Source organism: Melitaea cinxia, chromosome 4, assembly GCF_905220565.1.
Source record: "Melitaea cinxia chromosome 4, ilMelCinx1.1, whole genome shotgun sequence".
In the NCBI taxonomy this organism is placed as follows: Eukaryota; Metazoa; Arthropoda; class Insecta; order Lepidoptera; family Nymphalidae; genus Melitaea; species Melitaea cinxia.
In genome coordinates, this window is record NC_059397.1 from 16,684,759 (window position 1) to 16,745,706 (window position 60,948).

At 33.2% G+C, this 60,948-nt stretch overlaps 1 protein-coding gene across 1 annotated transcript; it reads right to left on the reverse strand.

Moving 5' to 3' along the window:
* Window positions 1–30,344: 30,344 nt before the first annotated feature.
* LOC123670326 (phospholipase D2) lies at window positions 30,345–58,872 on the reverse strand. Its single transcript, XM_045603826.1, has 20 exons — window positions 58,710–58,872; window positions 56,804–57,013; window positions 49,151–49,298; window positions 46,029–46,298; window positions 43,637–43,757; window positions 42,611–42,762; window positions 41,228–41,359; window positions 40,265–40,413; window positions 39,228–39,463; window positions 37,938–38,042; window positions 37,268–37,407; window positions 36,432–36,596; window positions 35,333–35,841; window positions 34,748–34,880; window positions 34,047–34,155; window positions 33,467–33,637; window positions 32,298–32,464; window positions 31,494–31,734; window positions 30,950–31,165; window positions 30,345–30,695 (listed from the first exon to the last, which is right to left on the reverse strand). The coding sequence occupies exons 1-20, from the start codon at window positions 58,870–58,872 to the stop codon at window positions 30,465–30,467; spliced, it is 3,768 nt and encodes a 1,255-aa protein (XP_045459782.1). The 3' UTR covers window positions 30,345–30,464.
* Window positions 58,873–60,948: the final 2,076 nt, after the last annotated feature.

Genomic DNA, 60,948 nt, shown 5'->3' on the forward strand with positions numbered 1-60,948 from the left:
ATTTCTTTTAAAAGTTTTATTAGCATCTTTAAATGTGTTGTAGAAGACATAAAGATTTATTTATATTTGCTGAAGGCCTACCGGACTTAACGATTCCAATGAATTAGCTACGTGGACTGGTATTGGCTGTCAGCAATCGTATTTTACGAGCCACACGATACTGACACTTTGTTTAAAACGTTTCACGAGCTACGAAATGCTTTCGCAAACTGTCTAGCTGCGTTTTATTGATATCGTGTTTGAGAATGAACTATAAATATCAATAGATAAGCGTTAATTATAAGTTAATAATAAAAAAAAATCTATATGCAAATAATAATTCTTATGTCAGTAGATTTTCTTTTTGTTCTAATCATGATTTTCAAAGAAACTTAATAGTTATTTTATCATGTATAGATAACGAAGGAATATAAAACACACCATTTATACAATGTCTAAAAAAATCCCAACAAAGTTATATGTAATTAAGCTAACATTAAAAACATTGAAGCACCCAACAAAATTATAACCACAACAATATATTTAGTACATTAATGGCTTTAATTAAATATAAATAATATTAAAATGAAAACGGAAACTATTTAAAACTATATTGAAACGAGTTATACGTTGTTATGTCAATAAAAAGCGACCCGCAGCGATTTTTTATATTCATTGGGTAAAAACATGCGATAGACGCACTGTTATTCTCGTTTAAAATAACCAGTTAGTTGAAACTGTGCACTTTAACTATGTTGATTTATTTCTTACTCTTCGCTTAGCAATTACGGTTTCACCTGCCTGTACTTACCATAACATTTAAGTGCCATATATATTATAATTAACTTCTAATTTCCTATGCATAAAAATGTAATTTTTCCGTGTGATAATTATAAGTATTAATGAAAAAAAAAAACATGTTCAACCAATGTGTTTTGAAAATACGTGTGATGAGCGCTTTAGGTATAAGAGTAAGAGAAAGTAAAACCTGAAACTCACATACCTACATAATTATTATAACTATACGTAGCATGATAAAATACATTAATAGACATTAAATTATGTTTCAATAATTTATTTATTGATTAAATGCTACATTACAAACATTTCCTGCGAAGTATTGATGAAAGTAACCAAAGCTATTTCACGTTAATAACTGCTACCTCGCTTACTAGTTAATGAAGTGAACTTGGCTGTAGGCAGGTCAAACGGAAATTATGATAAATGTTAAGATAATATTTACTTAATTGATTTTAATTATTTAATATTGTGATTGGAATTATTTTAATGGAATATGATTATGTATTAGAGCGTAATATTAATGTAATGTCAAAACGCTGTTATAACTTATGTTCGTTGAATATTTATAAGTTAGTAATGTTGTTAAGCGTCGTCTGTGCATTTAAATGTATGTTTCTTAATCGAACAGTCACGTATAAAAGATTTTTACTTATAAATATTAAATTAAAATAAAATAATTTTGCATGCATGTCGAGGATTATTATCTCAAATATTTTTTGAAAGATACATAAATACGTTAAAAAAAACGAGTGTGCTTTAGACCACACGACTAAAGTAAAAATTTGTAACTTCACTAACTTATAACTCCCTCTCAACTTTCGCTCGCCTCACCCAATCACACTTTTCGTAACGCTCTAGTCACGCATTCACCAGTTATTTTACTCCTTAATTCAAGCGTGCGTAAAGTTTTACTTCAAAAAGACTTCTGTCAACACACTGGTTACATAACTATAGTTAGATAAATCAATTGTCGAAATCATATTGTTCCCTAAACGGTACATCAAAACATATAAATACGGTCGCATTATTATCCTTTGATACGCCGTCGGATAAAAACGTTCACGGTGTACAACAAAAACACGTTAAGGAAGAGGGGACGTTGGACGGCGGACTCGTAATTATAAACTGAGTGAGAAGTGCGAGGTGTCGAGATATCGCGATAGTATCGAAATGCTTTCGTTACCCGCGGCTGTTTAAACGCGGAATTTAATAAAATCACGAAACGGCGCAGATGTTACTCTGCCACTGATTTATTTCCAGGGGTTTCGAATATCGATCTCGAGAAACGATAACTATATTAAAACGTTACTTGTTGCATATTCTATGCGAGTAATTACATATAACGATAACATAATAATTATAATCGATTAATGAAACAGTTTCGGAAATTATGCGTTAAAGGTTATAACACTGATAACACTGATAAGACAATTTTCGTTAACGTAGAAAGTATTGAAATTACGTTAATGATATCTTATATACAAGCATCATTTACAAATCGATTAATCATAATACTAAATTTTACTAAAAAAAAAACGCCTCACACTCAAAGGCCCCCTAGTTGGAACTTCTTCAGTGTCAGGGATCCGGAAACACACACAATGCACAAGCACAAACGCCCAGACCACGGCAAACAACTGTATGTCCAATACAAATGTTTGTCGTGTGCGAGGATCGAACCCGCGACCGACAGCGCAGCAGCCAGTAACGTGTCCAATTAATGACCGCTGCGACAACGGACCGTCGAATTATTTATATTTAATTGACACCAAAACAGTCATCCGTAACCAAATGTACACACATTCATCTAAGTAGTCATATTCAACACTTTGAAGTTACATTTTCGAAATCATAAGTTAAACTGACGAAATCAAAAATAGAACAATTAAATTTAATGAACAAAATAAAATACACATAATTATTAATTCGTGACACATTGTGAACAACCGGATCAACCTATGACACGTGCCACGCGACACAAAGACCTATTAATATTTCAAGAAGACAACAAAACAGAATCGTCGGACCGAACGGAGTTAAGTCGAAGCGGTAATCTACACGAGACGGACATATTACCATTCCATTTGGGAAGCACCGTGCCTCCCGAAATCGGGTTTCAGGGGCCCATGAAATATTGATGTGGACTTATGGCCTCACAGTCTTAGCTTACATGTCACTCGTATAACTTACTACATTGTCGCAACGAGGATTACGCATTTACATTACATTTGTTTACTTGGTACAACAAAAGAATTTGCTTATCACAGAATAATCGAACGACAAATAGCTACCCCTTTTAGAGCAATTCTTAACTGTTGCATAGTTTATCTCCTGTTCTGCTAAAAGAACTAAGTAATATTTAATTAAATAATTAGTTGAACACGTTGTCACGATTAACAAGTTCGTACAAGTAGTTAATAGGTGCTGTAATAGTGATTAATTTAGCAACGCAACAAATGCAACAATGATTTAATTATTAGAACACTAAGTAATTTGGCTTCCCATGATAGGCCAATAAATATTATAAACTTACATCTGGAGATTTTAAGATATTAGTATAAAAACTAGCTTATACATATTAAGAGTTACTATTTTAAATACATTTACTACAACCGTAGCAATAAAACACACAATTATTCTTGTAACATAACGTAAAGTGTAGTGTATGACTATAGTTATAGACTACAAATCGCAAATACAGCGAAAACAAATTAAAAAGAAGCTTAATACGATTAAAAGTTTGAAATGACGTATTTCCGTTACGTGGTTTTGCACCGAGTATACTTACCCTAATTTGAGAGAGCCTTTGCTTTTGTGAACTCTACTGAGCAGCGTCAACTTAATGGAACTTATGTTTTAGAAAGGAAAATGACTTAGAGCGGTAGACCTAGATTTTAGCTTGAGTAATAGTCAATGTATTACATCATTAATCATCGCAAATTTTAATGTAAATAGGCCTATTGTCGAAAAATTCATCTATAAATACAATTTATGATATTATTATTTTAAACATAAAAGACCTAGCACACCTGTTGTACAATGTGGAACCTACCTCTTTATGTTAACTGTATTAATATGTACAGTATGGTATGCACTATCCCGTTACTATAATAGATTCATCCAGACATTTAGGTAACATAGCCTATAATGAAATAAAACAATTGTAATCGTTCTTCACATGATCGTTACGTGACGCAATACTTTGATAACGAGAACTAAAAATATCTAATATTTATTCAACTATTAGGAAAATCATGCGAATTCCGTAACCGCAGAGCGAAAACCGCGTGCCTGGATTTTGTGGCCAGTTCTGGAAATTAACATTTACAAAGTAAATGGAATTGTAATCTAGTTCAACGCTAACTTTCCTTTTTGACTACGAAACAGAAATAGCTTTTGCTATAATAGAATATTTATATATATATAATATTTATACGTTTATAGTTTTACAAGCCGACCCGTGCCCACTTCGTTGGGCGTTAATTATTATTTTTGTGACGCAAATATATAGTAAAGTTTTCATGTCGCTCGCATTTCTCCAACTTTATTTACATATACTATCATTTTTCATCGAATTTTTTGTTCTATCATTTTTCATAAACTTTTGCTTACATCACTCCTGAATAGTGTAGCTTTCTTTTAGTGAAAGAATTTTCTTGATCAGATTAGTATTTGCGAAGATTACCCCCTACAAACAAACAAAATTAGAAACTTTACCTCTTTATAATACTATTATTAGTATAGATTTGCAATAGGATCGTTTGAAAAACATTTAAGAATACCAATCGTGTACATTCACAATCGTTTCCGGTTCACGGTGCGAATTTCTTCGAAATTAAATTCTTGAATAAAAGAAGACAAAGTCAAAAATGGATCGTGATTAAAGTTCTCTCAAATAGTTCGGCAACGGACCACAAGATCAGACGGCGTCTTCCGAATTCCATTCGAACATCCCGTCGGGAAATTGCTATTGCACGCGAGAGTAGTTGAGACAGACCGCTTGGAGAATTCGTCGCTATTACACTCTATACACGTGCTCGTAACACTTACGACATATAAATTTTTAGATAACACTTAAATCTAACGACGAGAAAACAATGAATTGTTTATCAATCGATTTTTCATTATCTAACAGATGATATGCCAATAAAATATTACAATAGCAACAACTATAAACCTGTACTCGAAATTTATCAGATTACATCATTCATTCGTATCACAGACCTTGAAAATTATCTTCGTAGTTAAAATTGAAATATCAACTGTGATTTTTGTGTTAAAATCCAACCCGTCACGCGTTTCATAATAATCCGTATCAGTTACTCCATAATTTTATAATCATAAGCCCGATATTCGTCAGAAGCATATATAAATTAACAACGGTATTGTAAGTATTGATGATAGTTCAAAGGTCACAGCACGTTAGGGCACTTGTTCGTAGGTGAGCGAGTCTACAATTTATTGGATCCAATCTATCAAGAATAATGTCGTCCGTATTGTCCAATAACATTCCTCTGCCGACCGCTCGTCTACTATGCAGCCAGTCATTCCCACTGTCTACATTATTGATCTGTTTTAAATTCTTCCGTGACGAGCTTCGCCCCACTAATCTTGATTTTTTATCTCGTTACCTACTTTTTTTATTTATTGAAGAACAAAATAAAAAGGTAAATTCTTTTAACCTTTTTTTTTATATATTTTAATATACCATACTAAACATATTGACTGAATATCAAAATTATTTAAATAAGAGATACTATGACGATTTTTCTCTAGTAGTTTATATTTAACTAGTGTTATTTATTATAGATATTACGTGACTAAAAATTTCGACTTTATTTTTATAATTACCACATCATTATTTATCTTTCTCATTTGCGTACATATAAAGAATTTAAGATACATTTTGACAACCACTAAGAACATGATTTAAAATGGCAACATGACCAGTTCTATAAAGGGCAAGAAAGATTTTACTACGTATGAAAATCTGTAAATAATAGTTTCGAAGTGCACTTAAAACGAGTTGTAAAGCTGAATTATAGGATACGTCTTGAGCGTGAAGGGCCCTCGTTGTTAGAGTGCGCCCCGACCACAAACTGTGGCTTCAAATATCGTTCAATTTTATTATTAATTTTGCATTATATCCGCTACTAATTTCGCGTGATATGATTCGAGGATATACGTCCTGAGGTCCGGGGTAAACACCAATTAATCCTAGCAACACGATACGTTGCTCTGGGGTCGCCGGCCCCTCGGCAGATTGCTGCATAATCCCGCTGCATTTCTACTGCTTCCGACGCAATTGCCGAAGAGGGCGTGTTCGATGGGACCCTCCGAATGTTTTAGACAAGGGCTAATACATTTTTCTTTCAACACATTGTTTGTCGGAGAATCGATCAAACTCATCATGTAACGAGGCTTACAATAATTATAGTGCACATATATTGTTTATGTTCTCCTTTTTTTACAAAATGAAAAAATGCAAATTAAATCTGACGTATCAAAATGTAACCATATTTTTACTTCATAGGTAACAAACGAATTGAATCCAAATGATGAAGTTTTGAAGGTACGCAGCGAACCATATTAATTTACTTCTTCACGCTTATTGTCATTTGCAAAGTGAACATACCCCCTGCAGTCGGGTTCAAAAACGCTTAGTCAACTTTTTAACTTAGAGTTGAATGTGGTGGGAGAACTTTGACAGTTCGTTAAATAGAGTGCTTTGATTATATTAAACAATGACGTTTGGTTTGGATAACAAAATGTAATATCTAATTATAATCCTTTGTTTTTAAGTCTTTGGATTAATTAAATTCTTAACCTTTGTTTATGTCATTGAAGTGTAATTATCTCATGAGAGAGCTTCTCTGGCTATTAAAATAATACATAATACCTACTTTAGAGTAGACAATTCATAATAACAACGTACAAAAAGTTATCATTATATATTTTACATATAAATAATAAGTGTATTTCTATTAATTTATTAATATTATAACTTATAACAAAGGAAATATAAGATCATCATATATCAAGGACACTCATTAAATATCTATTATTTTATCGAATACAATTTAAAAAAGTCCTATCGTTCACTTGTTAAATTTCGGATTGAATTGTTGACCAGATAAACAAAATTCTGTGTAATCCTTATATTATATTTATCAAAATGGAATATGTTCTGATATCAGAAGGATATCAATAAATAGTAATAATATGGCGTAGTTCATCCTATAAATTCATAATTGTAAAATATATAATATATTTTGCAGAAATGAGAGTAAACAAATCAAATATCACACGAGCGCAACGGACGGAGATTAATATACTAAGTGCCCTATAAGTAACATGGATAAGGTTAAACGTAAGCTGAGACGAAGACGCAATGCTTAACATCTCAAGTCTAGGAATTATGACTTCAGACGTAGCCTAGCATATTAATTTATTATTCAAAGTTAAATATAACAATAATTAACGCTTTTCACTCAACGGCCTCCTGTGTGCAATGGGATGGGATGAGAATTCAGTGTCCGAAGGATCGGAAGCACGCACAACAGAAGCGTCCACGAGAGTACGACAAACGTGTGTAGTAGTTGCACAAATATTTGTCACGAGTAGACATTCAACTCGGGACTGCTAGCATAATAGTCAGTTGCTGTGACCACTGGTTCAAACCTTGGTCAAAGTAAACAAAGTTTTTAAAAGAAGTGAAGCGTAACGAACTTGGATACAGATTCGCTTATGAGAACATTTCTGCTGAGATGTTTAGTATGTTTCGAAGCACACGCTGATGCGTGGCAGCTTACGCTCTTCTTAGTATTTGGTATTAATGCGCAGTCAATAGGAGTACGCCGTAAAACATAGGCTGGGCGCATCGGAGGCAAATGTAATATAGATCGAAATAATTCACGCCAAAATATACGGTATACAAAAGGCGTAAGCGCCAAGGTTGCCTGGTGTGATATGGTCGCTGTGTGGTCATATATGTCGCTACGAATGTCAAAGGTGACATGATACCGAACGAGGCAGGTGTAGGCCAGGGACAGCTGCGCATAAGTTTCGTTTTTATTGATAAATTTAGTCGCGATATTTCGAATTGCAATAGTTTATTTGTGATGATTTCAAAGGTTTAAAATGTATTTAAACGATGTTCGATATATTTTTATCGTTGTTGGTATGAATATATCGTTTCAAGTGGTTGTGTCGGCGAAACGTTTTTTAAATGGAGTCTAATGAAATATTAGCCAATCTATACTAATATTATAAAGCTAAAAAGTTTGATTGCTTGTTTTTTTTCAACGCGCTAATCTCAGAAACTACTGCTTCGAATTGAAAAATTATCTTTGTGTTGGATAGCTCATTTACCAAGGAAAAAGGATGATGATTTTTTTTCAAATTAACGCGTTTGAAACCATAGGGCACAGCTAGTTAGTACATAATTTACAATAATTGTTATCTAATACTGAATGAATTCATTGTCAACGTTGATGTTCATTTTAGTCATAAATAATTTTAATATATAAAATTCTCGTGTCACAATGTTAGTTACAATACTGCTCCGAAACGGCTAGACCGACGTTTTTTTTTCATACACCTAAGTTATAAGGGGCAGGGGGGGGGGGGGGTATTAAGCGGGTTAATAACATAGGTATATGGCAAAAACGTTTTCGGGGTCAGCTAGTATATATTATATTAAAACATATAAGTGTTAAAAATAGCGTTTCAAATATAGTGCTTACTTATTACCATTTTAAATAAAAAGTAACTGTTAACTATCACAAGACTTAATACAACTTATTGTAAGTTGTGTTGACACATAGGATGAAAATTTCATTATTACCAGTGGTATTAAAAGTATTTAATATTATAAAATGACTGTAAAACATATTTAAAAACATTTATTATAACCGCTCTGGTGTAATGATGCGAGTAGTCGCCCAAAACAACGACGGTTTGGGGGTTCGAATCCCGCTCGGGATGGATATTCGTATAAATATTTCTTTCCGATTTGGATGTCTGTCCTTGTGGGTGTCACCCCACCGTGCCTAGGAGAGCACGTTAAGCCGTCGGTCCCGGTTATTATCATAAGTATCGAATAGCGATCGTTACTATAGTAGGGAACATATCCGCCAATTCGCAGTGGAGCAGCGTGGTCAATTAAGCTTCAGTCCTTCTCCTACGTGGAGAAAGAGGCCTATACCAAGCTGTGGCATGATACAGGCTGAATGCATATATTAAGAAAGTCTTTTGAGAAGATCTTTTGAGATTACGACTATCAAATAATCTGGTATAGAATATTGTACACATTCAAAACCCACGCGAAAACCATTTACAAAATAGTCCTCTATAAAAAATTTATAAAAAAAAATTACTGTCGATGTAATACCCAAAAAAGTGTTATGTGAAAGTAACTTTTTATGACGGACTATTTCGAATCGAATATACATAAACTTACGTTCATCCAACACTTTATTGCATTTGTATTTCCTAAATATTTTATAAACGTTTTCCGCGAATCGAATTTTCGACCTTGTATTTTTATTTCATTTGTTTGTTTGTAACACGCGTACCACATGCAAGATTAACGATGGACAACACACACGCAAGGCAAATAAAACACCTTCGTTTTCTTTCTAAGCACCATACATAGAATAATTTTTATCTAGGAATATTCTATTTTAAATCTAAGGGAACCTAAAATCTCCCAAAATTATTTAACTATTAAATGGTTACTCGTTTCAGAATCTCGTCGGATCAAGCAAACGTTATTTTCTTATTGGATTCTCAATCTCAATTTTGGATATATAGATCGATATTCTTGATGTTATCAAAAAATTTTTTTAGCGTCTCATAACGTGCCACCTCAAACCCTACACTGTAGGCCGACGGGGTGATGAAGCAAAAAGACGTGTCACATCTCGGCTTATCTTGCACTGACGGTTTTAAGTTTCACTATGACAAAATCAAGCTACATACATTGTAATAAGCTTCAAAGAAACTTTCAAAATGGTTTATATTTCACAAAGTATCTACCTACAGTAGATACATTATTTTAAATATTAATATCAAATGTGTCAATTTTATGGTTTACCGAATTTAGTATAAAACAAGATGACTGCATTAAAAGGTCAATATTTATTTTATTGATTTTACTCGTACAAAAAGAACGTGTTACTCGGGCGACGGTCGTCTTGTAACTGACACACAAAGCCGCGTTTTGAGATGAACACGCACATACGCGCAAAGTATAAGTAAACCTACCCTCCCTCCATTGTTAAAAAAAAAGAAGTCATCGATATTTCTAACATGACTTCGTAATAATTGTATTATTTTACAATTTTGTTTCTTTTTAATATTTGGCTTCTTTTACTTCTAACTAGAAATAAATATAGATTATTATCCATGAAGAAATAATGTTAAGAACGAAGATTACGTTGTAATGAGATTAAATAATACTTATTGGAAGTTTTTTGGACGCACTACTTTTTATCAAAATGGATGATAATAAATCGTTTGCCTAAAATATTATTTCAATGGTTTCATACGAAGACACCAGGCAGATAAGAAGCAGATATACTTATAAGAAACATTTACTGTAGTAGATCATTTTGGTACACATCATCGAGACTAAAATAAATTAATAAATTTAGACAATCCTACAGAAATATTTTTGTGTAATTTTACGTTAGGTTTATCTAAATAAAAGGCAGCGTTTTTAAGTCGTATGAATTCTTATATTTAAAGCTCTAATTTAAAAAAAAATAATGATTTAAGTTCCGGATCCCTACTCTCTTATCCCTACTCTTTAAAATAGGTTGAGAGGCTAAACGACTAACGAATAAGTGAGGAAGATTTTACTGAATAAGATATTTAGTCCGAAAATATAAAGAACTGTACCTAATTACATATTAAAATAAATATAAATTATCTTATAGCATACGCACACGGTCATCTGTTTCTTAAGATAATCAACTTAATGCTTGTGTGATAGGTAACAGTTGACTAATTTACTTTAAAGAAACTCTTGATATGATGCATTATGAGTCTCAAGGAAGTGACAAATGTTGATTAAAATTATATTCTTGTTTATTCGTTTAAACTTTATTACAATTACATTGAAAACACATTACCTATACTGATGAAAGGTGTGAATCTTTTTGTTTTATAGATTTTTCCGACTTAATATAATCACGGATGACTATAAAATAGTTCAAAGGAAGTTCATCATAAAAGATAACTAATGAAATAAACGTTGAAAAAAAATTAATTTAAATTTATTCGAAAAGCTATTCCCTACACTCTTAGTTAATGGTTTTTATTGCCAATTAGTACAGAAGTAACTAAAGTACTTTTTGATTTTAGACTTCCGTGCGTAAAATGTAGATACGGAAAACGTTACTTACTAAGACTATCCGTCCGTTCCTGAGCTGCACCTTTAAATAGTTACAGCTTCATATTATAAAGAATAATTGCGAAAATAATAAATCAAAACTGCTTTGAAAATCACTTTAAATAAATTAGATTTTATATATTTTAAGCGAAGACATATCTTATTATATGTTATAAGTTTTTAGTAAATATTTATAGTTCTGTAGATTATATAAATCCAGGCGTATGAAATTAGACCTGGCATACCAAGGCTATTCACATTCCACATACGATTTCGCGTGACTTCAGCATCGCAGCACTACACTGAGACATTAAATACCGTTATATGGTATGATTAGGACGTCTTCCGATCCCCGACGACCGGTCACTCTCGACTTGCTTTGTTTATATTAATATCGATCGTCATTATCATACTTTCTTTTTTATTAAACCATATCAAAAAACGTTGGTTGCTTTTAAGATTATAGAAGATTGCAAAATAGTTTCCGAGAATAAAGATCAAAGAAGTTTATCTATATTAATACCAATTTTAAAAATTTGTTCACGAGATTAATGCTAAGCTAACACTTATACGTAACATAGGCTACATTTTAACGTGAGAAAACGGAACTGCAAATATAGTGTAAAACTCGCGAGCGAAGCCGCGAGCGTAAGCTAGCGCGTACCAGTTATAAAAAAGCGTATTGTGTGCATTGTTACTTCATAATTCCCGGCACACCACAAAATTACAAACAGTATTGTGAATAAAAAAAAAAAAAAACGAATTGGCATAGGTATTTTTGTAAATTTTCAAGAAACGGTATAAGAATACAATTAAAAATCACTGGTGCAAATTTGGTGGGGTTTTGTATTAGTTCAAAAATTGTTTAGTTTCATTATATTATAAATTAAAGTCAGCAGAAAGCAACATTTAATGTGTAATTTTCTTTTTGGTAAAAACTGTTTTAAAACAGAATAAGTAAAATGTCCAAATGCGTTAGTAATTATAGATTATTATTTGTTGTTGATAAATTATAAAAACAATCAATTTATCAATATAATTTAATTACCTACATGGTTATTTGGAATTTAAAATTTTCAAAAAAAAAAAACATTTTTATAATTTTATCATTAATCAGTTAATGGTAAAAATAGCATCACAAAAAGTTGCAGAGCATCAGTATTCAGAATTTTTATAAATATCACGAAAGATCTCATCTCAAAAATAATACCTTTGAGGATTAATCTCGCAGCGTCGACGAGATATCGCGAGATAAAGTTCAAGATCGTATTGGTATCCACTGTTTTTTCAAAGGTTTTTTTTTCACACTCAAACGAAATCTTTGTAAATAAAATTAAATTTATATACTTACTAGCTGTGCCCGCGGCTTCGCCCGCGTTGAAATCAGTTTGTCACAAAGTTTTCCCGGCAAACTTCCAGTGAAACTCTCATCAAAATCGGCTTTGCCGTTCCGTAAACCTTCCTCTTGAAGCCCTCTCTCCATTTGTGAAACCGCATGAAAATCCGTTAAGTAGATTTTGAGGGAATCGGTCACATATGCTTTTGGGAACTTTGTTTTATAATACACTAACTGTTGCCCGCGATTACGTCCGCGTGGTTATGAAGATATGCATTACTATTAAGATGCTTAACGCAAATTATTTTTTTATTTCAGTCACTTGAAATGCTTATCACTCTGAGTAACTTTTTCAAAGGCACAATTTAGTATAATTTAATAGTTATTTTTATAAAACCTCTCTATACACCACATTTTTAGTTTTATTTTCAGGCTGCAGTATGAATAACCTATCAGGCGAACTTGTTGCTACTGTTTATGTTTCATACAAACTATCAACCCCAATTAAACCTCCTTAGCGATGGAATATCGCAAAATCCGTTCTTAGCGGACGTCTACTAACTATAATCTACCTCCCTGCCAAATTTCATCTTTGTCCATCTTGGATGGATCCAGCGGTTTTTGAGTTCTCGTGATGTCAATCAGTGACCTTTCTTGTTTGTTTTATAAGTTAAGTTTGTTTTATATAAGTTTGTTTTATAATACACTAACTGTTGCCCGCGACTACGTCCGCGTGGTTATGAAGATATGCATTACTATTAAGATGTTTAACGCAAATTATTTTTTTATTTAAGTCACTTGAAATGCTTATCACACCGAGTAACTTTTTAAAAGGCAAAATTTAGTATAATTAAATAGTTGTACTTATAAAACCTCTATACACAATATTCTTAGTTTTATTTTCAGACTGCAATATAAATAACCTATCAGGCGAACTTATAGCTGCTGTATATGTTTCATACAAACTATCAACCCCAATTAAACCCCCTTAGCCGTGGAATATCGCAAAATCCGTTCTTATCAGACGTCTACTAACTATAATCTACCTCCCTACCAAATTTCATCTTTGTCCTCTCTCTTTGGACTCTCCAGCTGTTTTTTGAGTTCTCTCGATGAGTGAGTCAGTGACCTTTCTTTTATATATATATATATAGATTACGATGCAATATTTGGACACCTCCTCACCATCTATAGAGCATACATTTTAAATTTCAAGTCTCTTACTTAAAAAACATAGGACTTTCATACAAACTTCCTACCCCCGTTTTATCCCCTTAGGGGTCGAGTTTCATAAAATCCGGTCTTAGTGGATGTCTACAACCTATAAGGAACCTACCTGCCAAATTTCAAGTTTGTAACTGTTATAGTTCGGAGATTTAGCGATGAGTTAACCTACCATCCCCCGTTTTAACCCAAAAAGGGAGTTGATTTTTAAAGATACATTATTTGGACTCCTTTTCGTCATCTATAGAGAATACATTTTAAATTTCAAGTCTCTTACTTCTAAAACATAGGACTTTCATACAAACTTCCAACCCCCGTTTTGCCCCCTCAGGGATCGAGTTTCGTAAAATTCATTCTTAGCCGTAGTTTACGCACTATAAGGAGCCTACCTGCTAAATTTCAAGTTTGTAGGTGTTATAGTTTCGGAGATTTCGCGATCAGTGAGTCAACCTACGATCCCCCGTTTTAACCCCAAAAGGAGTTGATTTCTAAAGATACGTTATTTGGACACCTTTTCACCATCTATAGAGCTTACATTTTAAATTTCAAGTCTCTTACTTCAAAAACATAGGACTTTCATACAAAATTCCAACCCCCGTTTTACCCCTTTAGGGGTCGAGTTTCATAAAATCCGTTCTTAGCGGATGCCTACGTCTTATAAGGAGCCTACCTGCCAAATTTCAAGTTTGTAGGTGTTATAGTTTCGGAGATTTCGCGATCAGTGAGTCAACCTACGATCCCCCGTTTTAACCCCAAAAGGAGTTGATTTCTAAAGATACGTTATTTGGACACCTTTTCACCATCTATAGAGCTTACATTTTAAATTTCAAGTCTTTTACTTCAAAAACATAGGACTTTCATACAAAATTCCAACCCCCGTTTTACCCCCTTAGAGGTCGAGTTTCATAAAATCCGTTCTTAGCGGATGCCTACGTCTTATAAGGAGCCTACTTGCCAAATTTCAAGTTTGTAGGTGTTATAGTTTCGGAGATTTCGCGATCAGTGAGTCAACCTACGATCCCCCGTTTTAACCCCAAAAGGAGTTGATTTCTAAAGATACTTTATATGGACACCTTTTCATCATCTATAGAGCTTACATTTTAAATTTCAAGTCTCTTACTTCAAAAACATAGGACTTTCATACAAACTTCCAACCCCCGTTTTACCCCCTTAGGGGTTGAGTTTCATAAAATCCGTTCTTAGCGGATGCCTACGTCTTATAAGGAGCCTACCTGCCAAATTTCAAGTTTGTAGGTGTTATAGTTTCGGAGATTTCGTGATGAGTGAGTGACCTTTCGCTTTTATATATATAGAGATAATAATTATAGATATATAAATATCATAAGTCACAAACATAATTATGTTGGTATATGCACATGCATTGACGAAATAAGGTCAGTTCAGTTTGACTATCAATCGTTTTATTGACTAGCTAGCGGAGAGCGTGGCATGAAATATAATTGTTGTTCAATCTTTTAAGCACTTTTTGCCGATTGCTGATAAAAAAAAATTAGTCGCATATAAGTTTTAACGACAAAATGTAAAAGATGCCTATAGTCGAACTTGATGATGAAAACGAAATGTTTATCTTAAGTTTTTATCTATTGGGCACAGTTATGCGTCAAACGGCTTTACCAGCAACCGACGAAACAGGCCCTTCTATTATTTATTATAACAATAAAAATTAATGCATGAAATTAACATTTCAACACGACACATACAACACACAATCCGGTTCATTGGTCCTCGTGGATCATTTTCCCTCATCTCATACTTTATGATCAAATAATGTTTTAAGACGGCACGCGTCAAACACCAACAAAATTTACAAATAAAGAACGATGGTTGAACGACCATCTCGCTGTGATTCGAGTGACTCAGTCCTTACCTGTCCGGACCTTGGTCCTATACGTTGACCTTCTATAACACTGAAATAACTTCGAACTTCGATACAATCTATTTGACCCTAATGTCTTATAACACGCGACTTTTTATAGTACCTACTCGGTACTACTTAAGTACCCATAGTACAATAGATTAGATTTAGATTAGATCAAGGTTTATCTTTTAAGAAATTACTTTATATCGATAGGTAGGTTAGGTTAGGGTAGAGATCATTTGAAAGGGACATTTTCGTTCTACATGCCATAGAAAATAAAACGACACTTTTTTTGTACATTGGCAGGACTTAATAATGAAACTTTTTTCTCTTCTTTTATAGTCAATAGAAAACAATGTAGTCATTTATCTTTATATGTTCTTTCATACTTATTTTTGTGGATTTTTTCACTTTCACGAGTATTCTGTATTAAAAGGGACGCATTTAAACAAACAACACGTAAAAATGTAATTAAAAGGAACAACATGTAATAACATATAAAATTACACTTTATGAACGAAATTACGTCTTCATGCTAGTGTAAGTTTATGTTTCAAAATCACGTGTCCAAGGGACTTTGGATAGTTATTTTCAGTCTTGGTGTTATTTTTTTTTTTTATTAATTCTTTATGGCTTCGTATTTTTGTGTGCATCGAAAGGTATTTGTAGAAAGTAAGTATATTAAATACATCTATCTGATCATCCGCTCGAAATAAATATATCCGAGTCGGTGGTAGCTTTACTTTTACAAAATTAATCATTTATTTTTAGTTTTAATTTGTAAAATAACGATTCGAAAGTGCTCTTGGGGCTCGTTTGAATAAAGCCTTTTTTTTGATTTTGATTCTAATTAAAAGGTTAAAATCGGTTTCTAAAACAAGTTCAGTTATTAAGTATTTCCCTTTCATAAATATTGATCGAAACCTTGCTGACCTTTCTTCCAGTACGTGTATGAATGTAGTCGATCACGATAAATGCTAATCATAAAGACAACAACTTACAACATTTGAAAATACACTTTATAGTGGCAATAAAAAACTTACTTTGAAGTGCAAAAACAATGCGAGCTCAACAGAAGTTAGGAGTGAAAGGATATACATCGGTGCTATACGACAAATATAGAGTTGATTCGAAATTGTTTTTATTTTGCGGTAGTTTGAAGTGTCCCTTTCAATACGTGTTCCTTTAATGTGACCTCTCCCTATACTCACATACAATATGTATGATGCAATAAATATATGTACTTTAACGTATGTAAATTAATAGAGAACTAATGTTAAAATCTAAAAAATAAGATAAACGTAAGTGGTGTATAGGAAAGCTTAAACAAGCATTAAATTAAATTAGTTTATATTCAATTTAAACAAATTAATTATAAAGTAATAGTTAAAATAAAAAAATAAATAAAAAAATACTTGTCTGTAAAGTTACGGGCGATAGTTTACAGGACAACGTTATAACAAAACATCTCGGATGCATAGGCCGATCGAGTGGAAGAGAGATAGATGCGGCGCAAGCGTACAATGAGCGTAACGGGACCACGAGTCAACCTTTTTCGTTCGTGCACCCTGCGTTCATCGATTTTTCAGACGTTGTCACGTCAAAATGATTTCATAACAGCTAATTAAGAAAGAAAAGAACACGTAAATAAACTCGCAAAACTTTTTAACAAAAGGAACGTTTGTTACTCTTTCACTTCACAATTACTGAACCGTTTCCGATTAAAGTCGTTTGATAGGTGAAATCCTGTCTTTAGTATATAAGCTACTATTTATTCAGAAATTCTCATGGGATGTGTTTTTACGCATGTGAAACAGCAGAGAACACATAGTGTAGAATATACTTATTAGGTATAATAAAACAAATTACCAACAATTACATAAAGGTTGCAATAAAAATAAAATAATAAGTAAGTTGCTGAATACATTGAAGTCGAAAATAAAAATACTGCATTAAATTATACAACTCTATTATTAAGTTATTATAATATTTAATAAATATAAACAGCCCGGAACTAAAATTATTGTGACAAAAATGTAGGTATTTGCAATACAGAGAAATACATATATTTTCTCATATCAACGTTGTTTGTTACATTACATATTATTTATATTAAAAACGTACATCACATCTATGGAGTGGCAGATGGTATAAAAAAAACTATTTCCAAAGCGAATCACGTCCACTACATTTCCCGGGCTCGTCAGGGCATGCACCACGGCCGGGCCAATGCGCCCGCGCACGCTTCTAATGACAGCAGGGAAGGAGGAAGGGGGGTGCGACCGGTCCCGCCACGCTGAGGTATGTAGCCGGCTTGGATTTTATTTAGTTATGTTCGAAATAATAAAGCTTTAATTGATTCTTTTTTTAAGTATTTATTGCTGACATCAACAATATATTATTTAATTTTTTATACAACCCTCATTCTTGAAAAGGCATATTGCTATTGCTATATACATATATAGGTAGCTTTAAACTTTTAGACTTTCTTTAGAAATTCGAGCAATTAACTTGTAACTGTTATAAGAAGATCTTAAAAAACCAACACGAGACACATTTCTAATATTTGTATAAAAGTAAATAAAGCTTATATTATGTATATAGTTTTATATATATAAAAAAAAAAACATGTCGTTTAGGTAAATAATTATTTTAATTATAACAAATTAGCAGAATGAAAAGAAACCCTCTCGACCGTAACATATAAGGTTTGTTACGTTGTTTACACACAAAACGATTCCCAGCATCTGCACGAGATGAAATCTTGCCCCGACGGTGACAACCACGTGATAAGTATTCTACTCTTTCATGGCTCACTACCAAACTGCATCACGTTCTTAACGTATATTTACTTTTGTATGTATATGAAACCAACTAAAACCAATTAAAAAACGATTTTTTTTTGTTTAAAAATAATATTAATTATTCATAAGTATTATAAGTGGATTACATATCAGATTATATATGTGAAGGAAATTAATGATGTGTTTCGATTGGGTTAGTGTATACGCTAAGAAGTAACTTGTTTTTTCCTAAAAAAAGTAATACGTCTTTATTACACACTAATAAGAAACAAAACAAGAACTGTAAAGAATAAAAAAGTACATCACTCTTTATTTTTTCTAGCAAAAACAGCGCAAGAATATAATAAGAGTAAGACTATTCTACAAAATAACTTAATATACTTTATATATACATATACTAATTTACTTGACACTTTCATTTTAATAAAAGTTTTGTTATTTAGCATTATTTTCTTAATTTAAAAATATAATAAAAAAGTGCCACATACGTACAGCGGCGCTGCCGGGAACCCGTTCCCGCTCGCCGTCCCCCGCCGTGCCCGGTTAGACCTCCTAACTTTTTATTTTACGGCTCACCCTCCGTGGCTTAGCGCGAACCCACTACTAACAAAACCCATTCTTCGTTTTGTACTCAAAGTCACTTGTTTAACATTCGCGCCAGTTATGAAATTTTGTTTAGAAAAACGAAGTTAATAATACTGAAGTTGAATTTTTAAAAACGTTCTTTATTTGATACTCGTTTAACTTGAATATGAGAAAGGAAAGTAATGCTTTTCATAATGTCACACTTAATACGCTTTAATTTGGTAATTGATTAAATAAGTATGTAGTATTTTAAAGTCTAAGAGACTGGATGTTTTCTTAACACAGCGCATGATACTTTTGTCTTTTATAACTCATACATGTACGGAACTGAATTTCTGTAACTACTAAACATGGGTCTCCTCTTGTTTTTAAAGCGGCTATTAGCTAAACTGCACCAGAATGGTCTTTAGCGTACATACATATCTGGAATGAAATTAAAAATCCTCCATAATAAATTTAATTATTACCTATATGCAAGCTATAACACTGCATACATTTATAGAAGACAATTCTACCCAACTACTACACACACATAATTATGGGGTTTAAAATACTTCATTTACCATGAGAATTATATTCATACATATATGTAGCAATACAATTTACATAATATATTGCGTGCGTGGACAGTTAGTTATTATTATTGACGATTACGATAGTTTTCGATGTGTATGAGCAGTGTTTCGTTGTGATAAGGTGGCGAACTATCAAGTAGATCAAGTGTATTCTTATCAAAAACGACTTGAACTGCAGATAACGGCTAGTAAACGTTTAGTGACGACCGTAGGGTACATCTTATCGTTATAACTTATATAAAAATAAATTAAACTTAAATAATAAATAGATCAAACGTGTCCTGTGTCGGGGGTCTGGAAACACCAAATATAGAAGCAAAAACGCTCAGACCACGACAAAAATACACAAATATTTGTCATGAGCGTGATGGAACCCGCGACCGTAAGTGCAACAGCCAGTGCTGTGATCACTTCGCCAACGCGTCGTCAAATTTAGAAAGAAACTGTAACATACTACGAGTATATCTAAATAACATCATTCACAGTACTTATAACGTTTTGTTGGAAAGTACAAAACTATAACATAACTAAATATAATAAAAAATAAACACATATATAAATTATATAATGAATTAAAATCAAGTCTTCATTGTATTTTTTTTTAATATTTTATACTATCTTACGACATCCGGTTTAAGACAAGAACTAGCGTTAAAAGATAACACATCTAAGTCCTTTGTAAGTTTAGAAATTAGGGTAGAATAACGAAATATACTTATACACTAACATAATGTTTTTTAGTCAGTCCCACTAATACCTGTAATACAAGCCAAGGTTCAAATAAAAAAAGTGTGAGAAACATGCTACTAATTTGTTGAACATGTTTTAAAGGTAAGTCTAGACGTTTACGTCTAGATTGATTTAAAATTAACAATGAACTTGTTTAATGACATTTATCGCTTCGACGATAAGTTATGCAAAAATACACGAATATATAATATATACATATAATAATATACATTTTTGTAACAAGTCCAAATGATAACGACTTGTAGACTATCAATAATCTATTACATTTTTTTATAGAGAATATAATTATGTATATTTTTTCACATTCGCGTGCGTGATAGATATTCTGACGATTAAAATAGTACTTTTTTTAAATTCATTAAAACATTCATTTAACCTGGCTATAATTTTTAAAACAGTTCGCGAATAAGTAAATTGTATTAATAATAAAGTGGTAGGTTGGGTCAGATAATCTACATTTACAATTAGCATGTCCTTTTCTATATCTAACATAAAATATACTTAAACATTTTTTGTATAATATTTAATCATTTTTTTGTTAGGAATGACATATTTTACGATACACATTACAAGGTATTTGATTTTTTTAGACATTAAATTGATCACACTACTTTTTATCATATTATCGAGCTCATCGACATGGTAACAATAAATTATTAGCTCCAAATAACTCGCAAACCAGAATGTACAAAAATCTTTGAATGTACGTTTCATTTTAAGCTCGTGTTTATACTTAATACACATGCTTGATATAAGGGATAACAATCGCAAACCAAGTCGTGTGAACAGCTAGCTCACTAGCTGTAAATAAAAGAAACCTTTGAACGTAAATGCGACGTGTCTACACCACGTGTTACTTTATATTCCTGTGAAAACACGAAACATAGCTAGTCAAACATACAACTAAAGTTAGTATTTACATCTATATGATTGACACAGAAAAATTTCCCATTTTACGTGCGTAAATAAAACAAGTTCGTTCACCGTCTACAATAAAAATGCTATGTTGTATACAACGTCAGATGAACAAAAACCCACGCCCTAACCGCGCCTAGCACACCGACAAAACTTATCAAGCTATAATGGGTGACCTACATATGCCCACTTCAGAAATTATCTAATGTGGTATCAGTACAACGCTGAACTGGACTTAAAACATATTTAATAATCTATTATTTAAGTTTTGGAAAACTTTCTAATATACTTATTCTTCAAAATATCTATTTTTTTATATAACTAAGTCAGCAAACAAGTGTACGGCCCACCTGATGGTAAGCAATTACCGTAGCTTATAGAAGTCTGCAACACCAGAAGCATTGCAAGCGCATTGACGATCATATTACCAATTCCACTCAGGAGCTATGGTCACCTTACTCAACAAGAGGAACCCAACACTGCTTGAAAACAGTATTATGTAGCTGTAATCTTCTGTTAAGTCGAGGTACTAGCCCAGTCGGGCTGCTCCATATTTTGAGCAGGACATTCCTGCTGTGCCCTACCTCATTTTAAGTTCCAAAAAATTATACTATAAACACAATATAATTTTCCTTCAATGTAAATTTGAAATCAATGTATATTTGGTGCTCTAAAAATACTGCAAATGAAAACCGCACAATACATTAAAAAAAAAAACTCGTTTACAATGTGTATTTAATAAAGACTGTTAAAATATTTATATTTATGCAATCATATAGTTTAGTATTCGTAGTAATATTTAATTCAAATAGTAATTCTGTACCATGTCTGTATATTGGATTTATTTTTATTTTGTTTGAAGATTTAAAAATAATATAGAATATGAACATAAATACATACATAATATAAAGCCGATAAATAGATACAGATCTAAATACATTTCAAATTTCCATACGATTGAAAGTACACAGCAATGTATTAGAATCAAATTATGTTGTTAAAATTTATCTAGAATTAGCTGACCCGGCGAACTTCGTATCGCCTAACAGTTGATTCTTTAATTTTATTATTTTTTTTTTTTTAGAATTTTTCTCTCCGTAAGAACCATCCTCGTACTTCAGGGAATATTTTAAAAAAAGAATTAGCCAAATCGGTCCAACCGTTCTCGAGTTTTGCGCTTAGCAACACATTCAGCGACTCATTTTTATATTATAGATAATTCACAATCACATATAGATCAAATGTGTTTAGCCAAAATGTTTATAAACATATTTCATAGAATATACTATATTCACAGTAAGAATTTTATTTTAAAAGAATTTTATCAGGCATGGAATGCAGAAGAGCCCTCCATACATTCCATTGAAAAGATTTAATAACATTACTACGTCACATTAATATAAATATATATAAATTGTGTATAACAAAGTAGAAAACATCAAAATTATTTTATAAATTAAAATAATTATCATACAGAAACACTTACACACTGACACACACAAAACATGCGTTTTAATATATTACAAAACCTAAATAATTTTTATACTATTTTAAAATATACACAACAATGATAACATCTTGACGTAAAGACAAAGAGAATGAGATAATTTTTTATCATATCAACATTTAATGTCACATGTTGATAATGAACAGACATAATCGAGTCAAGTTCAAAGCGAACACCTTGAAATATAAATTCCTGAAGACCTAATAACCTCGGTTTATTTCAAGTACTATTTATAACTAATGAGAATAATGAACTTTGATTGTTACTTGATTTGTCCATTTGACTTTGTTTACCAAAAATTTGACACTAATGTTATTCTTTACAAGCTTAAATGATCAATTTCATTGTTTTTCAAATGTTTCACTTGTCATTTTAACCTGAAAACTAACCACAAATCCATACTTAATTTTCTATAATTATGTTTTCTAAGCATTGGTATGAAAGAGCAACAAATGACTATCTAGCCTTACAAAGTTTTATAATAACAATAATAAATATATGGCTATATTATAAAATTCTAAATAAGTTGAATCATTGTGAAGTCGAAAGGTCAATGACATATAAAAAAAAAAATTAAGGAAAATTGTGTACCAAAAATATAATGCATTTTTAGTACATATTTCATTGTAACATACCCAAATAAAAAGAATATTTTAAAATGAATTCTTGAAAATGTGTATAAAAAAACAAAAGTATAAATTAATAGTCCAGCACAAACATAGTATCTACTCATAAGTTAACTTTTTACTTAATATATTATGTATTACATATTTGATTTATAATTAAGATAAAATCTTCATAAATTATAAAATAACTTTTAAGGCATACGAATTACGGCAAGGAACACTTAATATTAATATACAAAAAATATAATTCAGAATTTATCTCTTATCTAATGGTCTTAACTGATTAAGATTGGACTCTCGAAAACCATGAGACAACTCCATTTTAGCAACTAATTACCTATGTATTATGTTACGCTTGAGGAAGCAAGTAATAATCCTTGTACATTTGAATAAAGTTCGTATTATACGCTTGTATTAATTTCTGTACGTACACCGAACTGGATAAAATAATTACATACTTGTGATTAGAGATTTGAATCGCCGCTAAGCCTCTTCGCAGAGGGCATTCAACCGAATAGGCCTAGCAACACGAGCTACTCGCAATGGCCATGACATCGAAATCAGCACAACAGTCTGCGGTCACTAGAGCATTGACTTTTAAAATTTTGACACTATCAAAACAAATTTATGATGAACAAAAACAACACATTTTTATAGACCACTACTACTGACCTGTCTGAAGATTCGGAGCTATCGTATCTATCGAAGCACCGCTTCTTCCTATCGTCGCCATCGTCGATGTTTGAACCGGGTGTTTTTCGGGAATCTCTTGTTGCGGTCGCCACGGAACGATCGGCGACCACGCCGCGCGTTTCACTATTTTCACACGATTCATTAGTTTCCAGTTCAGTGTAGAACGATAACTTTAATCGACCACCTTCCAAAGTTTGTCCACTACACTGTTTTGTGTCACTAATTGAAGGGTCGACCGCGGAAAAAGTTAAATTGTTCATTTGAAGCAGACCGGCACGGTCCTGTGGCGACCCATCCGCCATCTTTGAGCGCACGAGTGTTTTGTCGCGAGTTTCGGAGCGCCGCCACGGGCCGCATGGGCGCTGCTATCGCTGCAGGCGCGGGGCGAAGGCTATGTGACGTCACGGCGGCTGCGCGGCCGGCGGAGGCAGAACGCGGTGACGTAACGGCTCCGCCCCGTGCATGTGCAGGAACGCTGTCATTGGCCGCGCGTTACGCAACGCGCGAGTGTATTCAAATACTCGCGGAAGGGAGCGTAAGACTCGACGGTGATAGGGACAGGCCCATCCCAGCCCTAAACGTAACAAATAATGCAGCGTAATGACCAGGCACACAGACGCATAGACACGCACACATGCAAAGTGTGCCACTAAGAAACAAGTGCACAAAAATTAATGACACGTTTCACCCTCTAATATGCCCAGGATTTTTTATTCGGACGCAAGAAAAACACACACTGTTGAACAATCCTAATTTAATAATGTGTTTACAAAAAACGCATGTCACTAGATGTCAAATAAGTAGGTATGTATAGGTTATAGGTATAGATAGAAATCTCGAAATGACTTTTGACTTAAAAGTAAGTCTAAATATTTTACATAGAGGTAAACACAAAATAGGTATTAATGGTAGTCGTTCTAGTTTTTTTCAATTTTTTTTTTTTGTGTATAACACCCAAGCGCAACTAAACCTTTTTTAACCGACTTCCAAAAAAGGAGGAGGTTCTCAATTCGACTGTATTTTTTTTTTTTTTTTTTTTTTTTTTTTTTTTATGTATGTTACATCAGAACTTTTGACCGGGTGGACCGATTTCGACAAATTTTGTTTTAATCGAAAGGTGGTGTGTGCCAATTGGTCCCATTTAAATTTATTTGAGATCTAACAACTACTTTTCGAGTTATATCTGATAATGCGTTTTTACTTGACGCTTTTTTCGTCGACCTACGTTGTATTATACCGCATAACTTTCTACTAGATGTACCGATTTTGATAATTCTTTTTTTATTGGAAAGAAGATATCCCTAGTTTGGTACCATGATGAGGAAACCAGAACCTGATGATGGGATCCCAGAGAAATCGAGGGAAACTCTCGAAAATCCGCAATAACTTTTTACTGGGTATACCGATTTTGATAATTTTTGATTTAATCGAAAGCTGGTGTTTATCATGTGTTCGCATATAAATTTTATCGAGATCTGATAACTACTTTTTGAGTAATCTTTGATAACGCGTAGTTACTTGACTATTTTTTCGTCGATCTACGGTGTATTACTCGTCGATGTAATTGAAGTCGGTTTTTTTTTCGTTTGCGAGCAAACACAATTATTGTACAAATCTACAGTCCAATCGACTTTTTTACACTTTAATTAATTATATGTGGGAGGTAATAGTTAATCTAAAAAACTTAAATTACTATTTATCAAAAATACAATATTTTATAATAATATTTGTTTTATATATTTTTTTAAACCAATATTGTATCGATATGAGATTCAAGAAATTTTCTTAGGCTATTAGGATATTGTAACTGTTTTACTGAAAACTACTGAACGACTCTCAAAAGAATTTGACACTCAATAAATTCTACGTTTTATCTTAATTAATTGTGAGTAAGGTTCATATTAATCTCGATCGTTATAGCTACAATGGGTTCGTTGACATTTTAAAAGCAGTTAACAATTTTATTATTAACAGGTACTTTTAAAGTAATTTTTTCGGACGACGTATAAAATGTAAATTATTTTAAAAACATTTTTTTAGGCTCAAATATAAATTTACGTATTCGTAGTGCTTTTGTTTTTTTAATGTGCCTTTGTGTATGACAAAATAAAAAAAAAGTGTTACAAAAAAATAATTGGACGCGTTAGCGCAGCGGTCACAGCACTGACTGTTGCGCTTGCGGTCACGGGTTCGAACCCCTGCAAATAACAAACATTTGTATAGGTCATAGAGATTATATGGTCTGGGTGTTTGTGTTAGTGTAGGTATTGTATGTGTCTCCGGACAGCCGACTTAGGAGAAAATCCTACTGGAGGCCGTTGAGTGTGAACAAAGAGAAAAAATATTTTTTTTTTTTAATAACCGCATTATAATACATCAGAATAATAAACAATAAAACGTATCAAGATTCAAGAGATAAGAAATCAGTGTTAAGTTCATTTCGAGATTCGCCGTAGCTGAAAGGAACGGCTTATATTCATCAGTTAAGGGAAATCATAATAAGTTAACCTAAATGATTTAAAAAAATATTTGAGCCATGTGTCTGACAATCTACAGAAAAGCAACCTATCGGATTATGCTCCAACCTTTTTTTTCTGTGGCTAAGGTGTTCTGCACTGCCCAGCGGGGACCTGTGTGGGCTATTGTATTACAGTATAAATATTCTTTTGTTAAAATCTATTCAGGAATACATAGTTACCTACCTACATAATAATTACGGTATCAAAAAAATTGAGCATTATCAATAACAAAAACTTTACCTAAACGATTTATAACCCAAATAAAATTGATATTTACTATTTTATTATTCTTCATATATTTTTAACTTATGTAAGTAATAATTCTTATTACAAATTACAAATAATTATTTATATTGATTTATTTTCTTTAAAATCATAATAAACGACCGAACAGTATTTATTAAAAATATCAGAATAATATTATTTCATAGACATCTGATAGTGATCATTACTCTTAGTAGGGAATATATCTTATTACATTCTCCTACAAGGAGAAATAGGATTATGCCAAGCAGGGAGATGTTACAGGCTAAGTCAACCAATCAATAATTTTTTTCATGAAAAATATAGTGGCTATTTTTAAATTGTACATGTATTGTTTAGAAAAGTAATAGTCAATGTAATAGCGATTACTAGCGTCATCTGTTGACATCCATTTAAGTTGCCATGTACAGCACAGAACTGTTACGAGTATTTTTAGTCGTTTATGTCGAGAGGCGAACAATTATCCAACAGATGTCACTGATTTTCTTTTTATTTTTAATGAAATTGGCAGTAAAGTATTTTGCGTACTTGTACAGAATATACTGTAACAGAGTAACATAATTATAATATTTATACGTAGGTATAGAAAATAAATTATATTTTTACTTTACAAATTTTTCTCTGGGTAATCTGTTCAGGAACAATAGTTACTAGTTGTTAAGCCTGTAAGTATTACTATGCTGTGTGTTAAGCTGTTAAGCAGTAAAGCTTGTTTGGCTGTTTCAGTATACTTCGGATAGTTTAACTTTCTTCTAATTGTTAAATAAAAATGTGGTGCGGTATCAATTCAACGGTATCATTATTGTAAATAGACTTGAAAGAGATAAAATTTTTAAGTTTGTAGGTGCTAATTTCTGTAACCAATTAAAAAGTCTTTAGACAGTAAATAAATCATTACACATATAACATATATTATAACATTAACTCATGTGTAACTGACAATATTTTATTTCAGTAATAAATTTTCAATCAGTAATAATATTTACAGTTGTAAAACAAGCCTGAAGAAAAGCTATTACTGCACGATATGTTAATAATTATATCGTTGTTTTCACGATATGCTATACCTCTGGTAAATAGGATATAATTTGGCATTTTTAATATTTTCAAAGTGATATATGATATTTTTTAACATCATTTTCTTCTCAAACAAATCAAAAAGGAGTTATGCAAACAAAAATCACAACTACTATAAATACGTTTATTGATTCATAGCATCTACACAATAACGCCACAAAAAACTAAAACCTATAAGATAAACTTATTCCAAATATTTTTTACTTATTAAAATAGTGAATAATTTACAATATAATCTTTAAAGTATCAAAAAAATAAAATAAAAATATAAATAATAATAAAAATATAATATAAATATTACAAAAATAACATTCTATAGAATACTGGAGAAAAAAAATCAAAAAGCGTTTATTTTTGCGTAAAAATAATCTCGTTATAAAATATTATTAATACATGAGTCACATAATAAAGAGGTAGATGTGAATATGTGTAGCACACAAATTATATATACATTTATAAAAAATCATACAAATCAAAATTAAATTAACTAAAACAAGCTGAACTCAGGTAGGGCACAGCAGGAAATATCCTTGAATATGAAGCAGCCCGACTGGAGAAGCACCTCGACCTTACGGAAGATCACAGCTAAATAATACTGTTTTTAAGTAGTGTTATGATCTTGTGGTGAATAATGTGACCAGAGCTCCTGGTGTACGGTTGGCAACGCGCTTGCGATGCTTCTGGTATTGCAGATGTCTATAAGCTACCGTAAAAGCTTACCATCAGGTGAACCGTACGGTTGTTTGCCGACATGGTTGTATGAAAAAAGAAGCTGATTGTAAATACTTACTTTCGATTAAAACTTACGACGTGCTACTTTATATTTTCGATTTTAATATAATTTGTGTGCAAATACAAACATGGAATGGAAACTGATATTTGGTAGTTATATACTAATTCATTATAAGTTATTGTAGAGACGTCAAGCATTACTAAACACTTAGATTTTTTATTAAATAAATATATTTAAAGATTGCTTTACGCACTTGCTTACGCATAAGTAGATTTAAAATAAATAGGATCGGCATTTTAATACTGTATTGATTTTCGTTATTATTAAGAAAAAAATCGGTAAAATGGAATGTAAAATTAACATTTGTACACTATATATTTATATATTAGAAAAGTAGTGCTTTTCTACTATTTGAAAAGTAAATCGAAGTCCTTTATTTTAGTAAGGGCCTATCCATAAATTACGATTGGTAGGGAGGGGTCCAAATTTATGTGACATTAAATTTTAAAATATACGCTTCACGCTTCAGCCTGCAATATCCCACGATCGAGAAGGATCGGAGCTTAATCTACCACGCTGCTCCAATGCAGGTTAGCGGATGAAATATAATATATATAATTATTAGTATTAAAATAATTATATTTTTCATACCTATTTTAGACAGATCTTGATTTTATTGAAAAATAACTTAAATGGAAATAAAAATAATGTCGAAACTGATTTTTTCACTTGACAAATAATGATTTATAGCTGTAAAATTGCAAAATATGTGACGTCACACTAGCTGTGTTCGCATAGATGTCTGATGTCAATCTTGACGAGGACGGAGGAGGGTTAAAATAATCGTAAAAATCGTGTGACGTAATTTATGGACGGCCCCTAATGTGTATTTTTGGTGTGGTATTTTGAATTGTACGAATATATCTTTTACTTTACACTTACTTAACAAATATGTTTCAATTATACAAGTAAAATAGTAAAATAGCTAACTTGTCAAAATAATTGTTCGGATCTACATTTACCACATCACAGTAGTACAATATGAAGCCATGGCTCTTTTATTGATTATTTAGACTATAGTGGTACCCCGAATATAACGTAACAAACATAAGAATTTTAATTTCGTTAAAATTATTAAAATAAAAATCACAAAAATAATAAGATTCAAATAATTTAAAGCAATAAAACTTTAACTAACTACTGTTAAATACTGTTAATAAGTCAGGTATATTATATATGTATTTGAAGTAATTTTCAATTTTCTTCATAAAATTAGTTTGCGTAAAATGTGTCAGACAGTTTTCCTATATTAAATAATTGGTATTTAAGATTGTATCGTATTAATTCTACTTTTCGTTACTATATTGATTACCTAGGAATACATGTACTATATTAACTGTTTCTTATTTCTCTGTTTCTTTTTTCAAACATGAAACGGTTTTCTTATTTTTCAGTGTAAACATTTACAGTGTTATGAATCCATTTTTATTTCTTTGATCTATTTGAGACTTCAAAAAAGGAGGAGGTTCTTAATTCCACTGTATTTTTTTATGTGTTACCTCATAACTTTTTACTGTGTGCATTCTTTTTTCAATCACAATGTTGCTTGTCATGTGGTCCCAACTTCTGTTTAAATTTCATTATGAATTGACGAGTAATTTTTGAATTATTCCTAATAATGCGTATTTACTTGATATTTTTTTCGTCTACCCACGTTATATTACTTCGTTTGCGAGCAAACACAATTATCAGTGTATGCAATTTACGGTGGTAAGAGAATTATTTCTTAATTTCGATTTTTCTATGTCCACAGGGCGGTAGGCATCATGCCTTCCATGGAGGTGTTCCGGGGGGTGAGTGTCTCATTGCACAGGAATTGCAGTGGCATGTCTACGAGATAACCCTGGATGAGGTCTATCTTCCTATTGGCTAATGCCGCATCTGTATGCCATAGTGTCGTACTATTCTCTTCTTGATACTTCTTTAGCTCTGCGAATGTATGCACTGCGTCCGTTGGTAGAACGTGGAACACCTATAACAAATAAAAATATATATAATCAACTTAATCTTGTCTGTGATTCAGATAACAGTCTACTGATATGCATATAAGTTTTAAAACAGATGTACATATAAATAATAACTATATATACTAATATTTACATTACTGGACTTATAAATAGACAACGAAATAATAAAGCTAACTAAATTACGATAATTGGGGTAAGATAATTTATAATAAACATCAATATGGGTGAGACCGACCGGGTGGACTAGTAAAATACATACCTCTTCATATATCTCAGTGTTTCGCTTCGACGTCACCTGCCATACGTTCTTATAGAACTTCTCACAACACGGATCGTCCAGGTTGATACCGATTTTCAAAACATCTTCCTCCATTAGACCTAAGTGTTCTCTGAACAAACGCTTCCTCAGCGAACCAGCGAGCTTACCGCAAGGGAACGGTTTCTCGTTTATTGTGCCGTCTTCAAATTCTTCATCCTTAAAAATAAATTTTGAATAATATTATTACACCTAAACACAAATTCCTTGTTGTTTAACTGTGCTAGGACACAGCAGGAAATATCCTGCTCAAAATATGGAGTATCTGTATGAGACCTTAAAGAAGATCACAGCTAAATAATACTGCTTTCATGCTATGTTGTGTTCCTGTGGCGACCAGGGTTCGGGGGGGTTGGATTAATGATAGAGTCGACAAAGCGCTTGCGATACGATTCTGTTGTTGCAGACAGTCAGTCCTCACAATCATTCGAATTCTTCAAATTTTAAGCAAAAAAATTTTTGGTGTTTAATATAAGTCTGATATTACCTGTAAAAGCACAGCTATTTCCGAATCCCGTTTACCAATCATAGATCTATCGTTGATATTGGCACTGCCGCAGATAATGAACCGGTCATCAACAATCAACAGCTTCGAATGCACATACACTAGTTCCGTAACCGGCTCTCCATCCAACACCGAGTGTGTCCTTAGACCGTGGAAGGTTATGTACTCCGAAGGATCTTCTACACCTTCTTCATAGAGACGAGTCAGGATTGCTTCTTTACTTCTGTTCGTGGAAATGAAATGCGGTTTATTTAAGTAATTTTTAAGAATTACATTCAACCTGTATCATTCCTCTGATGGGATAGGCCTCTTTATCCACGAAGGAGAAGGATTGGATCTCAATCCAATAAAATATGATATTTATTTATTTGTATCAACAAGTATTTGGGATGATTCATAATGAGTCATATCTGTCAATCGTTTAATAGTTGAATTTTATCGGTTTTAGGAAAAATATCTCATCTTTATTATACGCTTCAGCCTGTAATATCCCATTACCGGGCATAGGCCTCTTTCCCCATGTAGGAGAAGGATCAGAGCTTAATCCACCACGCCGCTCCACTGCCACTGTTGGGCATAGGCCTCTTTATTCACGAAGAAGGATTGGATCACAATCCACCACACTGCTCCACTGCGGGTTGGCGGATACGTTCCCTACTATGATTAACGATCGCTATCAGGTATTTATGATAACAACGGGACTGATGGGAGCTCTGATCTTTCAGACACATGGAGAAAGAGGCCTATGCCCAGCAGTGGGATGTTCTGGGCTGGTGTTCCGCGCACCGGCAGATGCTCCGGTAGTTCCAGTGCGTGACGGCGTGCAGCGAGGTGCCGGACGGCGCGCCCAGCTCGCCCTCGAAGGCCGGCAGCAGCGGCATCACCACGAACACCCGGAACGTCTCTCGGGCGCGGTGCGCGCGCATTATACGGTTGAACAGCGCCTCGCTTATCTGAAATTTTGATGGAATCGTTAAATATGAGCTAGGGCACGGCGGGAAATTTGCTGCTCGAAATATGGAACAGCCCGACTGGGGCAGTACCTCGACCTTACAGAAGATCACAGTTAAATAACACTGCTTTCAAGCAGTGCTGTGTTATGGTGAGTAAGGTGACCAAAGTTCCTAGGGGAGATCCGGGATAGGATCGGCAACGCTCTTGCGATGCTTCTGGTGTTGCAGACGTCTAAAAGTTACATTTAATCTCTTAGGATTATGTGAGCCATACGCTTGTTTGTAGACTTAGCTATATTAAAAAAAAAATGATTTTTTTTAAATAAGTCTACTTTATAGAAAGTGTCATCGCCGCGATAAGCACGCATTTGTCAAATTTGTACGCATTTGTCTTTTTATACAAAAAACAAGCGTGCGGCTACCTAATGGTGAGCGATTACCATTATTCATGGACGCTTGCAACACCAGAAGCATCGAAAACGCGTTTTAGACCCTGACCATCGTTTGGTATTTGGAAGGTTGAGAGGAAATTATAAAAATTGTATGGTAAGTTTCACTATATCTGTTGTCACAAGACGTACTAAAATTCGGATCAAATATACAAACAAAAATCCGAATTTGTTATGTTATTTCCTTTATGTTTTTACTACTTATATTTTGTTTTAAACATACATATATTTTATTTTGTCATAAAATGAAAGTATAAACGAATGGCATAGGCTTCATCGATATTTTGCTTATGGGTACTTTACAGATAGCTCAACAGGAACTCTTTTTTTTTTTTCTACAAAGGTGGAAAACAAAAGTTCACAGTTAAATAAGAGCATCAAGTAGTGTTGTGCTGTGTTGAGTAAGGTGGCCAGAGCTCCTGAGGGTCGGGGGCAGGGTCAAAAACACGCTGACAATACAATCTGTTACTGGCGTCCATAATCTACGGTATCCACTCATCATCATGCTCATAGTACTTTAACAATTTTATAGTAGAAAATAAGAGTATGTCACCTGATTCCGGACGGAGAGGTTGGTCCTAGCCAGCGTAATGAAGAACTGGTTCTCGATGTAGACGTAGTGCTGTGAGCGAGTGATGGTGTCCACGTAGGCTTCATGGATGCTTTGTTCCACAGTGGCGGGGTCCAAAAACCCGCAAGACCAGCTCGATACACTCCGCAGAACCTGTAAATATCAAAGGCAATCGTCATCTCATCATTTTTTTATTAAACTAAGCTAGCAAACAAGCGTATGGCTCACCTGATGGTATGCGATTACCGTACCCTATAGACGTCTGCAACACCACAAATATCGCAATCGCGTTGTCGACTCTACCCCCCAATTACCCTCAGGAGCTCCGGTCACCTAACTCACCAAAGGAACACAGCACTGCTTGAAAGCAGTATTATTTAGCTGTGATCTTCTGTAAGGTTGAGGTACTTCCCCGGTTAAGCTGCTCTAGATTTTTATGATATTTCCTGCTCAAAATCTAGATCTTTTTCTACCTCAGTAAATGATGTTTTAAAGGTGCTTGTGGTGCTTATTTAGATAAAGTCAATTTTATATTTAATTTAAAAAATTTAATCGAACTAACCTGACAAGATGTCTTAATCATGTCGACATTGAGAATATGCTCCAGATCTTTCAAAGGTTTGATATTGCTGTACGCTTTTGGCAGGAGATACGGATAATTCATGTTTTGTCTGTAATATAAAAAAAAAAAACAACAATATATTAAAACCACCTTACAAAAACGATTGTAAAAACTTAGGAATAATTTTAGACATGTAATATAAATTTTATATCATTAGATGCACAATATCTGTTAAGACTTGGTTATCTTTGGGTTAATTAATGATCAGGCGTAATAACACCACTTTTATTTTTAATTTATAAACGTTAAGCCGTTAGTCGCGGTTATCATAGACATCTGATAGCGATCCTTACTCATTGCAGGAAATATATCCACCAATCCGCAGTGGAGCAGCATGACGTATTAAGCTCCAATTCTTCTCCTACATGGATAAAGCATCCAGTAGGATGTTACGGACTGAATCGTGAATCGTGTAACAAAAAGTGCAAGAAAATCCAGAAAACCATTCAAATCGTTTTCTAATGTTTAAGCGAAGTTTACTCGTTATAATGAAACAACTGGATACTTACAGCAACCATGGTCACTTGAGGACTCCCGGAGTAAAAAAACCTAGTAAGCCGCGATAAAATCCGAAAATGTTGTTTCATTATAACCAATCAAATCGATTATTTTAGCTCGCAACACATAATATTGATAAGTACCTCGCCTTTTCCAATTTGATAGCGTTCCACCTTTGTATGAAGTGTCTGGCGACATCCCTAGCGGCCGCCCCTTGGACCATCACTCCGATGTCGTGCCAGGGCATCCGGGGTGTCGTGTTCCTATCTACTAGATCTGAAATACGATCATTATGTAAATATATTCCATTGTACTGTAACAACTTTTAGAAATGAAGAAATTAAGTTACTAATTTTTTTTAAAGTAAAAATTTTTTACGCACGCTTGACTTGGGGAGTAAGCTGGTGAACGCGTGACGATGGCGTTATGGAAATTGTGATCATGCGATGCGAACGAAAGTTGAGAGGGAGATGTAAGTTAGATGGAGCTAAAGAAGTTTTACTTCAGCCGTGTGGTCTAAAGCACACTCGTTTTTTTTCTGACTTCACCTTTTATCATGACATTTCCTTTCTATGTAGAGCTCAATAAATTTAATGTAAAAATAGTAAAAAGGTTGGATGGATACAATACTTTTACAAAATGCATACGATGGATACATTAACTAATAGAACTACTCAAATCGTAATTACATAATTAATAGACTAATTAATATACAAAACAAAACCTACCCACGAAGGGCATATCCAAACTATTGAAATCCTTAACAATAAAATTGACGTAATCCTTCCCGATCCACAATTTAGAATTCCCTTCTATTCCTTCTAGAGCTTTCTTTGTACTTTCCGTTATCACTCTACCTTCAGTGACCTGAGCTAAGGGTGTAGGTTCGACCAACGACCTAGGTCTAATACCTAGTGCATCTGTTAGTAATACTTCATCGTTGGACCTTGCGTATTTTTCTGCTTTTTTTCTCTCTGAATCATCAAATTTCTGCTCATTTCTCTCTTCTTCATACGGTGGGTATATAATGCTAATGAAATCCTTTCCCCTGTCTGTTAGTTTGTTTAGAACGTTTTTCTTGGTATCACTATCTGCGTTTGGGTCCACCTGTGTACTTATTTGTAGTAAGTGGTCTTCGGGTTCTAAAGTTGGTTTAGGTTTGATATCTTCTGTTTTTGAATCATCTTTTTCAGATTCTTCCGATTCTTTATTTTCTTCTGTAATTTCTTGTATGGGTCTATGAAAATGGTAAATTATTACTTTAATATTACTAAACTTTAAATTATTGTAATAATAAATAGACTTTAGGAATTACGTCCGACCGACAGACCTACGACTAATTGTAAAGTAACTATAATTTGGATTATTTCTACTAGGGTGACATATTAATTGATAAAAATAGTCATAAAAATGGCACACATAATGGACCTTCTTAAGTTATTTTATAATTAGCAACGGTATTAAACAACAAAGAGTAAATATCAGAAGCAATCATCATCTCATCATTTTTTTATTAAACTAAACAACCATACGGCTCACCTGATGGTAAGCGATTACCGTAGTTTGCAACACCAGAAGCATCGCAAGCGCGTTGCTGACCATATCCCCAAACCCCCCCAGAGGCCCTGGTCACCTTACTCACCAACAAGAACACAAAACTGCTTGAAAACAGTATTACTTAGCTGTGATCTTCTGTAAGGTCGAGGTACTACCCCAATCGGGCTGCTCCATATTTTGAGCAGGAAATTTCCTGCTGTGCCCTAGCTCAGAAATGTGAGTTGATTTAATTGACTTGTTTGCTTATAATTATGTTATCATTATACTCACACATTGAGTCCAATGACGACGTCTCTGGACGACTTAGCAAGTTCAATGGCAGCTTCTAAGCCGTTCCCGTGGTTTAAGTATATCCCCCCTCCAGGTGAACTTGATGTTTTTTTCTTAGTCTTTATCGAGGTATGGGGTTGCGATATGTTACCGAGGTCTGTTAACCTGGGCGATGGAATAAAGGATCAGTTCTAAATTGTTAATTGAATTACAACATCTTTACGCACGCTTGACTTGGAGAGTAAGCTGGTGAAAGCGTGACGAGAGCGTTACGAAAAGTGCGATCCGGCGAAGCGAACGGAAGTTGAGAGGGAGATATAAGTTAGTGAAGGTAGAAAGGCAGTTACGTAAGTTTTACATCAGTCGTGTGGTCTAAAGCACAGAATTATTTTTTTTCAACTATGATATTGATTCCAGTGAATTTGGGTGATGGTTCTGAAATGTCTTTTTTGGGTATTGTCTTTTTTTTATTTACTTCTAGTCTACTTATGAGAAGTTGAAAATTATTAGTTATAATTAATGTAAATAGTACGTTTGCTCTTAATGTTATAGATTTATTGAATTAATATGTTTTTCCATTTTCAAAATTTTATGTCATATGTCAAATTTCGAAAACATTTTTGGACCCGAATAACAAATTATTTACAGTTTTACTATTTTATTTAATAAGTTTTTGGTTATATACGAAATAAAGTAATTATATGAAACCAACTAAACTTTGAACCGCTTATATAAAAGTACCAGATAGTTTATTTATTTTAATACTAATAATTTTATTACAAGACAAAACTCAGGCCATATTAAATATTTCCTATTATCTTATTATATCATATTACCTATGTTTATGATCGTCCCATCTTCCATAGCAGAGATCAATACCACCTAAAAACGCAATGGTTTGGTCCACAACAACGATTTTCTCGTGATGGGCCCAGAAGAACACGCCTATTTTAGCATGGTCTGGATGTCTGAAAACCTAAAAAAAATTACAATGGAAATTAAGGATACAGAGTTATATTATCATCTTATTTTTATCAGAGTTCATGTAATCTTATAGGCTTAGTTTCGGATATATTAAAAATCTTTTAAGAATACAACTCCAGCACAGCTCCAGGTATGGCTCTAATAGCCATAAATTTGATCACCGTTAATGACAATTGAATACATAGCCTATATATATGTTTGTCTTTGTCTGGGAATCAAGTTTGAGTTGTGTGCGTGTTTCTTATTTTGTTATATACAACTAGGTCGGCAAACAAGCGTACGGTTCACCCGATGGTAAGCGATTACCGTAGCTTATAGACGCCTGCAACACCATAAGCATCGTAAATACGTTGCCGACCCTATTCCCAATACCCCCAGGAGCTCTAGCCAACCCTCACCACAAGAATACAAGACTTCATTTTTTTAGCAGGATATTTCTGGCCGTATTTTGCATAGAATCTTGATTAATAAGCGGCTGTTATTGTCATTATTTTTAAGATTTTAACGTTTAAGAGTCGATACCTTAATATTCTCATTAGCTAATCTACTTTTACTGTAGAAACTGTTGATACCGAGAGCCAACTCCACCTCCTTGTACAGCAACACGAACACCTTCACACCTTGAGCCTGAAATATTCATACAACTATTAATAATTAAATATGATTAAAGAGTTTAAATGTCACCTAGTTACTTTTCATAATTTTTGAAGTCAAACTAAAAGGGTTTTTAGAACCAATTATAAGTTCAGTTCTGAACTGCCAACAATGTTACATGACCATAATTAATTTGTCAATAAATATATATATATTGACAATATTTAGTACATTGTTATAATAGTCAGTCAGTCAGTCTGTCAGTCAATTCAGCCTAAAAATAAGAAAGGTCTGGAGTGCTTGGGATCTTATACTATTAGATCTGCCATACGAAATACTGATAGTCCGATACGTAACATAGGTAATTTGCGTCAGAGACAACGCTTTCATCATCATCATCAGTCATCCACCGGCCATCGGTCATCGGACCCACGACACAGGTGACCAGCCCACTGCCACGTCTACTTGCTAGTTCTTTGGGCTATGTCGATTACTTTTGTTTTCTCGTGGATAGTCTCATTTCTGATCCTATCTTTGAGGGAGACCTCAAGCATAACCCGTTCTATTGCACGTTGAGTGACTTGAAATTTGTGGACCAATCCCTTCGTCACTGTCCATGTCTTGGTACCGTATATTAAAACAGACAGGACGCATTGCAAGACTTTTATCTTAAAGCATTGCGGAATCTTCGAAAGTGTAGAACGAAGCCTGCCAATCACCGCCCAGCCCAACTGAATCCTTCTATATTATGTATTATAATAACAAAAACATTAATGTTTAAAGATTCTTTACGTAAGAAAAATATGGTCTCTCTATATTTTATATATTAAAATTTTTCCATTAATTATTACATTCAAAACCTACTTCGTCTTCCTTCCCTTATCTCACTTATGTAGGGTCGGCACAACATGTTTTCCTCTTCCATTTCTCTCTATTATTCACTTCAGCGCTTACTCCTTTCTTCCTCATATCCTTACTCACACAATCCATCCATCGCTTTTTTGGTCTGCCGATCGCTCTTCGTCCTTCGACATTCATCCCTAACATTCTTTTACCAACATAGCGTTCATCTCTCCTCATTACATACCACGCTAGCCTATTGCTCCTCATTTTCTCCGTCACAGGTGCTACATTCAAAACTTACTTGTTTTATTCTATTTACTTTAAAATATTAATCTGTCTGACATTTGAAAAGATCAGAATACAACAAAACCTCACCGCTTTTCTCTTCAGAATGCTATCCAGCCTCCAATAATCCCCATTCAAGGCCGGTCTCTTCATATATATCTCCGGACTCAGCCACCAGTCCGCTATAAAGATCTCTTCCTTTGCCAGTTCCATGGCGTCCGCCACGGCTGATAGATAGGCAGAGCCATCCACAAGGGCAGCGGAGGGGGTTCCAGTTCGAGGGGGGGCGAACGATTGGTGTACGTTCGGGTGTGTGAAGTCACGGGCTGGAAGTATTATTAACTAAACTAAGCTGAGGTCGGGCACAGCAGGAAATATCCTGCTCGAAATCTAATAGTGTCCTCAAACAGTGTTGTGTTCCTGGTGAGTAAGGAGACCAGAGCTCCTGATTGGGATTGGAGATAGGATCAGCAACGCGCTTGTGATGCTTCTGGTGTTGCAGGCGGCTATAGGCTATGGTAATTGCCTACCACAAAGTGAGTCGTACGCTTGTTTGCCTATCTAATTGTATAAAAAAAATATCGCTTGATTGATTCCACCTCACTCCTTGGCATTAGCCCCTTTCTTAATGTAGGAGAAGGGTTGGAGCGTTATCCAAAAGAAAAGTAGTTTTGTTATTATAAAACCACGCCCGTTAGCACAGTTTGCACTGATCCTGCTTTCTGCTTCGGGGTTTGTGGGGTCGAATTCCTGCCAAATGCGACTGTAATATATGTATATACATATATTTATCGAAAAAATATTTTAAAATTCAATTTAAAAACGTTCCGCCCTGATTAATATTGTTGTAGTAACTATTCTTGAGTTTTAGAAGCCTCACCGTCAATTTTCATAACCCACTCCACAAGCATACGCTTCAGTCTGAAATATCTCACTGCTGGGAAATATCTCACTGCTGCTTTCGCCATGGAGGAGAAGGATCGTATATAAGTAACGATCGCTATCAGATGTACTACACAAGCATACCAACACAAAAAAACTTATGAGTTATTGAGAAGTATATTTAAAGTTTTGTTGAAAAATTCCGAATATATATATATAACTTAAACATTATATTCATTACGTACCAGACTGATTAGAAACAGTCTTCAAAAAGTGCATCCATTCTTTGCTCTGTCTCTTGGTCCAACACTTTATGACCATTTGCCTGCTTTGGTTTAATATTTGAAGTCCATTGTTTAGTCCAGTCGAATATAAGCCACTCGATACTTCAAACCTTCGGGAAAGTAATTATATTGTTACTCAAAGTGTAGAAATATTCTTAGACTTTTTGATGAAGAAAAAACAGTTATCCGTACATCTATATATACAGATAACTGTTATTGTTCGACTCCTACCTGCGTTCCTTCAAATGGTAATTCAATGGTATTCTGTAGGTGTAACGAACGTGAAACGTACCACGTGAAAAAAAAAATACCTACTTACAGTGCCCCCAATATGAAGGGAGGAGTCGAATAGCCTGTATCAAAATCAAAAATAACTTTATTCGAATTTCGAATCGTTATTTTACAAATTGAATTTTAAAAGTGATTATCATTTTTAAAAGTGATTCTACCACCGATTAGGAATGCAGATTCTTATCTGCAGATAAGAATCCGCAAGAAACTCCGCAGTCAGTCTTTTAAAAATAATAGCGTTACTTAGTCCACACATGTTGATCATCTATGTAATTCTGTACCGAATAATAAGCTTTATCTATGAATTTCTTTGATGAGACGATTGTATAAAACTAATTAAAATTATAATGTTAATTCGTTTTAAATATAATAAATATTTTTAATGTCACAGTTAGTATGTCAATTTTTTTAATTAGTGAGTTAAGTACACAACCATGTGAACACTTTTCACCAATAAAACTAAATATTAAATGTTATACAAAACTTATTTCCTCTATGTACTTACTTCGTTTTGTGCTGCGTGAAATAAAAGTGGAATTAGTAAATTCTTTGTTTCTATGAAAAGTTTCGTGCAAGTTTTAATAATAAATTCATATAATTAATAATAAAAATGTGTAATTGTTGAGTACTCACCCTTGATCAAATAACATGACGCCCTTAATAATGCCATCGCTTGGTCGAATGTAGCCAAAGAATGTGTCTTTTACGAACAACCATCTCTCTTGCCATTTCGCACAAACTAGAGCAGTGCAGAAATAATTAAATCTGAAAAGTGAGAATGTAGAGAGGTTCAATATGTATAGTACATATATACAGAATGAATACAAACTTTAGGCAGTAAGTTAAACCACGCATAGAACATAGTATTTCTAAAACATGTACAGGATTTTAGTAAAACTAGCTGTCTCGGCAAACGTTGTCTTGCCGCTAAACGCTATTTAAAAGTAGGGGTTGATGGTAGAAGGGTGAAAATTTAGGGTTGTATGTATTTTTCACCGCCAAATCATAATAAAATAAAAAATATATAATTACTACCCTTATCATTTAGGGGGATGAAAAATAGATGTTCGATTCTCAGACCTACCCAATATGCACACAACATTTCATGAGAATCGGTCAAGCCGTTTCGGAGGAGTTTAACTACAAACACCGCGATACGAGATTATATATTAGATAATAGCAGTTTAGTTGTAAAACTGTCTTGTGTCGAATTCGCTGCTTCTACTTAAATGATTTTTCGTATGTACTATGATATGATCCGATTCTAAAGGGGGTAACATAACTTTATTCTATACGATAACACATAATTATATTCACACATAATTATATTCTATAAGATTACTAAACAATATACCATATATCAGTTGAACTGAAGATTAAGCTCTGTTCTAAACATATTTTGTGCTGAAACTACCGCTTCTATTTGACTGTTTTTTTGTGTATAGCTTAGATCCCCAATCTCCCCTAGGAGCTCTGGTCACCTTACTCACCACAACACAACACTACTTGTGATATTTATAATGAGAAATTAATTATTGTATAATTTTTTTAAAATATAGTTTCCAAACATAATAGAATAAAATTAATTATTCAATAATATAAACAAGTTTTATAATTAATTACTTCTCTTCAACAAACACTGCATTCAGAGACAACGACGTGAAATCTTAAAAATGAAAATCATCAAAAAAAAAAAATATAATATAAATAATTCAAGCAATAAATAATAAATTAAAATAACTTAAACATATAAAAAAAAAAAAAAACGAGTGTGCTTTAGACCACACGACTGAAGTGAAACTTCTTTACCAATAGGCCTGCATAATAGGCCTGTACTGTATCTTAGATATCCAAAATGTAACTGGCTATGAGAGAAAGAGAGAAAGAAAATGTGTTCTCACAGCTCTCTCTCTCTCTCTCTCTTGCTCCGTTCGCCTCACCCGATCACACTTTCCGTAACGCTCTCGTTACGCGTTCACCAGCTTTTCTTCAAAAGGGACCAAAAAATATACAAACCTCACACAGACCATGTTCCCTAATAACCCAAAACAGTTACATCCGGCTTGACCGGGCTGCGTGGAGCCCGTCCGCTTCTCTATCAGACCCTCCTTGCCTTTCGTACCCAGTTCCGATATGAACGATAGGTTTGAAACTTCAAGGAATTTCACCTGGAAGACATATGAGAAAAGATTATCAGTTTAATATTTTTATAAGAAACTAAATTCCTGCATTTGAATGTCATAGTCTACTACTACTATTCCGATGCAGTGGTATAAGAAATTGCCCTAACGCCAACCTTCACAGCCTTGGAATTAATATTTACATTTTTTGAGTTTACTCGTAAGGAATCGATTTTCATATAAGGACCCCGGTATGAAAAAAATATGAGGAATGAAATCTACTGAACGAACCTCCTTTCGTTTTTGTGCGCCATACCAACCCAATAAGGTTCCGATAGATGGCGTTATTTGATGCGTTCATTTACTATTTAATATGGTATTAATCTTTTTCTCTAGACTAGTAGGCTTTTTTGTGCCTATTTAGACGGTCGATCTGAAGGAGTAAACTCCAGTCGTACGTCGAGACACGCACACTTTTTTTATATAACTAGGTCGGCAAAAGCGTACGGCTCACATTATGGTAAGCGATTACCGTAGCTCATAGACGTCTACAACACCAGAAGCATGGTAACTGCGTTGCCGACCCTATCCCCAATTACCCTCAGGAGCTCCGGTCACCTAACTCACCACAGGAACATAACACTGCTTGAAAGCAGTATTATTTAGCTGTGATGCTGTGCTCCATATTTAATTATTGCTTGCCCTAGCTCAGTTAAACATTCATATAAATATTTGTTTCAGATCTGTGTTTGCAGCAATTTATAAACAATTTTAGTTCAATTTAGACACAGTCTAATGTATCAATTGAAAACAACAAGAAAATCTATTTCTAAAATCAAGGTAAATTTGTTGGAGGTTTTAATACACCTTAGATGCCACTTTTTTGGTCTCTAAAAAATGACAAATATACAATTTTACTCACAGTTTCATGGTGGTTTCTGTAGATAGATATATTAAGTAGGTTGTACAGGTATTCCTCGAGTTGTTTCATACGTAGCTGTATTCCTTCGTAGGTTACCATCACTTCGGGCTTTCTAGGAAATCTATATCAAAATATAAATCTTACATATTGATAACATAAAGTGATAAATATTTTGAGAAGTATTACTTGCTATATATAATACATAGTTTAGTCAAACTGAATTAGCAATAGAATTACTTGTAATTCAATCACACTTTTCGTAACGCTCTCGTGACGCATTCACCAGCTTACTCCCCAAGTCAAGCCTGCGTAAAGAAGTTCTACTTCAAAAGCTTTTTACTTATGTTTTACAACAAATAGTGATTAACAGTGTAAGTTTTTTTAGCTATAGACGGGGCGACATGTCCATGCAACGTCGCCGAACAATAATGTAGTCATTCATTAATATTGAAATAAATCTATATAAATAAAAATGAATGTTGTTGAGCGCAAACTCGAGAATGGCTCAACTATTCGGCTAGTTAATTTTTTGTATATTGGCCCATGGAAGGTTTTAATACTATATATATATAGTATATATAATTTGTAGGTACTATTAACTTTTGACTGAACAAAATCTGTCAGCTAGTAGTAAATAAAAACATCAATGACATGGTTTATGTAACTGATGATAAAAACAAATGAGTAAATAGTAATAAGTTATGTCATCGACATTTTTTAATTACGCCACTTATCTAATCTTCTACTGTAGATACTAGAATCAGTGATTTTTATTTGAACATAAGAAAACCACACAAGTGCGGTTTTACACCAATTAATCAATATTGGTTATTTATGGACAATATTAGAGAATACAGAAAACATATTTATTAATGGAATCAGTTGCCATTATCGTTTGTTTATTATAAATGTGATATTTTTTAAACAGAATTTGTAAAGCTTTGTTAAAAATCAATGAAAATGTATTTTTGATTTAAAACTTTTTTACGCACGCTTGCCTTGAGGAGTAAGCTGGAGAAGTGTGATTGGGCGAGGCGAACGGAAGTCGAGAGGGAGATATAATATAAATTAAGTGGAGCTGAAGAAGTTTTACTTCAGTCGTGTGGTCTAAATCACACTCATTTTTTTATTCAGTAGGCTTCGCTGAAATTTTCTATAAATTTAATATCATCATTACAGCCTATACAGTCCACTGCTGGACATAGGCCTCCACAAGTTTACGTCAAAAATAACGTGAACTCATGTGTTTTGCCCATAGTCACCACGCTGGGCAGGCGGGTTGGTGACCGCAGTACTGACTTTGTCGCACCAAAGACGCTGCTGCCCGTCTTCGGCCTGTGTATTTCAAAGCCAGCAGTTGGATGGTTATCCCGCCATCGGTCGGCTTCTTAAGTTCCAAGATGGTTGTGGAACCTTGTTATCCCTTAGTCGCCTCTTACGACACTCACGGGAAGAGAGGGGGTGGCTAAATTCTTTAGTGCCGTAGCCACACAGCATTAAATTTAATATAATTTTTCTATAATATTAATATAATTTTTCTATAATTTTTTCTATAATTTAATTTTATAAATTTACGATCTACGTAAGATTGCCGGTGTAGGCTGGATGAGGATTGCGGAAGACCGGGATGTGTGGCGCGAACTTGGGGAGGCCTATGTCCAGCAGTGGACTGCGATAGGCGGAATTAAGTAAGGCTTCGCTGGCACTTATAGTCATTTAAGAAGGTAATCTATAATATAATAAAATTCTTGTATTGTGCCCTTCAATTTGATACCCATATTGTAGTATTCGAGAAAAAAAAAATTTTTTTTCATTAACTACAATGGCTTCGCGCAGCCGCCATGTTTGTTTTTTTTAATATCACCTATCTAAGAACACTTGGGCAGCTAAGACGAACCTAATGATACCTCAATTATGTAAATCCGTTCAGTGGTTCTGGAAATATGAGGTAGTAAAGAATATTACATACAAACATACATACATACATACAAGACACGCGCGAAAAACATAACCCTTCCTTGGCAGTCGGGTAAAAATGAGTCGCTGAATGTGTTGCTAAGCGCAAAACTCGAGAACGGTTGGACCGATTTCGCTAAATCTTTTTTTAAAATATTCCTTGAAGTACGAGGATGGTTCTTACGGAGAGAAAAATTCTAAAAAAAAAAATTAAATTTCCTGAAAAAGTCTAAAAACAACACTTTTCTATACTCCCATACAAAAGATTTGTGAGAATACTTAAAAGTCAATTTGAACTTTAATACCATACGATAAAGTTTGTGTTAGGCGATACGAAGTTCGCCGGGTCAGCTAGTTATTTATAATTTCAATAATTATTCATTTTATTTCGATATACAATCCTAAATAAAGATACTATATAGAGTACTTCACATACCTCGGTAATGCCCCTTTCCTTTTTCTCGGTCTACCTTCGCGTCGCTTAGAATTACTCCGTGGAATCGCTTGTAAGGCGACCTGTTCCGCTTCTTCTTCAGTGTTAACTGTATTCTTGAAACTGGCTCTTCTAGACTTGTGTGTCTTTGTTGGGAAAGGTATTTTAAGTGACGCTCTGTACAATGTCAGCTGTTGGTGGAGATTTAGGATGTGTTTGTACCGCTTTTTAATTGTCCACGTGAAGTCGCCATGTTGGAGATTTATTGTGTACCTGAAAATTTGAAAATCTGCTAAATATTCAATTTCAAAAAATAATAGGTAAGATATAATGTAAAAAGTTTGAAACTTCTCAATCAAATCGTATTTTTTATGTGTTAGACTCATAACTTTTTACTAGGTGTGGAGCTATTGCTGATTCTTTTCTTATTCGAAAATTTGGGTGAGATCGAGTACCTTTCGAGTTATCCTTAATAATATGTATTTCACTTTATAATTTTTACTATATTTCACTAAATATACTCATATATAATTGATTAGTCGGATATTATTTGAAAGATCAACTATTTTTTAACCGATTAAAAAAAAGAAGGAGGTTTCTCAATTCGATATATATATATATATATATATATATATATATATATATATATATATATATATATATATATATATATCGAATTGAGATATATTATAAGTTCAGGGATAACTTCGTCGTTTGTTAACCGATTTTGATAAAAAAAAATTGTTGGAAAGGAGATATCTCAGGTGTGATACCATGATAAAGAAACCAGGATCTGATGATGGGATCTCAGAGAAACCAAGGAAAACCCTTGAAAACCCGCATAACTTTTTACTGGGTGTACCGATTTCGATGATTTTTAACTTAATCGAAAACCGATGCCTATCATGTGGCCACATTTAAATTTCGTCGAGATCTGATTACAACTTTTGGAGTAATCTTTGATAATGCGTATTTACTTGATGTCAATGTAATTGAAGTCGTTTTTTTTCATTTGCCAGCAAACACAATTATTGTTAAAATACCACTTAAAATAAGCTTGGAAAATACACCGTTTATACACCGCTATAGTATAAAATAATACACCACTGGAGTGTTTGTATTCGGTATAGCGTTTTAAGATATAATCAAGGATGAAGTGCTAGCCAGCCGTGGTACCGTTGTATGTGTGATTTTTTTAGTTTAACGTGATCGATTTTAATCGGGATAATAGTGTGAATATGCTCTTCTTTATAAAGTATACCTACTTGCGTCATTGTTCATATTTTGTTTTATACAGGATACAGGATCGATATAGAGTCGAGATATATATGAATAATTCATAATGACTCACTAAAAACTTTAAAAAAAATCCACTGCTTTTAATTAATTTAATATATAAAATTCTCGTGTCGCGGTGTTTGTAGTTAAACTCCTCCGAAACGGCTTGACAGATTCTCATAAAATTTTGTGTGCATATTGCGTATGTCTGAGAATCGAACAACATCTATTTTTCATCCCCCTAAATGTTTAGGGTAGTCCACCCATATTTTTTTTTAATTTTAGATAAATTATTTATTCTTAATTTTATTATGATTTGGCGTTGAAAAATACACACAACCCTAAATTTTCATCCTTCTACCACCTACCCCTATTTTTAAATAGCGTTTAGCGGCAAGACAACGTTTGCCGAGTCAGCTAAAATGAATGTGTGTCTGTATGTCCTTTATAGAATCGTAAACTATGATCAAATCATGTCATGCATGATCTTCAGATCAAGCCTTTGTTGTTTGCCAAACAATGCACTAGAGACTAGAAGCTGAAGGTTTACTTCCAGTGTATTTTTATTATTTGTTATTTTTATTCAACTCAAGTAATAAAACAAGTATTTATATAATGTATAAATATAATGTGTTTATACTATGATAAAGTATATTGTAATGATTACTGCTTACAGTAAACCATAAGGCCTTACCAGATAAGGTATTCAATCAAATTCATTCTCCATAAGTTGATTCAGCTGTATCTAGCGGAGGTTAACCATTAAACCACGACTATTTACGGAAAATATTGTGATTTGTTGGATGGTATGAGTAAACCAATAAACATGATGTAAAACAATTGTTAGACAAACAATTTTCCGTTGCAATTAATTTTACGAATTGAATGTTGCTTTAAGTTTAAAGAATTATAAAATATTTCAACAACCGCTTTTGTATATTAGTGGCGCGTGGAGGCGTCTAAAACACCGGTGGTTTGCAGGTTTGATTCCTGCTCGGGATGGATATTTGTATTTGTAAAAAAAAAATTCTGTTTGGATTTCGTGCTTGTTCCCACCCTGCCTCGGAGAGCACATTAAGCTGCTGTCCCGGATGTTATCATAGACACCTGATAGCGATAGTACTCATAGTAGGGAATATATCCGTGAACCCGCAGTGAAGTAGCGTGGTGGCCCAATCCTTCTCCCACATAAAGAAAGAGACCCATGTCCAGCAGTGGGATATTACAGGCTAAATCCTTAGATTTATACATTAATAAATATGCGGATCAAAGAGTTTGTATATAATAAATCATATTTTAGTGTGTATTTATTGCATTATATCTTAATATATATAAATCTCGTGTCACAATGTTTGTCCTCAATGGACTCCTAAACTACTTAACCGATTTTAGTCAAATTTGCACACCGTATGCAGTTTGATCCAACTTAAAAGATAGGCTATATTTTATTTTGATATATTATGTTATTATTATATTTCAGAAAAAAATAAGGTGATACGAAGTTCGCCAGGTCAGCTAGTATATATATATATATATATATATATATATATATATATATATATATATATATATATATATATATATATATATACACATATATATATATATATATATTCAGTTTTATTCACGTTTTTATTCCTCAATAAATATATTTAATTGTTAAGGTATGTACGCATACGTTTTTAATTTTCCTTGTTTTCGTAATATTGTACCTGTGGATAACGTAAAATTAAAAAGAGAATAATTGGAGAAATACAATCATAATTATTATTATGATTTCTATATAAAGACGTCTTTGTTTTATCACACCATATAATTAATTAAAAAGTGTAATAAATTATACTCACAAATTTGGATTAAGTAAATGTGTTGTGACGCTTCTCTCGTTCTCAACGAATCTGACTTTTATCGGAACGCCCGGTATGAAGACCTTTCTTTGAATAGAGTTAAATTTTATAGCTGGAGCGTGGATAGCTTTATATGGCACTGATTGTTCTGGACCTGGAATATAATTAATACATTAAAATAATATAAACATAATTAAAACAATAATTTTCGTCGTAGGTAATTATGGTCTTTAAAATTGAGCATTTTATTAAAATTTAGTATCAAAAATTTGAATCACAATTTACATTAGCTATGTATGTTAATTTTGGCTTTCTGTCTGTGTATGCGTGTGTGCGCGCGTGCGTGTGTGCGCGCGTGCGTGTGTGCGCGCGTGCGTGTGTGCGCGCGTGCGTGTGTGCGCGCGTGCGTATCTGCATGCGCGTATGTGGGATGTATGTTTAGTTGATATACAATTATAAATTAATATAAAATTGTTTATTACTTCGTCAATCAAAGAACAGGTACAGGTAATATTTTTTAAAGAGCAAGTTTACGAAATAAGACCTTGGTGTTGAGCGTATATAAAACTGCGGCCATGCCATTGCGATCAAACGAGATAAGTGTAGGTAACGAAATACGTTAAGGGAACTGTTCCAACTCACTAACCTAACGAGTTATTAAAGTGTCCTAATTGGGACGCACAGATAGGAAAGTTTTTTTAAGCTTTACAACAGACAAGAAAAAATGCGACTAAATAATTAAAAGTTAGCTGAAATAAGAAGATATTTTAAAATATATTAATTTCAAAAGCAAATTTGAATCGCAATTTTAGAGTATGTATTGTTAATGGAAAGCAACTACCATCTTAATGCCGATTCGCTTAGAACAAACGCCAAAAACATTTGAATAATTCTGCTCCTCGGGTCGCTGGTTCGATTCCCGCCTCGAGTCTAAGTGTAATATATGAATTTATTTATATGTATATATTGAGAAAAAAAAACATGTATTCAGTTTTATCGTTATGATGTATCTTAAAGATATTAATTTTATTATTTATTTGCTTATAAGAATATTAATAAATGATCCCTAGAAATATTAATACACGTTAAAGATAGATACACGAAAAATACCACTAGTAAACCCACACTTTGTCATTTAAATAATCTTAATTTTATTGCTTTCACGTGAGGACAATATCAGTTTTTCATAGCCGCGAACATGGCGTTATAACCTTGTCCATCAAAACAGCTAACACTTTTTTTTTGATTTTATAAAATATTATTGCTACCTCATAAATAAAGTAATGACGTACTTTTGAAGGCTCCTATATTTAAATAGGAATTTCAATCTGATGTGAGTCATTAAACTTTGTTCACCATCAATCATTCAACAACATAATCTTTTACATCGACCTAATGATTTTCCCTGTTAATTGTTTAACTTGTGATGAATCATCGAAACATACATTATCACAAATATTTAAACCTAGAGTAGCAAGTTAATAAAGAAAAGGTTTAATGTATACTAAAGATAATAAAGTACTTATAGTTGAACCTTGCGGTACACCTATTTGCAGTATAGATTAGCAATATGTAAAGACATAAACTGAGTTTAAAATAATAATATCTACTAACGATTAATTGCAAAAGTTTAGCCAAAAAGTCAGCAAAAATACTCGAAATTTATTTTTAATTTAAAACAGAGGATAACATATCAATAAGATTACATTTTATATCAGTTTATGTCTTGTATGATTTACATTAATATCAGATTATTAAAAACACAAAAGGCACTTTACCATGACTAATAGGTAAGAAACAATAGCATTATCAAGAGAAAAAATAACCTAATTATAAGTATTTGATGCATTTATATCACAACGGATTATAACTTTAAAAAGCAAATGATATTAAAATAAAATAAAGAAGGGCAGATGTAAAGTACATTAAACTTAAGAAGACTTGTAAAGCTAATACCGCATCCGTTACTATTTGAGATAGCAATTAAAAGGACTGTAAATTAAGATGTCTCGTTTTAATATTTTCTTCTTCTTCTTCTTTAAAGACTATGGCTCCATCAAGTTTTCGCCGATGATTTTGTCAATGACGAATGATGATGAATGATGTTTTTATCAGTAGGTACAATAGTGCGTTAAGCCGCTTAAGCTGCGGTTAATTGAAAATATTTGAAATGTTTTTTTATTTTTTTAGTGATTTATTGTTTTCCTCTACTCAATACTAGATGGCGTTAGAGGAACTACTGTGGAAGAAGAAGAGGAAGAAGAAGAAGAAGAAGAGGAAGAAGAAGAAGAAGAAGAAGAAGAAGAAGAAGAAGAAGAAGGAGGAGAAGAAGAAGGAGGAGAAGAAGAAGAAGAAGGAGGAGGAGGAGGAGGGGGAGGAGGAGAAGAAGAAGAAGAAGAAGACTACCGGTTACGCACTATTAAAAGAACAGCACATGGATAAATTAAGACTTCATAATTTAAAAACGGCTTACGGCTCACCTGATGGTAAGATATTACCGCAGATTATAGACGCCTGCAACACCAGGGCCATCGCAAGCGCGTTGCCGACTCAATCACCAAGCCCCCCAGGAGCTCTGGTCACCTTACTCACCAACAAGACCACAATACTGCTTGAAAACAGTATTATTTAGCGGTGATCTTCTGTAAGGTCGAGGTGGTACCCCAGTCGGGCTGCTCCATATTTTGAGCAGGAAATTCCTGCTGTGCCTTACCCCAGTTGAAAACAAATAAAGTATACAGATAAAGTAGATATAGATATAAAATTATATCGTGTATTAATGTAAATATGCAATGTAGAGAAATGTAAGTAAATAACAGAAATAAATAAATAAGAAATAAATAAATATTGAATTTGAAGGAACGGAGTTAGGTAGTTGACAATTCTGTATATGGGTATAGTGATGCTTTTTGCGAACCAATTAAAAAAAAACGAGTGTACTTTAGACCACACGACTGAAGTAAACCTTGTGAAACGTAACTCTCTCTCTTCTCTCTCGCCCGATCACACCTTTTGTAACGCGCTTGTCACGCATTCACCAGTTTACTCCCCAAATCAAGCGTGCATAAAGAAGTTTTACTTGAAAAACTGAATAAAACATTAAAATCTACAAATTATATCTATTATTAGCCTCAAACGCTTCGTAAAGTTTAGATGTTGCGTTAATGTTGATTTCAGGCCACGGTCATTTCCGTTTCGCTTTAAGCTGATTAAGTGGTATTTTTTCTAAACAGCAACAGTTTAATGTTATTAAAGTTTATTTAGACGTAAACAAAATCATGATATATACTTTTAATAATTATATATTGTGTTAGATTTACATATTTTCAGTTTCAACCAAAAATATTGCAAAGGAGGCGTTTTGTCAATATATTATTAGGACAGGATTTACCTGGACTAAATTTAAATTATCCGCCGACCCGCATTAGAGCAGCGTAGTGGATTAAGCTCTGATCCTTCTCCTACATGGGAAAAGAGGCCTATGCCCAGTTGTGGGATATGGACTGAAGCGAAATTTAAATTAATGAAGATAATTTTAAGCCTTTTTCTTTATATGCAGTTTAAATCTATTTTGGAATTATACGCAATTCATCATCATCATCATCATCATCATTCTAGCCTATTGCAGTCCACTGCTGGACATAGGCCTCCACAAGTTCGCGCCAAAAATGCGTGAACTCATGTGTGTTGCCCATAGTCACCACGCTGGGCAGGCGGGTTGGGGACCGCTGGGCCAGCTTTGTCGCACCTAAGACGCTGCTGCCCGTCTTCGGCCTGTGTGTTTCAAAGCCAGCGGTTAGATGGTTATCCCGCCATCGGTTGGCTTCTTAAGTTCCAAGGTGGTAGTGAAACCTTGTTATCCCTTAGTCGACTCTTACGCCACCCACGAGAAGAGAGAGGGTGGCTATATTCTTTGGTACCGTAGCCACACAGCACATACGCAATTAGATAATAATATATATTACTAGCTGTGCCCGCGGCTTCGCCCGCGTTGAAATTAGTGTGTCACAAAGTTTTTCCGGCAAACTGCCAGTGAAACTCCCATCAAAATAGCTTAGCCGTTCCGTAGACCTTCCTCTTGCCAATGGTGAAACCCTCTCTCCAATGGTGAAACCGCATGAACATCCGTTCAGTAGATTTTGAGCGAATTTATCACATACACTATCACTATCACTAGCCTCACTAGCCTAGCACTCAGAGCCTACCTGCCAAATTTCAAGTTTATAGGTGTTATAGTTTTGGAGATTTCGTGATGAGTGAGTGACCTTTCGCTTTTATATATATTATAGATTATAGATTATAGATATATGTTTTGAAAGAATATAACATTAAAATATAATTAATCGGGTGGTCTCTGCTCGAAAATATTTTCAGCATAAAACTCGCCTTTTCTGCGAATAAATTATATATCGTACAATAAAACTTTAGCGTACTAATGCTAGTGCATTTATTGACGCAAATAATTGCAATGTAATCGTTAATATTAAATAAAAATTCATTTTGTACTACACCAGTTTCTATCCACAGTTAGAAATAGAATAAAAGCAAAGCTTTATATGATTTAACGTTAATTGCACACTATACGTTTTGAAATAGTTTTCTTTTACACCACTAGGGTGGCAAACAAGCATAAAACCCACCTAATGGCAAGTGGTTACCATAGCCTCTGACTACCTTACTCACAAAAGAAACACCACACTAGTTGAGAGCGATGTTATTTAACTGTGATAATCTATAAGGATAAGGTACTTCCCCAGGTGGGCTGCTGCAGATTTTGAGTAAGTCATATCGTATAGTGTCATGTGGCGTACCCAGATTATGTATGTGGGGCAAAAAGAAATGAGTAGAAGATAAGTAGAAGAAAACTAAAAATTGATATTTTTTTAGTGCAACTTTTCATTTACTAATACTAATTAGCGAGGAGGGGTTGGCTAAATCTTCCTAAAATTTCATTATTATTTATTAATCACTTCTTTACTTTCTTTTTTTTTTTTGTTTTTGCTTCGCCTCACGCTTAGAAGTCGCATTTTATTTATATTAAGTATGATGTATCTGCCTGTAATTGTTTGTTACACCTAGATTAAGTTCTGTATACTATGTATTTTTGTTTTTGTATGTATTGATGTAAACAAATATTAGTGGATCAATGAATAAATAAATAAATCTAATATATAAAATTCTCGTGTCGAGGTGTTTGTAGTTAAACTCTTCCGAAATGGCTTGACCGATTCTCATGAAATTTTGTATGCATATTGGGTAGAATCGAACAACATCTATTTTTCATCCCCCTAAATGTTAAGGGTGTTTCACCCCTAAATATTTTTTTAATTTTATTTTATTATGATTTGGCGTTGAAAAATACATACAACCCTAAATTTTCACCCTTTCACCACCAACCCTTATTTTTAAATAGCGTTTAGTGGCAAGACAACGTTTGCCGAGACAGCTAGTAAAATGTAAACTTTGCCCCTCTGTGGGTACGCCCATGTTGTTTACTATAAAGGCTATTATATAAAATAATATTAAATGCTATATATATTTATTATATATATACAGCATTTAATAGTTTTAATTTCATTCTTTATTTAAATAAATAGGGCTATTATCATTAAAAAAGTTTAAAACGAAAGATTAACAATGAAAAGAATATACCTACGTCAAAATAAGTCAGTACGTAATAAAACATTATCAAAAACAAATTTACAAGGAAGTACATATTAGTATAGATAAGGTAATTTATAGTCGCGTATTATATTTGTAAATATTAATCTTTTATCTATTAATATAAATTATATGTTATAAAGATCTATTAGAAAATTTATCTTATTTTTTTTATCCTCCATGCTAGTTGTTTGGGGTACATATTAAAAACAAAAAAAAGTGTTTATTATAAATTATAACAATATATGAATTATAAGATACTTTCAAGTATTATATAAAAGTAAAATATAATATATACAGGACCCAAAAAAAATAAATTAGTATTTGTCATTTCATCCATACCTACCTTCGAGGTAGATTTAGGTTAATTCGCTCTTTTTCATTCAGAGCTGTCATCTGGCTTAAAAAATTCAAGAGCTTCCTTACTAAATGGTTGTTTACTTTTTTAATTTGTGACCTCGTGCTATATGAGTGATACTCATAAGTTAGCAAAAGTCGGTTGAGCACATATTCATTCATTCTCTTCTAGAAAACTTTCTAGAGTAGTATCTCTCTATATAGTCGAAAGTGTTTAATGCGCGCTTTTGCAGCTTCTTTTGATGATTGACCAATTGGCAACAGGGCATGAGCAATTACACTTGATGTGTGAACCAATATTTAATACACTGTGAGGTTGCCATGTGAGACGCCGCGTTGGCGCAACGGTCACAGCTATGGATTGTGCCTGTTGCTCTGGCGGTTGCGGGTTCGATCCCCGCACATGACAAACATTTGTATTGGCCATACAGGTGTTTGCCGTAGTCTGGGTGTTTGTGCAGTCCTTGTGGGTCTCCCCACCGTGCCTCGGAGAGCACGTGAAGTCGTCGGTCCCGTTGTTATCATGTACACCTGATAGCGATCGTTACTCATAGTAGGGAATATATCCGCCAACCCGCATTGGAGCAGCGTGGTGGATTAAGCTCTGATTCTTCTCCTACATGGGGAAATAAGCTTATGCCCAGTAGTGGGATATTACAGGCTGAAGGGTATAATAAAGATAAGATATTTTTACTAAAACCGATAAAATTCAACTATTAAACGATTGACAGATATGACTCATTATGAATCATCCCAAATACTTGTTGATACAAATAAATAAATATCATATTTTGAGTTGATAAGTAAATGAAGAAATAATTTCTAATATTAGAATACAGTTATAAATTGAAAAAAAAGAAAAAAATTGTGATTACTTTGATTAATAAAATATAAAGCCTATGTCCAGCAGTGGACTGCGATAGGCTGAATAGACATAAATAAATAAAATTTATATTCAATTCAAAGACAAGAGTATTATTTTATAGAATAATTTTTGTTTGAATTTTATGTTGTCTACTCAATGTGTACACGTGTGTATGAAAGGAAGAATTCAATTACTATTCATTTTCTTTAAGGACACTCGTGACATTCTATCTTTACAAGTAAATTAGACATATCCCAGTTACCTTTAAGATTTCTTATTCCTAACAATTATTCTTACAGCACTGTGGATCACAGTGTATTTAATTTTTCATTCTTTAAATTAAAGTTTTTAAATGTGAAAGAGTTATGAAAAATCCCTTAAAATCAAACCATCTTATTCTGTAAAAATTACATAAATGACAAAAATGTGAGAATTTAGTGGCGTTAAAAAAGCGGCGTTACATTTCATGCAAAAGATGACTGAATAATCAATGATTGGATATTATATTGATGGTATTTTAAAAGAACTGTTGAGTTGCTAATTTTCTATATCCATATTATCAGAAATTATATCCAAAAAAAGTTTTAGCTTTTACACAATCAACACACAATTACAATAATTAATTAATGAAAAATGTAATTTTATGAATATTGATTTATAGAATCATGTTCTTTTAAAGCCTACTTAAATAAAAAAATATTTTGATATTAGATTTACAGTATAATTACGGCCGTTGTGTGAAGTACAATAAATAAATAATATAAACTTACCAGAAGCATCCGTTTCTTCTTTATTGTTGACCTTTTCAATGTCAATGACTGATAAGGACTCTGGAACAGCGAGACTTTCATCGAAGTCGGAGTCCACGCCAGTCGGTGTCAGGGAATCCAAATTTTGCCATATTCCATGTAAACAATCCCCCGTCGGTGTGGGTGTTGGTTGGTCCATGCCGTAGTTTGTGTAACTGTAGAGTTGTTCATCTAAAAGTTTTGATTTTGTTTATTAAGGTTTTGTTGATACAGAAAAAGGCCATAAGTATATGACATTAAAAAGCAAGTTACATTTTGGTTACAAAATAAAAAGGCTGTTTAGGACATTATGGTTGCACTTGTACTTAAGTTAGCAAGAGTGCACTTATCTCCCAGATATCCCCCAGTCGACCCATGGTAATGACAGTTGATGTTATTTTGGTGTACCGTTTTAATCTCCTTTTTGTAATATTTCTGATAAAGCCAACTAATATATTATAGAGAAATATATATATACTAGCTGACCCCGCTAACGTTGTTTTGCCATATATGTTATTAACACCCTTAATCCCCCCCCCCCCTTAGGGGTATGAAAAATAGATGTTGGCCGATTCTCAGACCTACCCGATATGCCCACGAAATTTTATTAAAATCGGTCGAGCCATTTCGGAGGAGTTCAATGTTTAACACCATGACACGAGAATTTTATTTATTAGACTAGCTGACCCCGCAAACGTTGTTTTGCCTTATATTTTATCAACCCTTTTAAACCCCCCCCCCCTTACAACTTAGGGGTATGAAAAATAGATGTTGGCTGATTCTCAGACCTACCCAATATGCCCACAAAATTTTATTAAAATCGGTCGAGCCGCTTCGGAGGAGTTCAATGTTTAACACCATGACACGAGAATTTTATATATTTTATATATATATATATATATATATATATATATATATAATTTAATAGTTCCCTTCTTAAAATTATCAAAAAATATATTCTTCTTTGTGTTAAGCAAAGTTTCAAGCTATGCTTATGATTCTATTTTATCAATTATGAAAAACCTTTCCCTTATCTTTCACATATAGAAAACAATATATATTAACAGATAATAAACTAAGCCTAGCGTAAAAAATCATTCAATATATGCTTATATAAGCATTTATATAAATAGTTTTGTAGTTATTTCATTACTTTGAAATTATTGAATTTATTATGATCAAGTCAATAGCGTTTATCGTGATCTGCACTGCATCATATTATAATGGAATAATTTTAACCACATGGAATTACTTAATAAACATTATCAAATCAGTTTTCTTTGAATTAAAATTGTTTATTAACCAAGGAGTTTATCCTTAGTCTTATATTATCAACATAGATATAAAATATAATATTTTAAACACTGCATAAAAATATACACACTTTGTTCTTTTGACTCTTTGCAATAAAAAAAGTAATGATTGTTTTATGTTAAACATTTGTATATATGTTATACATTGTGTTCATTGCATTACACATTTACATTTGATTGTGTAAGCATAAATTGATTGCTTCATACAAACTTTTTTTCAAACATGAAAATGAGCTGCATAGCATTTTTAAATTAGTTTTATTTTTGAAATTGTTAACATAACTAATATAATAAACAAATTTTCTATAATATAGACACACAACACATACACACACACACACACAAATTATTATTTTTCTAAGTAAAAAGTAAATATGCCAGTAATATTTTTATGATTTTTAATTAAATTTAGTCTAGTTAATGAGAGAATAATATGCTTAAAATTGTATTTCATTTAAAAATAACTTTTCCTTCAGCACTTCATTTTATCCTACATTATCACTATTAAATATTCCAGAACACCACAATTAAACATAAAACTTGAACAAGCCACTATAACAGTTTACAAACACTACCTCTTTTTATTAGGTTATGAAAACTAAGTGATAACTCGCTACGTTCCATACGTTGTTTTGGATCAACCTCGTTTAAATCCGTTTTCACTTCACGGTACCCGGTAGGTTGCTGATACGTAATGTTCTGGCCATTACACAGAATAAATTTAACATTTTTATACATAATCTATAGTGATAAGATAGCACTCGAGTTGATTTTAGTTGTTTTACGGCGTTCGTAAAATTCGGTCAAACGGTGAAAACAAATTGACTATCATTTTAGAGAAACGATTTTGTTGGAGACGAATTTACACGCTTGATTGAAGACTGAACCAAGGTTTTGAATTAAAGTACAAAAAAAAATCTACTTACAAAACTTCTCGTACAATTCTTTGTGGCTTGATAATAGGAAATAAAACTTTATTCGTTAACCATATCTCCAATGATTGGCGATCAAAGAACTTGTCTTATACTACTGAGGTTCTAATCATTCATCTAATTACTTGTTAGTTCAAGGTTTATTTGCGTAAAAAAACCATATTTCTTAAGGTCAACAACAACCTCCCTTCATTAAAATGAATACTGACGTAAAAGGATGACGTATGGAACAAACGCAACGTTCAGTGGCTCTCAAGTCTCAAGTAAATAAAAAAAATCCGTGTTATAATTCTAATAAACAATCAAGGAATGTTATTGGTTAAAGAAATAAAATCTGTATGTGTCACATTTCAAAATATATAAATGTAGGTACAACAGCGAAATTAAATATTATATAATTTTATACAAAATCATTTTTAATATACCAAAGTGGTTTAATTATCTTTATAATATTATGTATTGTAACTATATGAAATGTAGTCATTTCAAAAAACAGTGAACGATTAACGAGAACATTAGTTTTATTTTCGCAGCTTTATCAGAAATTAACGCAACTAGGGTTTTAAGATGACGACCAAATGACTATGTTCATTTCCTGTGTTATTTTGCCCTGTGTGTTCATTTGTTTTACAAAGATTTTTAAAGGTCATTATAATTTAATTATAAACTTCCTCATTAACCATCTTTTGCATAATAATTAATGTTTTAGGGACTGTCTAGTTTAATTTTTGTCATTTTCCATACATTTGTAGAATTACTGTTTTGTTTATAATTCTTTATTTACACATTCAAGAAACACAATTTCAAATTATTAAAAAACATTTATGTTGAATCAAGTCATATCCTAAATTATATTGTTTTTGATATCACGCAATAGCCTTAGAATCGACTCATTCAGTTAGTAGTAATATTGCTCTCTATCTGTACGGTTATGGGTTAAAAAATTTAACCTGCTACCATATAAACATAGCAAGAAATGAATCTACTAATATAATAAATAAAAAATGTATTAAAAATATAATCATATTAAGCAAGTTTAAGAAGTTGTTAAACAGTTGGGAAACATTGCCTTTTCAACCGTGTAATATTAGCTGTCATTACGACATCACAATTATGTGTTCAGAAACAGGTTAAAAAGTAACTGTTTCAAAATTAAATTCTTTTAAATTATTGGAATTAAATCTGGGAATTATTTTATGATTTCTTGATATTAGAGAGTTCATTTTTCGCATGATGTAACATTTGGAAGAAAATTGACATTTGTTGTTGAGCCTTTTAAAATAATTACAGCAAATATGTTTAATGTAATCTTTGCAATAGATTTTCAGTAGGCTTAAGAACCGAACACTGTTACATTACGCTGATTAAAAAACATCATCATCATTACAGCAGCCTTTCGCAGTCCACTACTGGAGATAGGCCTCTACAAGTTTACGCCAAAAATGGCGTGAGCTCATGTGTTTTGCTTAAAGTCACCACGCTGGGCAGGCGGGTTGGTGACCGCAGGTCTGGCTTTGTCACACCGAAGACGCTACTGCCCGTCTTCGGCCTGTGTATTTCAAAGCCAGCAGTTGGATGGTTATCCCGCCCCCCATTGAGCATATTTTTTAAAATTTGTGACCCATCGACATGTTTGTACTGTCAATCAAGCTTTTATCATAAATGTTATATATATATATATATATATATATATATATATATATATATATATATATATATATATATATATATATATATATATATGGTCGAATTGAGTAACCTCCTCCTTTTTGAAAGTCGGTTAAAAAACGAGTGTAGTTAAGACCTCACGACTGAAGTAAAACTTTTTTAGCAATATGCCTGGACAATACGCCTACACTGTATCTTGGATATACGAAACATA

Coding starts and splice junctions, on each gene's coding strand:
- LOC123670326 (XM_045603826.1), bottom strand. CDS start 58,872: ATGTATAAAAATGTTAAATTTATTCTGTGTAATGGCCAGAACATTACG. Junction 39,464..40,264: donor GACTGTTTCTAATCAGTCTG/GTACGTAATGAA, acceptor TAATACTTCCAG/CCCGTGACTTCACACACCCG. Junction 32,465..33,466: donor ACCTCTCCGTCCGGAATCAG/GTGACATACTCT, acceptor TCAAAATTTCAG/ATAAGCGAGGCGCTGTTCAA.